The 72,089-nt window shown below is 35.6% G+C and overlaps 3 protein-coding genes across 6 annotated transcripts in view; 2 read left to right on the top strand and 1 right to left on the bottom strand.

Moving 5' to 3' along the window:
• pex5 (peroxisomal biogenesis factor 5) overlaps nt 1-27,240 on the top strand; it is a 28,749-nt gene extending 1,509 nt beyond the window's left edge. Inside the window, exons 2-17 of one of the 3 annotated variants that reach the window (XM_056475502.1) lie at nt 775-932; nt 3,260-3,298; nt 3,404-3,521; nt 3,599-3,742; nt 5,805-5,895; nt 7,707-7,797; nt 11,327-11,449; nt 13,866-13,976; nt 14,480-14,563; nt 16,810-16,929; nt 17,970-18,113; nt 18,245-18,315; nt 19,678-19,899; nt 22,733-22,898; nt 25,004-25,161; nt 25,591-27,240. In XM_056475502.1, the coding sequence (XP_056331477.1) occupies nt 819-932; nt 3,260-3,298; nt 3,404-3,521; nt 3,599-3,742; nt 5,805-5,895; nt 7,707-7,797; nt 11,327-11,449; nt 13,866-13,976; nt 14,480-14,563; nt 16,810-16,929; nt 17,970-18,113; nt 18,245-18,315; nt 19,678-19,899; nt 22,733-22,898; nt 25,004-25,161; nt 25,591-25,831 (2,037 nt within the window). In that variant the 5' untranslated portion in view covers nt 775-818 and the 3' untranslated portion in view covers nt 25,832-27,240. The remainder of the gene's footprint in view (nt 1-774; nt 933-3,259; nt 3,299-3,403; nt 3,522-3,598; nt 3,743-5,804; nt 5,896-7,706; nt 7,798-11,326; nt 11,450-13,865; nt 13,977-14,479; nt 14,564-16,809; nt 16,930-17,969; nt 18,114-18,244; nt 18,316-19,677; nt 19,900-22,732; nt 22,899-25,003; nt 25,162-25,590) is intronic. The other 2 variants (XM_056475500.1, XM_056475501.1) reach the window with 2 other exon arrangements.
• A 6,109-nt stretch (nt 27,241-33,349) lies between these two features.
• On the top strand, nt 33,350-40,235 carry cdca3 (cell division cycle associated 3). 2 transcript variants are annotated; one of them, XM_056475734.1, is made up of 7 exons: nt 33,350-33,510; nt 33,718-33,866; nt 34,022-34,124; nt 34,848-35,437; nt 37,303-37,642; nt 39,806-39,885; nt 39,984-40,235. In XM_056475734.1, the coding sequence occupies exons 2-7, from the start codon at nt 33,729-33,731 to the stop codon at nt 40,074-40,076; spliced, it is 1,344 nt and encodes a 447-aa protein (XP_056331709.1). In that variant the 5' UTR covers nt 33,350-33,510; nt 33,718-33,728; the 3' UTR covers nt 40,077-40,235. The 2 variants fall into 2 exon arrangements, with proteins under 2 accessions (XP_056331709.1, XP_056331710.1); XM_056475735.1 differs by having other exon boundaries at nt 33,715-33,866.
• Nucleotides 40,236-42,477: 2,242 nt separating this feature from the next.
• gnb3a (guanine nucleotide binding protein (G protein), beta polypeptide 3a) lies at nt 42,478-64,473 on the bottom strand. The gene is made up of 9 exons (XM_056475736.1): nt 64,268-64,473; nt 61,734-61,871; nt 58,496-58,641; nt 57,199-57,262; nt 54,275-54,437; nt 51,074-51,140; nt 50,791-50,992; nt 47,906-48,122; nt 42,478-42,907 (listed from the first exon to the last, which is right to left on the bottom strand). The coding sequence occupies exons 2-9, from the start codon at nt 61,788-61,790 to the stop codon at nt 42,801-42,803; spliced, it is 1,023 nt and encodes a 340-aa protein (XP_056331711.1). The 5' UTR covers nt 61,791-61,871; nt 64,268-64,473; the 3' UTR covers nt 42,478-42,800.
• Between the last annotated feature and the right edge of the window lie 7,616 nt (nt 64,474-72,089).

The following is a 72,089-nucleotide window of genomic DNA, read 5'->3' as shown; positions in this document are numbered from 1 at the left end:
AAATGTTGGGGTCATTTTATTTAAAAAGATTAAAAAAACATTAATTTTTCTACTGTTAAAATGGTCACAGGTCTTTTTTTTACCTCATGTCAACACAAAGTCATTGTTTTACATTGCGCACTGTAATGTGGTTGTCCTTCAGGTGAGAAAACTGTCATTCACTTAGTTAATTTGCCAGAGGAGAACATTGATTCTTGATGTGTTAAAATAATTATTTATTGATGTTAATAAGTTGGGATTTGGCCTTTAGACAGAAAACAGTGTGCTTAATCCTTGGTTATCATCTTTTCTAAACACCTTGTTTAACTCCAGGTGAATGAATGGTTCATACTGCAGCTTGAGCAACACATTATTTTACACTGATAGTGAAGTCAAATAGTGATGCAAATGCAAGTTGTAGTAAATATAAGAGACGGTTTCATTCTAAAAAAATTCAAGATAGAAAGACTTGCAGTTGCAGTCAGCAGTATATAATATCAGGATGGTAGAGCATTTATATAAACTGGTTGTGTGCTGTGTTTGTGTAATAAAATGAAGAAGATCACTGACCCAGTTTTAAGATTTAGGCTGCTCCTTCATATTCAGGATTATTTGTTAACCCTGGGTTAATTTAGAGCAGTGTGAAACATAAAAATAATCCACAATTCCATTATCCGATGATTTAGGATTGGTGAAAAGATTTTAAAAAGCCCCCAAACTACCGTTTTAAACTTTTAATGTTTCATTTATAAAAACTTTCACACCACTCAGTGATAATTTTTCATTTACTTGTAGATATCTTAAGGCGCTAGTTTGATCCAGCCTCAGGGTGTGTTGCCATGGCGATGCGGGAGTTAGTGGAGGCGGAATGTGGGGGAGCCAATCCCCTCATGAAACTGACTGGTCACATGACCCAAGAGGGTGGGGCTTGGAGACACAGATCAACGCCCACTGTAAGTTACAGAATCTTCATCTTTTTTTGCTATCGGGACTACATATTAAGGGCTGAAACCAAACTATGCACTTGTACAATTGGTGACATTGGTTATGTAAATGGATCATGGATGAAAAGGTGTTTTCAAGCATCAAAAGCTTAAGCTCATTCATTAGAATGAGAATCATTTTAGCCTGATTTATGCAAGACAGTAGTTTATATAACAAAAAAAAGCTTGTCAGGCATATTTAAGCATCACAGTGCAGCCTTTATACTTTGCCACTATACCTATTTGTTAGAAGTTTTTAATCAAATTAAAGAACATTTAGTATGATCACTCATTCTTTTAGATATTTTTTTTAAAGTAGAGGTCTAAATAAATTAGTTTTTTTAATTTTACAAAAATATATCATGTTTTGCTGATTGATGGAATATTATTTCACTTTTATTGTCATTTTATTTTTTCAAAAGTTACGTGAAACATTGAAGTAGACGCTTATAGAAAGTAGATCCTCCAAAATTTCTTTGAAACAACAAATTATGCTTTGCAAATCCCTTATAAATGACAGTTAAAGGCTTAGTATCAAATGAACAATAAATGTTTGCAATCATATCTAAAAAATAAAATTGCTGTGAAGTTTAAACATTGCTGAATAACAGGAGTGCCAAAATACAATTAGAAATAAATACAATTAAATAAAATTGGATAAAACAACATCAAGGCAAGGCGAGGGAAGTTTATTTAAATAGCACATTTCATACACAATGGTAATTTAAAGAGCTTTACATAAACAAGAATAAAATAAACAAGAAAATAAAAATGATTAGAAAGATTAAAAATGATTAAAACATATAAAAACAGATAAAAGATCATATAATAAACAATATAATAATTTAACAATATAATATGATACAACATTTCAAAGTCATTTAGCGATGTTTAAACTGTACAGTCATTTTATTTTAGTTAAGATTGCAAAGATTTATTTTTCATTTGATACAGTTTCATTTGTTTAACATCAAATGAGTAGAAATGAATAAAGTATTTTCTTTTTTTCCTGTTTGAAATATAACCGAGCCTTTATTTGTCATTTATAAAGGATTTATAAAGCATTAATAGTCCTCACTTTAGATTCAGTCACAAAAGTGGATGAAGTTGAGTTAATAAAGCATTTATTAACATTCAAATTAACAATTAGTTTATGCCTGACTAATAAGAATTATAAATGTTCATCTGAATAGTTTGGTAAACATTTACTTATGTATTTTGAATGATCTTAAAAGAACACCAACTATTCTTAAATAACATGTTTGTAAATATTGCAATAATTAAGCAATAAAAAAAACAATCATTAACAAAGTATGAAAATACAATCATTAAGCACATTATAAGTGTGCTTAAGTCAAGATTACAGCATTTGTAGCTGAATTTATAAACTGCTTACTAACGTCTGTTAATGTGGAGTCAATGCTTAACAGATAATGAATTAACCATTTGCTAATGCTAAATAAATGATTTATAGTGTGTAGTTATTATTATAAAGTGTTACTGGAAATAATTTAAGGGAAATGTTTAAAAAGGGGTCCTCTGGAGGAATTTTAGAATATATATATATATATATATATATATATATATATATATATATATATATATATATATATATATATATATATATATATATATATATATATATATATATATATATATATATATATATATATATATATATATATATATATATATCACCAATTAAACTAAAAGATTGTATATGACTCTTTTCAGTGTTGTTATTTGTGTATTTTTTTGCACAATGAATGTTTAATAAAAACTGATATGATTGTATGTTATATATGTTGTATATTTAGTATAGGTTTTGTCATGAATATAGCCAATGTTGCTGATATGGCATTAAAACATAAATAAAGCATTTCTTTGACACAAATATATATTGAAATGCATGGAATTCATAAAAAAAGAGACTTACTTTCTGAGAATTTCTCAAAATCTCAGATCCAGTTTACAAAAGTTTGGACTCACAATTTTTTTCTTATTTTACATTAGACTTTTGTTCACATTCAACAACATTCTCTAAAATGCAAGGTGTGTAGGCCTGTGCTGTTTGAATAAAACTTAGAAATATTATTAGTAGTAGTTGTGATTATTATTTATTAAAAAGTTTATATAAGGATTAATCAACCAATCAGAAAATATGTATTATAAAAATATGTATTCAAAATAGTTATTTGATTAATCTAATCATTTTCCATGGATTAATTGTTTAAAAAGTAATTGTTAATTGCAATCTTGAAAATATTATTGATTATAATTTTCCTCTTTCCCCATAGATTCCTCCTACTCCCATTGAAATAGCCACTGAAGAAGAGGTTTGTATAATGTGTTTTAAATTACCTGATCCGTTTGTATAAGCTCATATAGTCTGGGATCATGTTCTTACAACCTGCCCTGTTGTTTATTTTTTTTAAATGCAGCTGGTCAGTGAGTTCCTGCAGGGTCCACAACGGCCTCCTCACAGTTTTGATATGGGTCAACTGCTGGAGGAGATGCAACAGATTGATCAGCAGAACTACAGACAGGCTCCACAGAGAGGTAGCAGCACAAACATACATCCACATCAAGTTCAACACTTGTCCATGTCGCTATAACTGTATGTTTTCACTTTTCAGCTCCCGATGTGGCAGCTCTGGCTCTGTCTGGCGACTGGGCATCAGAGTTCCTGTCTACTGCTGATGCTGCCTCTTCTTCTGGACAGGCAGCTCTTGATCCAGCTGATGCCGACTGGACTAGAGAATTTATCAATGAAGTGGCAGGTCAATATATACTTCAAATGTCATGAAACCTCCCCCTGTTTTAAGATTATTTTTATTACACCTATGATTTGAAAATCAAAATTGCGGTATGGGAAGGTTTGGTTTACAGTGGCTTGGCTTGCTTTCAGCTTGGTCTGCGTTCCCTTGGCAATTTTGGTAGCGCTTAAAGTGTGTGGGATTATCTAGTTGCCTCGCCTCTACTGCTGTGACCTCATTATTTTCTTTCTGACAGCAGAGTACTGTCTGGACCTCTTTTTCTGACCTCGAGGACTTGACTGTATGTACAGTTGAGGTCATAATTATTAGCCCTCCTGTTAGTTTGTAATACATTGTAAGACATTTTTAAACATAATAATTCATAAAAACTCATTTTTAATAACTGATTTTATTGTCTTTGCTATGATGACAGTAAATAATATTTTATTAAATGTTTTTCAAGACACTAGTATTCAGATTAAAGTGCTATTTAAAGGCTTAACTACCTTAACTTGGCAAGTAATGATGGTTTGTTTTGAAGACAATTGAAAAAAATATTGCTCAAGGGGGCTAATAATTTTAACCTTAAAATTGTTAAAAAAAAAATTAAACTGCTTCTATTCTAGCCAAAATAAAAAAAAAAATACGATTTTTTTTCAGAAGAAAAAAATTTAGAAAATACTGTGAAAAATTCCTTGCTCTCGCTTAATTTGGGAAATATAAAAAAAAGACAAATTTCAAGGAGGGCGAATAATTTTGACATCAACTGTATATATTTATTGTTAAATAAACTGTCAACTGTAATAGATTTTTTTTATTCTGTGTACACTGCGACATGTAAATCAGTGGGCGTGGCTAACTCAAGTGCAGTGTATGTGACCAAGATGCTGCTTTTGAAAACTGGACTGGAGCGCTTGTAGTAAGATCATGTCAGCATTTTAAGCTGAACTTTTATCTGTGTTTAGATTAACTGTTTTGCATTACCGACTTGAAACTGAGAATGTAAGTACAGAATAACTGTGTATAACATCCCTCAGTAAGATAAATAGTCACTTGTGTTGTGCTACTGCCTCTGCCAACTAACATTCTCCCCTATGTCCTAATGCCCACTCGGTTACTTATTCACCTGATTAAATCTAAGAAAATAAAAACAATACTCTAAAGTAGCATTAAGTTATGTCATAAAATGCTTGGTTTTTTGATATATTGGACAGAAAATATGGAAAAAAGTTTGATTGGTTGACTGGGACACAAGCATACAGAGCTTAATTCAATATCTGCTTTGTCAATTCTTTTTCTTTATAGTTTCCTGAGCAGCCTAGTCCCTGCCTCATGAAAACTTTACTCAGGGTCTTCTGTGTTCATTCATTCATTCATTTTCTTTTCGGCTTAGTCCCTTTATTAATCTGGGGTCGCCACAGCAGAATGATCCACTGTCTTCTGTGTTACACTAATACAAATCAAAGAACAAAATGGTAGTTCTATCGAGTATCTATTGGATTCATAAAATCACAGGTCTGATTTTATTTTATTATGAAAAAACTAACAATTATGGGAAATACAAATCTCAAAATTGACTAAATGATCATCGTTTTGTTATGGTGGTATAAAACGGTTTAGACTTGCGAACCAACAATACAACATTGGTTGCTGCTGTCAATATAAATATAGCAGATTGGAGATTTCTCATGAATAAATGTGGACAAATGCTCAAAATCAAATGACATTTATGTTTACTCTCCATTTGTAGCAGCCACTATGAATGAACGCATATACATCATATTTTAGTTTCAATTTTGTTTTTCAAACTAGGAGAATGAATTTGCTCAGAAAAATACGAAAACATTTTCATCTCTAAACATCTCAGAAATGTGTTTTAGGATTTCATGACCATTTAATATGTGCTGTTTCAGCCCATAAATGTTTTTTAAAGGTGTTATTAGATTTCATAATGCCATTAGATTCCATTGGATATCAGGTTGGGTTGAACTGACTAAACCCTTGCTCTTCTTTGCCCAGCCCGTCTTTCATTCTCAAAAGCTTTACTCTTTTTCCGTTACTCAATTCTCTTCCTCCTGTGTCATAGACCCAGGCCGCTGGGCAGAGGAGTACCTGGAGCAGTCAGAGGAAAAGCTATGGCTGGGAGATTTGGGAGAAAGAGAACAGGACAAAAAATGGTATTTATGCATCTAAGAGGGGATAATTTTAACGTCCGTGGAGTCTTAAAGTGTCCTAAATTTTCAAAAGCTAAATTTTAGGCCTTAAAAGTCTTAAATTCACTGAAATATTGTGTTGTTGGTCTTAAATCATTTTAAACAGGTCTTAATTTACCTATGGCCAGGTAAAGCCACCCTATCAGGAAGACAACCGATACTTTTATATTTAGGGGGATTTTTATTGCAAAGAAATGCAATTCAAAACAGCTGTAATACACGTTTACAGGAAATTATCCAAGTTAAACTATTCCCTAATCAGGGAAAGAAAACTGACGCAACACATCCCTTTACATAATCTTCCTTTAATACAAGAACTGTTTACAGATGTAACTGCACCATTAGAAAAAAATCCTTGTTGTTTAGCCCTGTATAAGTCTAAAATTACATTCATAATGGTTTTAGAAGAGTTTTAAAAAGTCTTAAATATCACTTAAAGAGACCTGCAGAAACCCTGGCTTGCTAAATAAAAGATATTGGACTGACTCCAAACTTTTAAACGGTAGCTTACATGCATTATACAATAACACTTTATAATATTACTATTTTGATAATATTGGAAAATGTGTTTGCTGACAGTTATTACAGCATTTGTTTATTTCAAAATTTTAAATGTTTACATTTTTTCATGTTGCATTGAATAATGTTAGCAAATAGTAGATCAAGAGGACTAGCTATTAACAGTGTTTTGACATCCTAAATTAATAAAGTTATACAGATCTTAATTTTGACATAGTTTGGAAAGTTTACCTTACAGAAGTCTTGTCGTCAATCCCAGTTGTAAGAGCAACGAATAATAACTGGATTTTTAGTTGATCATTTGGAAAAATGGCAGAAGATAGATTTTTCTGATGAATCGTCTGTTGAACTGCATCTCTATCATGACAAATACTGCAGAAGACATATTGGAACCCGCATGGACCCAAGATTCTCACAGAAATCAGTCAAATTTGATGAAGGAAAAATCATGGTTTGGGGTTACATTCAGTATGGGGCAGTGCAAGAGATCTGCAGAGTGGATGGCAACATCAACAGCCTGAGGTATCAAGACATTTGTGCTGCCCATTACAGTACAAACCACAGGAGAGGGCAAATTCCTCAGCAGGACAGCGCTCCTTCGCATACTTCAGCCTCCCTTCAAAGTTCCTGAAAGCAAAAAAGGTCAAGGTGCTCCAAGATTGGCCAGCCCAGTCACCAGACATGAACATTATTGAGCATTTCCGGGGTAAGATGGAGGAGGCATTGAAGATGAATCCAAAGAATCTTGATGAACTCTGGGAGTCCTGCAAGAACGCTTTCTTTGCCTTTCCAGATGACTTAATTAATAAGTCATTTGAGTCAATGCAGAGATGTATGGATGCAGTCGTCCAAGCTCATGGGAGTCGTACACAGTATTAATTATTCTTCCACTGCACCAGGACTTTATATTCTATACTGTACATTATTTCTGTTAAGTGACAAGACTTTTGTCGAAGCAAAGTCAGACCTTATTGTCCTAATTAAAAATTAAGAATCAAGACTTGATCATATTTTATTTTGGATAATAAGCGTAATCTAGAGACCTTTTCCTTTCATAAAAGCCACTTCTGATGCCAAATGATCAACTAGAAGTCAAGTTATTATTTGCTGTTCCTAAAACTTGGATAGACCACAAGACCTTTGTCAGGGAGTGTAGTTATGTTGAAGATATTCTGAAAATTTACAGCCATTATGTCCTTGCTTTGAAATATTTAAAAGAATGAAAGAATTAAGAATGCCTTTTTTCATCCTATCAGGGCTCAAGAATACCAGTCAGGTGAAGAACTACGACAAACAGCAAATGAACTGGTTGCCAAAGTGGACGATCCTAAACTACAGAACACAGAGGTGAGAGTCAGCTCAGTGTAAGAGCCTTCTGCTGCCTGTGTTGCTCTTTGAGCTGATCATGAAGCACTTTAGTCAACAAGCAAAGATACATCAAGCAGACAATCTGAACCACCTCAAGCATGAATGGGTCTGTTTCTGAATATATACTTGTTTAGAAATTGATCAGCCCATTCTTTATTTTGTACCGTGTTGCTGTTACTTGGCAACAACAAAAACCCTACGGCTGGGATAATGAGCTACAGAATTTTTGGCAGAGGAATTATTTGTTTTGATAATTATAAATTACTTACTGCTTGCTGAACATTCAGGTTTTTTACTATAGAGCCGTCACACATTTTATAATTGAAGAAAGTCGTTTGAAGAGAAAGGTCACCCCAAAATGACAATTCATTAATTATTTACTCACCCTCATGTTGTGCAAATACTCCATGCCCATTTTTGAACCACATTCAGTAATGGTAATAAATAGGAGCCAGCATTAAGGCTTGTTTTTAAAACATAAAAATATCATAATTTCTAATGTTGTAAATTATTATTTATAGTTGGCTCCACATTTTTTTCCCTTTTCTTTTTTTATGTATCTATCTGCAAGGTTTTTACGGTTGCTGAAAATGCTTGAAAATACTTATCTTTTAGTCTAGTGTTTTCAAGCTTTGAAAAGAGCTTAGATATTGGATAAAGTGCTTGAAACCGCTTGAAAAGGTTATTGCGTTTCTTTTGTAATTTATCTTACTAAGAAGGTAATAAAAAACTATTTAAATAAATCTCTTTGCTTTTGCATAAAATGAAAGCTCGTGCCTGTAGCATCTGTCTTTTTAAAATTTAAAGTTGAAACATTAAATATTTAAGAGGCAAGTAAATGATATGTAAGAGTGCGAATAACAGTAATTCAGTGTTGGGTTTGGAGCAAACATGTCTTCTTTTTTTAATACTACAATATTGTACTACAGAATAAAATAACGATTACAACTTATTACGATGTGATGAAGTATATATATATAATTATGTAATTTGCCCGCTTTTAAAGTGCTGGGAAAGTTTAAAAACACATCTTGAAAGTGCTTAAAAAGTGCTCAAATTTGACTCTGGACTTTATCTATCCTTTTTTTCGTATCTGTTTGCTTATTCCTGTCCTATACATCTAGAAATGCTGTGACACACACATGCACACACATGTTGGTGATTTATGTTGACTCTTCGTAATGTTTATTTATTTCTTTGTTTGTTTTATGCCATGTAGTTTACGCCTTCTATGGCCATTTTCATGGTGAGAAAATGTATACTGGAGACATAGATTAGATCCAGGTTTTACAATTGATTTTTGCTAAAAACCCTAAACTGCACTTGGATTAACACTGTTAAACATCTCTTCAAAGAATGCACTGCATAAAATTAATTCCTCACAGAATTAAACCCAACACAGTCCAATAGAATGTGTTTCATAGTTAAAGTCCCTTCATAATGTAATTTATACCGCTACACCCAACCCTTCATAGGAAAGCTGTGGTAAATTTCAAATGTCAAAATACCCCCATTAATTATGATTCTTAAGCGTTTTGAGTTACGAGAACTGAAGGCATGTCCTCATAAACCACCTTAGTGTTATACTATATATGTAATACATTATACAAATCATTATCATTGTCATTATATCAATTTCTATCCTTTGGCACACAAATTAACAAAATATTTGTTGAGTAATGTTAGTTAGTTTAGTTTGTATCATTGGTTATGTAAGTGCTTTATGTAAATATTGTCAAATCCAATTTAAAAACGCACTCAAGTAATAAATTATTTAGCTAAAATAAACAGACATTTAATGGATGTTTAACAAAATTTGTGCCTTCATGAGTTTATGATAAATCAAGATTTATAAAGCAGAACGTAACTCGAGTTGAAATCCTTAAAAAAAAAATCCTTGCAGTTTTTTCATGGAGTAAAATGTCTCAGACTGGCGCTCCGAGTCCACCACACATATTTCCCGCCGAGAAGAAAGTACATGTATTGTATTTTCTGTCACATGATTTCCATTCATCTTGATTTTTCACAACTTGTGTGTTTTCCTGGGTGAGTCAGAGTGAACTGTAAAGTTAAAGCAGACCAGAGGTCAAGGTTAGGGTATTTGTTAACCGGTGATTCAATTTTGTTTTGTTTTTCACTATAAACCTAATATGTATCCCCAGAACATATTGAAACAGCATGAGGGTGAAGAATTAATCACAGAATTTTCCTTTTGGGGGAACTAATCCTTTAAATCAGAGAGTTGCAGTGACTTAGGATCTCTTATTGCTAGGGATGCAACAATTATAGATTTTGGTTGTATGATTATTATAGTCTGAGGAAAAATCACGATTATTATGCATTCATTCATTTCAAAACACAACTAGTTTAGTAAATCACATGAAAACTCATATTTTACTCCTCGATTAAAGTGTTATTTATTGCTGCTCAGTAACTAAACAATACAGCATATAATAATTAAAAAATCAAACAATAGTCCATTTTTCTTTGGACTTAAATGCCAAAAACCTTTTTTCACTTATTTTTAAACGTTAGTACTAATTTTACACTGAAAATAAATGACAGAAAAATGAATAAATACAAATAATAATAAATATATGAAACTGAATGGTCAGTTCTTGTCAGGTGACTCACTATGTGCTCGCGCATTTTTTCAACTAGGTGGTGTGCCTGGAAAGCGTGAGCACGTCACTCCCAATATGTGTGCAGGAAAAGAAAGAACAAACTTGCACGCGCCAAAGACATGACATGTGAACGGCCTTTAGTTAATAGCCTTAGCCATAGTTAATGTAGGCTTGGAACTTTAAACTAGCAAACAGTTGACGTAACTTTGTTTAGTTGCAGCAGTTTTGTTCCGTGCAGAAACGCAGTGTTGAGAAGCCTTTACGATTAATTAACCGTGACTAATTAAAGCACGATTAATAGTGAAATCGGTTAATCGTTGCATCCCTACTTATTGCTTTATTAAATGTCTGGACTTTATTAACATAACATTATGCAGTATGTTTCGCTGGACGTTTGACTGAAGTGGATCCATGTAGGAAATAGGAATGAATTTGCCGTGCTTTCACCAATGCCACATCACACAAATGATCCATCACAAGAGTTCACTTAAGCTAAGCTAAAACTGTGTGTTGTCTCAAGAGAATCCTTTTAGTTTGCACTTTGGGATATATATAAAACAGTTAGGTAACACATTAACCTATATTAGATGAGTTTCTTTATCCTCTTGTGGTGGATTCTAAAGTGATGTGAAATTGTACACATTTCGGTTGCCATTTCTTTACTTCTTTCACATTTTTCTCTCTTTTTCATTTAACTCTGCTCATGCTTTGTCATGTGTTCTGCCTTTGGCCGTTATTCCTTCATCCTTGTGGTTTACTTGTGTCTGACCTTAACCGTCTAGAAGAAACCACTGGTGTGTGTGTATGTTTAATGCATCGCCAATGTGTTTGCTGTTAGCAGTAGATGTGTAATAGCTGTTGTTGTTGTTGTCGTTATTGTGTAGTTCCTGCGGTTCATTAGGCAGATTGGCGAGGGCAGTGTGACTGTGGAGGACAGAGCAGGAAAAGAGCACACTGATAAAGCACAGACCAAAGAGGCAGAGCACTGGGCCTCCAGCCTCAACCAGGTACGAGCCCTTCCTAGATCCTCTCATAGAGGACACACTGTGAAGGGTCACACTGCAGACCCCTGGCAGCCATTTTGGCTCTTCTCAAGCTACTTGGGCAACATTAGGCATGACTATATTGCACACTAAAATCCTTGCCAATGTGCAGTGCTGGGTTTTAAATCATTCCCTGTGGGAAGTACAGTTTTTGATGGTTTCATTTGGTTTAGAGAGTGGAGAGTGCATACAGTGGGGTCTGAGACCACATTTGGAATTTTTAGGATTCAAATTTTTAGGATTAATAATGTTTTTTTTAATTATATGAATTATTTTAAGGATTTATTTTTAATTTAAAAAATTACACTCACCGGCCACTTTATTAGGAACACCTGTCCAACTGCCTGTTAACAAAAAATTTCTAATCAGCCAATCACATGGCAGCAAATCAATTCATTTAGGCATGTAGACATGGTCAAGAGGATCTGCTGCAGTTTAAACTGAGCATCAGAATGGGGAAGAAAGGTGATTTAAGTGACTTTGAATGTGGCATGGTTTTTAGTGCCAGATGGGCTGATCTGAGTATTTCAGAAACTGCTGATCTACTGGGATTTTCACGCACATCTCTAGGGTTTAAAGAGAATGGCCCGGAAAACAAAAAATATCCAGTGAGCACCAGTTCTTTGGGTGCAAATGCCTGGTTGATGTCAGAAGAGAATGGCCTGACTGGTTCGAGTTGTTAGAAAGGCAACAAACAGTAACTCAAATAAGCACTCGTTACAACTGAGGTATGCAGAAGAGCATCTCTGAATGCACAACCTTGAGGCGGATGGGCAGCGACAGCAGAAGACCACATTGGGTGCTACTCCTGTCAGCTAAGAACAGGAAACTGAGGCTACAATTCACACAGGCTCACCAAAATTGCCTGATCTGATGAGTCTCGATTTGTGCTGCGACATTCGGATAGAATTTGGCATCAACAGCATAAAAGCATGGATCCATGCTACCTTGTATCAACAGTTCAGGCTGGTGGTGTTGATGTAATGATATGGGGGTTATATTCTTGGCACATTTTGGGCCCATTAGTACCAATTGAGCATCGTGTCAACGCCAGCAGGATAACGTGTCATGTCATAAAGCGTGAATCATCTCAGACTGGTTTCTTGAACATGACAATGAGTTCACTGCACTCAAATGGCCTCCACAGTCACCAGATTTCAATCCAATAGAGCACCTTTGGGATGTGGTGGAACGGGAGATTCTCATCATGCATGTGCAGCCAACAAATCTGCAGCAACTACGTGATGCTATCATGTCAATATGGACCAAAATCTCTAAGGAATTTTCCAGTACCTTATTGAATCTATGCCACAAAGGATTAAGGCAGTTGTGAAGGTAAAAAGGGGTCCAACCCGGTACTAGTAAGGTGTACCTGATAAAGTGGCCGCTGAGTGTATGTCATAATGACAATAAAGATATTTGCAATGTTTCAAAAGCTTTATATTTCTTACAAATTCAGTTTTCCACCACATCACCTCTAAAAAATGTTTTTAAAGGGATATTTCACCCAAAAATACTTTTTGTTCTGTTTTGTTTTGCACAAAATTATTTTGAAGGATGTTGGAAAAACATCCAGAGTCGGAAACAAAAATACTACGGAAGTCAATGGTTTTCAATATTCTTCAATATATCTTCTTTAGTTTTTGAGTCGAGAAAAAAAAGATTTAAACTGGTTTTTAACAAATCAAAGTTGAGGAAATGATGGCAGAATTGTTATTTTTGAGTGAACTATCCCTTTAAGTGTCAAATCTCCATAATAGATATTTGAAAGTTTACGTGACACTGGAGTATTAATACAGAAAAATCTGTTTTGCCATCACAGAACACAATGACAATTTAACATATTTACATAGGAAAGAGTTGTTAAAAATTATAATACATTTTATCAATAAAACAATATTATTATTATTATTATTATTATTATTATTATTATTATTTTCAAATGCAGCCTTGGTGATCATATCTTTTTTCAAAACAAAACTTTAAAAAAAAATCCCCAGTAGTGTAAGCCTTTTTACTATTATTGTTATGCTTATTTTTTATATATATAAACATAATCTCAATAAAAGAAAAACTAACACCATTTTAAAATCTGACCCCACTGTGATTCAAGCCAAGTCCTACACTTTGCTTGTAAGCCTGCCTTATTTGTAAATCTTATTTTTTTTAATCCCAAAGTCACTCTAGTGTAACTCTGATATTTCCTTCTTCCTTTTGTCGTGAATGATCTTCTCATGGCATCTTGACCCCTACATCTAAACCTCTTAACCTCCATCCATGCCTAAATCCCCCTGCTCTCTTTTGACAATCCCACACCAAATGCACACTGTACATAAATGCCCCCCCTCCCCGCATTCTTTGTCCCGCACTGGCCGTCCAGTTCCTGGAATCAGGGGAAGGGACTGTGCAAGTGGAAACGCAAGAGGGCAAAAAGAAGAATGACAAAATGAAAGCTAAGCAGGCAGAGCAATGGGCAACTCTCGTCAGGCAGGTAGGACAACAGTGACCCATTAGTCCCGAAGTTTCCATTTCGTCTGTCCTATTAGGCTTGTCATTTCTGTTTTATTAACTAGCTCCCGCTGACCAAACTCTTTTGCCTCAAAGAAAGCTTTAATTTAACAGCGCTTTTAACATAATTATCGCTGCAAGACTCCAGGCCCGTAGAGCTCATAGTGCCCTGCTCACACTGCTTTACATTTGTGCCCAGCTTTGACTTTCTGCAATGGAGAAAAGGTACACTAAGCAATGCTTTGCTATTGAAATGTAGAGAGGAAAGGCGAGACGGATGAATGAGGGTGAGATTTTGCTTTTCTTCCTCTGCTTGGTCTCCCGAGCCCTTTTTCCATTACATCTTATTCGCTCTCATTCATCACAGTGTGTTGTCTTGTTTTTTTCCCCCCTCTCCTTTCAGCTGAGGAGTGTTTAAGCATTTTCAGGCTCTGTGGTTTGTTATGGAGGCTGTTTAATGGTCTGGCATGTCGCTGTGCTTGGTAGGTTTCGGCAGAATCGGCGGAGTCTTGGGTCGATGAATTTGCCACCTACGGGCCAGACTTTCAGCAGGCCAAAGCAGCGGTCGAGGTGAGCACTCTTCAAAATACTTGAGGACTTTTATTTGATTCCTGTTGTTACAAGATATTCTGAAGGATGTGGGAAACAAGCAGTTATTGAAAAATTTGGAATAAAAATGACTGTGGAAATCAATGGCTGGTTTGTTTTACACCTTCAGAAAATCTTCCAGAGAGAGAACAAGTGGAGGGTTGATGGCATTATTTTCATTTTTGAGCGAACTGTGGCTTCAAGTGTTATTTTGAGGTATTTGGGCCTTTTTTGTGTAATAATTGCACATTTCTGGAGACTGAATTGTTACTTCTTACAGTTTTATATAAACTAAACAAAATACTAGTTGCAAATGAGCAGTTCCAGTGTTATGAATGTGAGATCTGCTGTGAAATCTTGTAGGGAAGAACAATACATAGTTTGAGGATTGTTATCGCAATGTGTCTATCGACAATAGTCACATTGCAGGATTAAATGGTTTATTAGAGTTAAAGATATTATTAAACTTTTTTTTTTTATTATTTATGTAATGATGACCATGTTATTTTACATTTGATTGTTCAATTTCTGCACTTGATTACTGTTAGAAACCCTAGAAAACCATGTTAGTTTATTTTAAAATGTTTATTTATTTCTGCCTGTAATTTATTATAAGATATGCAGATGCACTGCATAGGAAAAGACTTGATCATCTGAGTCAATAAAAATGAATGAAATCTTTTCAAATTGAGCTATTCAAATCATCTGGTCAAATTGTATCACATCATAATATATACACTCAAAAAAAACTTTTTGCGACCTGCTTATTTAAAATGAGCTGAATCAACACAATTCTTGAGGTTTTTTTAAGACAGCTTAATTGTTTTATGTTCAATGTACTTACATTTGTAAAATTGATTAAGTAAACTTACGGTAGTCAATTTGTGTTGGGACAACATGAAGCAGTTGTGTGGAATCCAGCCGTTTTTACAGAGCGTCAGATTTTTTCCAATATCATTCAGCCCTAACATTTTGAAACAGTTCAATGGGAATGCATATGTGAACATATTGAAACTGCTGTTTCCTCAGAGTTAAGGGAATCAGAAAAAGATTGATCTGTAAATGTGCTTTTATTTTAATTGAAGGAAATAAGCGTGCGTCAAATAATGCTAATCAAAAGGATAAGAGTTGTTTTATATAATTTTATTTAACATTTTTGTATTTATGAGGGGAAAATGATTTTGGTAAATCAAATCAAATTGTTTGAAAACGGAGACATTTTGGTTTATAAAAAATAGAATTAGAAAAAAAAATTAGAAAAGGGTTTTGCTATTTTGCTGAAAACTAATAATTATATTATGGTAATAATCAAATATTTTTTTCTACTAAAACTCAATTAAATGTATGTGTAACATGCAAGAGCCAGAGATTAAGTGTGTTTGAGTAAAACAATTGTAGTTCTGTAGTCCGATATAGTTCTTTTCTGTATGCAGATGATTTAAAAAAATAATTAAAAAAATAAATAAAATAAAAAATTCCATAAAATAACCAAAAAAAATTGTGTTTTTAGGCAACACAATATCAATGTTTTAGCTACAAAACAGTTAGGAAATCAATATTTGGTGGAATAACTATAGTTCCAATCACCACAAGTCACACCACAATTTACTCAATGAAAAATAATGCTGAAATTAGTTTGTTCCTTATGGCTTGAAACAGAAATTTCTACTGCTGCTGTGCCAGAAGCATCACTGAATGTGTGCTCTGATTCCCTCATCTATTGAATGAACAGCGCAGTATCATTGATGAGGCTTGTTCCGGTATGATACTAGAATTGTAAATACTCACCGATACTGCAAAAAACGGGCATCGGTATCGCGAATATTTGAAACCATAAACCAATCCGATACTATCTTTTTAAATGAGAAATATGCCCTGAGCTCAGGTGTATGGAAAGGATAATGTGTATCGGAACAGCCCTAGAAAAAAAACGAATCACAAATGTCGACAAAAAACAACTAACCAACACTAATTTCTATTATAATCTGTTCTGTCATTAAACGAGCAGATCGGCGTGTGTGCATTCAGTCACATTACTGGCACAGCAAACCTGTCAAGTTTCTGTTTGTGTCAAGCCATTTTTATATGAACACTGCAAATAAAAACTTATTCTTAGCAACTGTCAGTTTCTTAAAACATATTACTCTAAATCATTTACATTAGATTAGCATTATTTTTGTCTTGTCTTTAACTCATTGGTGTGTGTGTGTATGTGTGTGTTTGTTCAGAGCGATGTGGATTTCTGGGAGAAGCTCCAGCAGGAGTGGGAGGAAATGGCCAAGAGGGATGCTGAAGCTCACCCCTGGCTCTCAGACTTCGACCAGATGCTCAGCAGCTCTTATGACAAGGTATCTGGACAGTGTACATCTGTGCCCGCTTACAGCACGGAGAACTGGAAAATCTGAGCTCTTTCCAGCCAGTAGTCTGTGCTTTGTTATTGTGCATGCATGTTAGTTTTGGTCTTTAATTCTGCTTCAATTTTGAACTACTTTTCATTGGCAGAGCAAAAATAATCCAAAATAAAAGGATTACATTTTTATAGTGGATAAAAGTCTTCTCTTTTTTTGCACAAAAAGAGACTATTTTACTTGTTTTTCTTTATTATTCAGATTCCAAATATTCAATTCAAGTTTATTCACAATAATCATTGTTTTAAAGCAGCTTTACAAAAAGTCCACATTATTGTATTACAATTAAAATCAGAAAAGTTAGGGTTATTAGTTACCTTGACTTTATTAGTTACTAACAACTTTAACTAATTAACTAGTAAGTAATAGCTTTATATGCTTACCATATTTGCATTTATTAATTAAAACATTTTAAATACTAGTAATAACAAATATATTCATTTAAAATCATTATTATTAATTTATTTTATTAAAGTCTGTGATGTTGTGCAATATTATAACACATTTTAATTTACAAATAACATTTAAGAAGTCTTTTTTGTCAATACACACACAGACACTAGACCAGGCATGGGCAAACTTGATCCTGGAGGGCCGGTGTCCCTGCAGAGTTTTGCTCCAACACTAATCAAACACACCTGAACACCCTAATTAGTGTCTTTAAGATCACTAGAAAGCTACAAGCAGGTGTGTTTGATTAGGGTTGGAGCAAAACTATGCAGGGACACCGGCCCTCCAGGATCGAGTTTGCCCATCCCTGCACTAGACCAATAACCTATTATTTGATTAGGTGTACAGTGCATGCAAAAAAATAAATATCTATACAGTCAATTCTTTTTTTATAACTAAAATCGATCATTCTGTGCCTAATTTATCATGGAACTAAAACTTAATAAAATAAAAATAAATATATAACAGTGAGAATTAATTTATAAATATTTGCTTTTAAAAATGCAAACGCCTGCTTTCTTTATTTCTAGGGATATCAGTTTGAGGATGACAACCCCTACCTGTCCCATGAGGATCCGTTTGCAGAAGGGGTGAAGCGGATGGAGGCGGGGGACATTCCTGGAGCTGTGCGCCTCTTCGAGAGCGCCGTTCAGAGACAGCCCGACAACCAGCTGGTCAGAGACTCATACCTATAATGTTGACATCCAAATCTCATGGCACGTTTTATCTCTGGGATTCTGACGGTGCTCTGCTTTCTTGTATGTCTTTCTGAAACGCTGACTCTGCCTGTCTGATGATACTGCAGGCCTGGCAATATCTGGGCACCTGCCAGGCGGAGAACGAGCAGGAGTTTGCTGCCATCAGCGCCCTCCGCAGGTAGGAAATATATCTGCAGTTTTACAGTACACGGCAGTTAAAATTACACTAAATATTTTCGAGTGCATCTGCTTTGATTGGCAAATGTCAGTTCATAGATTGCAGTCTGTCTCCTCTGTTATATGTCAAAAAAATCACAACTTTTGAAATACCTTTTTTTAGAAACATTAAAAAATGCACATCAAACCCATCTACTTTGAATACATTTGGTGTTTCTGAACATTCCTTTTTTATTTTACTTGGGTACATCAACAATTTGTTACTTATGGTTTAATATGTGCCCAACAAAACAACCCCCAACATATTATTATTAGTAGTAGTATGTTTTGGAATGGCTGAAACACTTTTCAGGTACTTTTTCACTCTCAAAGAATTAGAAATACCTTAAATGATAAGATTTTTTTATTTGATAAAATAAAAATCTGGTCCCATTTATTCATTAATAATAATTCCTTACATTTATATAGCACTTTTCTGGATACTCAAAGCACTTTACACATTTTTGGGGGGAATCTCCTCATCCACCACCAGTGTGCAGCATCCACCTGCATGACACGATGGCCATATTGCGCCAGACCGCACACCACACACTAGCTGATTGGTGGAGAGGAGACAGAATGAAGCCAATTATGATATGGGGAAGGTTAGGAGGCCATGATGGACAGAGGCCAGTAGGCAAATTTGGCCAGGATGCCGGGGTTAAACCCCTTCTCTTTTTCTACATCCTGGGATTTTTAACGACCCAGAGAGTCAGGACCTCGGTTTAACGTCTTATCTGAAAGATGGTGCTCACTGAGCAGTATAGATTTCCCATCAATATACTGGAGTGTTGGGAGCCACACAGACCGTAGGTTGAGCGCCCCCTGCTGGTCACTATCACCACTTCTGGCAGCAACCTAGCCTTCTCATATGGTCTCCCATCCAGGTACTGACCGGGTGCAGCCCTGCTGGCTTCAGTGGTGACCATGTGAGAGTAGTGGTGATGTTCGTTTGCTCTTGTATTTGTTTTTATTTGTATTTATTTATTGTTGCAAGATTTTGATTTATATCTAGACGTATCTTTGCAAACTTGTGATTATTAATGTTTATTATCTCTTCATATAGTCTCCAAATTTTAAAAACGGCGATTGTTTTTATTTATTTATTTTATTTTTTTTTCATAATAATATTTACGTTGTAGATTTATTTGTGTGTTTTTATTATAAAAACAGAAGTTGTAAGGCACCGCCTACTAAATTACTATATTACTATATTAATATACTATATTTAAAGGCATCAAATTCTCCCTACTATTACTGATCTGATTTATTCAAATACTGTGCTCTCTGTTTTTTTATGTAAAGTCTCTATTGATGTTTTCAGATGTATTGAGCTGAAAAAGGACAATCTGACGGCTCTGATGGCTCTTGCTGTGAGCTTCACCAACGAGTCGCTTCACAGACAGGCCTGCGAGACGCTCCGGGACTGGTTGAGGCACAACCCCAAATACAGAATCATCCTGGAGCAGCATGAGCGAGAGAAGCAGAGGGAGGGGGCGAGAGAGAGAGAGAAAGAGAACGAAAGATTTGGATCCCTTCTGCCAGAGTAAGAGGACTCCTGAAGGCTGTCCAGACACATTCTGGATGTATAAGATGTACATTACATGAGTGCAGTAGACAATGAGCCATACTATGTTTTGATTTTTGCATCACACTGAAAACTGATGTGTTTACACAGTCCTGTACATTGATATCTTATTTAAAAAAATAGTCATAATACACTACTTAACAAATGTCTTGTCGTCAATCCCAGTTGTAAGAGCTACAAATAATAACTTGACTTTTAGTTGATCATTTGGAAAAATGGCAGAAAGTAGATTTTTCTGATGAATCATCTGTTGAACTGCATCTCTATCATCATAAATACTGCAGAAGACCGATTGGAACTCACATGGACCCAAGATTCTCACAGAAATCAGTCAAGTTTGGTGATGGAAAAATAATGGTTTGGGGTTACATTCAGTATAGGGCAGTGCAATGGGGCATCTGCAGAGTGGATGGCAACATCAACAGCCTGAGGTGTCGACATTTGTGCTGCCCATTACTTTACAAACCACAGGAGAGGGCAAATTCTTCAGCAGGACAGCGCTCCTTCTCATACTTCAGCCTCCACATCAAAGTTCCTGCGAGCAAAGAAGCTCAGGCTGCTCAAGGATTGGCCAGCCCAGTAACCAGAAATGAACATTATTGAGCATGGCTGAGGTAAGATGGAGGAGGCATTGAAGAGGAATCTTGTTGAACTCTGGAAGTCCTGTAAGAACGCTTTTTTTGCCTTGACTTTATTAATAAGTTATTGGAGTCATTACAGAGATGTATGGATGCAGTCCTCCAAGCTTAGGGGAATCATTCACAATATTAATTCTTTTTCCACTGCATCATGACTTTATATTCTATACTGTACATTATTTCTGTTAAGTGACAAGACATTTGTCTAAGCAAAGTCAGACCTTACTGTCTTAATTAAATAATTATCATTAGAAATCAAGGCCTGATCATATTTTATTTTGGTCATATAAGCGTAATCTAGAGGCCTTTGCCTTTCATATAAGCCACTTCTGATATTAATGATCAACTAGAAGTCAAGTTATTATTTGTTGTACCTAAAACTTTTGACTTTTGTCAGGTAGTGTAGACGGCAAAGACTTTTATGTGTTTTACTGTTCGTTAAAGATTTAAAACAATAAACAACAAATGCTAAGCAGTACAACAGCTTTCAACATTGATAATAATAAAGATAATAATAATGATATATGTCACTTAAGCTGTAAATCAGCACATTAAAAGGGTGTGATAATACCAAAAAATGATACGGTTTTACCTTTACAGGGATATCATATATTGAGCTGAAAATCATTTCTAATGTTTTTAATGTAAAATTTGTAAAAAAAAAAAATTTAATTATGAAGTTTTTGAATTATGAAGGAAAAATATGTCTTATTGAATTATGAAGTTCTTATTATGTAATAATGTATTTGTTTAAGTTTTGATCTAGCCATGTAATAGCCATAAGTTGCTGATGTGGCAATTAATAATCAAACATTTCATAAATAATCAAACAAAAACCTTTATAGGAAAAATATGCTTTTAAAATGTATTAAAATACAACATTATGATTTGTAAATATATAAACACAGTGCTGGGTAGGTAAGTGCAATCTGTAGTATGCACCTGATTACAAATTGATTGCATTCTTAAAAATGTAGTCAGTGATGTAATCTATTAAATTACTCCTTTGAGTAATGTATGTATCCACTACTTGTGGATTACTTTTAGATTACTTCTGACCTAACTTGTTCAGAACATAGGCTTAAAGGTAATTATTGTTATAAAAACAAACAAAAGTAATTAATGTTTATTTCATTCTTCGTTATCAGCATTAAGACATTCACTCAATGTTACAGTATGCAAGGATGTCAAATTTGGTTAAACGAAAGATTGATGAGTTAATGAAAAGCTAATAATTAAATTATGCAAATGTAAAACTAAGAGCAATAAATAGTGACTATTGACAAAAATATACCTGTGCACTATAAGACTGAATCTGTGCTCCAGGGTCACGTTTAGATTAAAACAAGTCATTATGGATGGTGAGAGATTGATTCAGGTGAAAGCTAAATAAATCTTGGCTATTATAATTTTATTATTTAATAAACATATTTTAAGAATCATAAAATAAGTAATAAACAGAATAAAATTGACGCGTCATATTAGCATTCAGTTCACCCTGTGTGTTACTGTAACCATAATATTCGCTTAACAGTAAACAAACTGAGGGATGAGCCAGAATTGGTGTATCGCAGATATGCCACAGATGTTAACACTTTTTTAAACCCTGTTCATGGCTGTTCCACACTGTATGTTGATCAGATGTGTATTCAGCCTCAGCAGCCTGTTTTCAACCCATTTCTACATCAACTGGAGACATGCATAAGTCACTGGACATGACATTGTAGCCAAGCAATAGATTTACATTTGTCACCAATCATAGGTGAGCACTTCCTCTAAAAATACATCTAACACAAACACAGGTGTGTCTTTCCATCTGCACACAGCATTGTGGCCAGCTGAATATACCCTGCGGATCTTAAAATAGCTTTTGTATGACTCGGTATGAATAACCCAATGCTATTTACCATTTTGTTACAGACCTGAATGATCCTTATGGCTTTAATTCCTAATAGCACAAAAGAGGACTTAGAAGATTGTGTAACATAAATTGGGACGGCATGAAAAAAGGCCCTTAAAAATGTGTCCCAAATGACTGAATTTTGTCTTAGGATAGATTTGAATATCAGAAGGGTTTTGACACGACGTGAGCTTTAATGATGATGTGTATTTGATTTGCTTTATGTGAACTGGTTGTTCTTTGTTTCTCTTAGAGCACTGTTCGGTGAAGTGCAAACGTTGTTTCTGAATGCGGCGGCGGCTGAACCCTCGCAGGTGGACCCGGAGCTGCAATGTGGTTTGGGTGTTCTCTTCAACCTGAGCGGAGAGTATGATAAGGCTGTGGACTGTTTCTCTGCCGCACTCTCTGTCACACCACAGGTTTGTTTTCATTTACACCTGAAGAGTGGCTTCACTTAACCAATTACTCACCCATTTGCTAAAGTTTTAACAGTATTGTTTTAGTAATTAATTAGTTTAAATATTTAAAATTGGAAATATTGTCTGCTTAATGGATATGTCATTTCTGGGTCTACTTATAATTGACTCTTCGCAAACCCAGCCCCACTTCTCCATCTCTGACAAGATTTCAGTATCAGCCATGGTGCTCCCCTATCAGTTTGTGCGCTCCCCAGGCAAATAGAGAATAATTTCTGGGGAAACAGAAGATAAAGGTACATAAAGGTCTGCAATATGCAAATGAGGGAAATATTGATGTGAGCATAACTCAAAATGAAAACAAAAAACGACTGAAGCTATAGCCTATAACTCTAGTGATGAGAAGTTTGGCTCATTTGAGTATAATTTAAATGTTACACATTGATTTCCTTGCATGTAATTCACAATCACCCAAGTGGCGTCATCTCAAACAAAACTATAAAGCATCTATGAGTTTATAAGACACAGTAAAGATTAATTGGTTGTCTATCTGGGTCTCCAGGCTATGTGGTTTAAGTTAGCTCATCTCACTGGTCATCTTCTGAGTGCTTGGATAGTTTAATGGTTATAGTGAAAATATAAGTGATGGATTGATGTTTTTTTTTTTTTTTGATAGCCTAATAAATCATAGATTCTTCATGTTGTTTGCAACAGTTTTCCTCAACTCTGCACACTAAAAAGAAAATGCCCAGCCTACCACATGGAGTAGTTGCTTTTTTTTTCAGATATTCGTGGGTCCATTTGGACAAAGCATGTTTATTTATTGAAATATCTAGGCCTGAGTTCACTAACTCGGAAACCAACATGGTCTAACATTCAAGTGGACTCGTGAAACTGACTTACAATATTTTCATCTGCAGCAAAGAGCATAGAATCACCAAGAGGCGACACTCTAGTGCGATTTGGGAAACAGCCACTAGAGGGCGCAGCAGCCATTTTGGAATGAAAGTTCCAATAGAGCAACAGCATATTATAAGTCTGTAAAATAAACTATTAAAAGTGCTGGTGATTGTGATAGTAAGTGTTGTATTGTCGTCTTTCAGGTTGTATCCCAGCTTTAATGCGCTTTTTAAGTAAATAAATAAAAAACAAAGCAACTGCTTGCTATAGCAACAGCAATAAGATACAATAGAAGACTGATCGCTTTCATTCCAAAATGGCGGAATCCGGGGCTGTTGCTGGGCGATGTTGTTACAATGAAACGTTTTATTGAGTGTCGCCTCTTGGTCATTCCAAGCTCTTTGTCTGTAGTCATGTGTCAAAGTGTGCAATTTTAAATCATCGCTTGCCATATTTAAAGGGATAGTTCACCTAAAAGTGACAATTGTCATTTGTTTATTCTACTTCCATTTGTTCCAAGCTTGTTTCCGTTTATACTGTTGAACACAAAAGAAGGTGTTTTGAGAAATGTTGGAAACTGATGGCTATTGACTTCCAGTGTATTTGTTTTTCCTATTATGGGTGTTAATGGTAATCAGTTTTCAACATTCTTAAAAATATCTCTAGTTTTTTGGATGAACTATCCCTTTACCAACATTGAAAAGATCCAAACATCCAAAACAAGAGCATAACCAAACAATGATTTGTTTTGTATCGTCTTGACATCAGAAAAAATTGTCCCAAAATTGAAAGAAAACAGTGGACAATCCATTGCATAATTTCACCTAGGACCATCAATACCATTGTCTCACTATGTTTGAATACTGTGTACAGAAGAGTTTCTGTGCTCTTATTAGTCAACGTCACACTGATATCATCTCATGGACAACCGAAAAAAATGAAGCGTCAATTTCAGTTGGGCAGTGTGTGTAGTAGATAAAACAACCCCAGCAGGTCTCCGGATAGAAAAAAGCAGCACTTCACTCTGCAGCAAAATAAACCGTGCACTAATTTAGCTGATATCATACAATCTTACAAACATTTAAAGCAGCAAATGAGAAAATTGCAGTGGAGTGGATAGAATCAAAACTTTTATACTCGTACACATTATGTTCTACACATCTATACATTATTCATCAGTATTTTGGTTCTCTCTTCTCTGTGTGAAGGATTATCTGCTGTGGAATAAACTGGGGGCGACTCTAGCTAACGGGAACCGCTCAGAGGAGGCGGTCGCTGCTTATAGACGCGCACTGGAGTTACAGCCTGGATTTGTACGCAGCCGATATAACCTGGGCATCAGCTGTGTCAACCTGGGTGCACACAGGTCAGTGCAAGAAGTCTTCATGAGGCCCATCCACCATTTTCCTGCACGCCTTTATGCTTTATGAGAATCATGGGGGTACCTTCCATTGAACTGTAAACACATTCTGAAACAAATGTCTTGGTATGAAAGCACCATAACACTGTATTTGCATGGAATTGACAAACAGTCACAGCCAAATTAAACTGGTGACAAGGCAGCACTGGCACGAGACCATCCTGTCTGCTGTCCTTATTGTCGAGCCCTGCAAGTGTAACGTTATTTTAAATATGGATAAAAACAAAACAAAGTGAAATGAATGTCACCATTTTTTACTTATTTTTATATTATTTGTAGCACAAACTTGAATGAAATTGTTTCAATTCCTTTAAAAGGAAGCTCCCCAAGCTGTAATTATAAGTGCAGCAGTCACTTGTCTCTCATGTTTCTCAGGGAGGCAGTGGAGCACTTCCTGGAGGCGCTTTCTCTGCAGCGACAGGCCGCAGGTGATGGAGAAGCCGGTGCAGGTCGGGGGCCTGGTGCTGCAGCTACCATCATGTCGGACAACATCTGGTCCACACTACGCATGGCGCTGAGCATGATGGGAGAAAGCTCACTTTACTCAGCCGCCGACCGGCGAGATTTAGACACACTGCTGGCACACTTCTCCCACAGAGAAGGAGAGGCGGAATGAAGGATATGGTGCGAGTGTGGAGACGCCTGTTTGGGAGAGGAAACCAGAAGACTGAGGTGTACATTTCAACAGGAGGGGCTTGACTTTTAGAGGCGCTACAGTTGAAGGAGAACAAACAGCCATTTAGCTCCAGCACTGAAGGATGAACTGATAGACTGCCCTTGAGGGAAACCTATGGTACAGTTTAACTACACCACAATATTGCTGCAGTTTTTTGTCACAGGTTTACGCTTACAGTTGTAATTTTTGCATTTCCTTAATCTTGAAGATTACAGTTCTTTCCATTGATCAGATTTACAGCGATATTTCTCATATAGGGAAAATATAATCCACACACTGTGAGCTCAAATGATACTTGCTTCTGTTTGAAACAGAGTAAAAGGATGTGGAGATATAATTGTTCTATATCGCTACGAGCCCCGTGTAATCTGCAGGTTATGTTGGCTGAGAGGAGGAAGGGTTGTGAGACTAAAAGACATGTCTGTAAGCACTCTTTATTATCGGATATTTGCTGTAAATTAATTTGCTTAATTGTAAATTCTACTTGCCATATTGTGTATTGTACCATAATTATTCATGTTTTGCATATAGCCAATTCTAGTTGCTCTGATATATGTAAATCAAGCAATAAAGCTTTGACAGAAATGCTTGGAAACTTGAGGGAAAATAAGGGTCATATTTCTATATAGAGTGCTCAGCATATATAAGTACACCCCTCACACATCTGTTTTGAATGAATATTTTCTATAGGATGCTTTACAATAATATATTTGCGCATGTACATTATTAATCAGTACTGAAGCCAAATTTGGAGCTAATCTAATAAAATAAATTTTGATAACGGTGCAAATATTATTAGTAGCCAAATGTATATGTTAGAGAAACATATGAACTTTTTTTTTTAAGAAAAAACAACACAACAACACAGTTTTATTGAGGTTTTGTAGTTTGTAATTTTATTAACTATATTTCACATGAATTTAAATGTATTACATTTCTAAAGATGTTCTGTGACTATTATTTTAATCAATATATCCGTTTAATGAATCTGTTTTGTTCAAATGCACCAAAATATATTACCTCACTGAGAAATGGATAAAAATGGTGGTTTTCTAAATGTGGTGTACTCAATCATGCTGAGCACTTTATATATAATTTTATTTTTATTTTGCAAGTTTATTTGCACTTTCACCACTAAAAACCATAGAAAGGTGTTAAAGTAGAAACTCTTGTATCCTCGAAGCGTTAGCATTGTGTTGCATACAGTGCAAAAACAAAGTCTTCAGTTTCTGTTTTACAAGGATCATGAACATCCTTAAATTAAGATGAATTGGCTTGAGATGCAAGATATGAAGAAATGAAAGGATTAGTTCACTTTCAGAATAAATATTTCCTGATCATTTACTCACCTACTGTCATCCAAGATGTTATGATTATTTAATCTTTGTTTTCTGAGAAAGTGAACTAATTAAATAAATAAATAAATAAATAAATAATAAATAAGATGTTTGCTTAAAACAAGTTCAAATATCTGTCAATAGGGTATGAAATTACTTTTCCAATTGATTTACCTGAATTCCTCCAGTGAAATATATTTGATGTTTTAATAAACTCGCTTCGTTTTGATGCAACAGTTTTCATTTTTACAACAGACAAGATTTTTTTTCTCCTGCCATTTTACAAAATAAGCTATCTTGATATAACAATTTTAAGACATTTGTATTGGAGAACAAATACTGATGATATAAACATTATAATGAATATATTTCGATTGTCATGTGTTTGGGAGCAGAGTTCTTCCTTTAACTAACTCTTTAACTACTTTTGTAAACTATTAAATGCACAAACTTTGAAATGTTGCTAATATTTATATGTTCCTAAACATATATCCAAGTAAGTATATTTAGAAACATAGTTTAGTATAGTAAAGTGTATGTGTTATAACTGTGCATTAATGAAATTGATATCGTTTTTTGAGGGACTCACTAACGTATATCTGGGTGCGATTGTGTACAGTTTGAATATAATGAAGTATATTAAAACGTGACGTCACCAGTCAACACGCGTCTGTATTTCAAACGTCTGAGACACGCCCAAGAAAATGCATCCACTGTCTCAGCCAATCAGAAGCGCTGAGGCGAAAACTCCCGAGTTCGCCTATTGGTCTGTTTAAAAATCGCCGCAAACACTGAACGACCCATTTAAATGCTGATTATCGTGCAGCCACACTGAGGATATAATTCCCCTACCCGGAAACAGCACGCAGCGCGGTGGAGTAATGGCGGCGAATTCAAACAAACAAAAAAACCCCAAAAATAAATCTCGAGAATATAGAGTTGGGAATGGATCAGAGACTCTAAGAGTAGAGGATAGTGGTGAAGAGGAGGTAGAGGATGATATGGATATAGGATGGACACAAATAGAAGGAAAATACGGGAAAAAGGCATCTAGGAAAAGGAAAAAAGGTAAGGAGGACGCATCGGAAAGTAGTTCGCTAGCTAGCGAGGAGGAAGGGGTTGGAGAAAAGGCAAATTTAGGATTTAGGATAATATTAAGATTCAAAGAAGTAACGGGAGTTTCAGGAATAAATCCTATGATGTTGACACATGAATTAAAGAAACAAGTAGGTGAAATAGCATTCGCAAAGGTGCTTCAGGATGGGGCGTTACTGATTGCGTGCAAAAATGAAGAACAAAAAAATAAGGCAATGAAATTAAAAACAGTGGGGAAGCAGGTTGTTACGAGTAGTAAAATTCTAGGTCAGAATTCATGGATATTTGGCGTGATAAAAGGAGTTCCGATTGGTGTAACAATGGAGGAATTAAAAAAGAATATCGATGGAGGTAAAATCATAGATGCTGTTCGATTGAAGATGAATAGAGAAGGAAGAAGATTGGACAGTCTTTCAGTGCGCCTTAAATTTGAAGGAAGGGAAATGCCAGATAGAGTCAGAATGGGATTCATCAGCTACCCTGTCAGAGAATATAAAGCGCCTCCAATGAGATGTTACAACTGTCAGAGGTACGGGCATACAGCAGCTGTATGTAAATCGAAAATTAGATGTGCGAGATGTGGAGGGGAACACGAATTTGGAAAGTGTGAAGATGGAGTTGAATTGAAATGTTGCAACTGTGGAGGAGGACATAATGCTGCATATGGAGGTTGTGAGGCGAGGAAAAGGGCAATAGAAGTTCAACAGGAAAAAGAAAAAAATAATCTAACTTATGCTGAAGCAGTAAAGGTAGTTAGTGAAAGGAGGAAGTCAAGCCAAACAGTAAGATTGGAGTCAGGCAGAAGAATTGAAGGAGAAGGAAGAATTGATGTAAGTAGGCCATCAGAGGATTTTACGTTGGTAAGCAAGAAAAATTTTGTTCTTTTCATGGTAGAAGTAATTAACTGCACTGCACAAACAGAAAGAAGAACAGAAAAGATACAAATTATAGTTAAAGCAGCAGAAAGATATTTGGAGATAAAGGGTCTGAAGAGTGATGATATAAGAAGAAGCCTCAGTTCAGATTTTCAAGAGAGTCAAGAGATAGGAGTAGGTTAGGGCTATGTTGAGAATCCTACAATGGAATGCTAGAAGCCTATGTGCTAATGGACAAGAGTTTAAAGGATATTTAAGTAAAATGAAAGAAAAACCAAATGTAATATGCATTCAAGAAACATGGTTGAACTCAAAGTTAGATTTTGTTTTAAAGGGATATGTAAGTGTGAGAAGGGACAGGGAAGAAGGTATAGGTGGAGGTTGTATCACGTTCATAAAAGAAGGAATGTCTTATAGAATTTTGGAAAAAGGGGTAAACCTGGAGTATATAGTGATAGAAATATGGTATGGAATTAAAGAATATGTTATAATAAATTTTTACAATCCATGTACAAAACTAACATTGGATAGTATAGAAGAAATTAAAGGTCTAAATGAAGAAAGGGTTATATGGTGTGGTGATTTTAACGCACATAATACACTATGGGGTGGAATAATAACAGATAGAAATGGGCTAGTTATTGAGGAGATGATAGAAAAGAAAAATTTGGTATGCATGAATGATGGAGGATATACACGAATGGATGTAAATACAGGTAGGAAATCAGCACTAGATCTAACAATTGTGTCAAATTCATTGGGTGGAATTACAGTTTGGGAGGTCATAAGGAAATGCTCAATTGGGAGCGACCATTTTCCTATTATTAGTTCAGTTATAAACAGTGAGATTAAAAATGTTAATAAAGGTAATTCTGGAAAATGGAAGTATGAGAAAGCTGATTGGGAGAAATTCAAAGAAATAAGTGAAGAAGGATTGAAAAAAATTAAGATGAACGAAAAAATTGAAATTGAAAGAGAGTATGCAGAGTTAAGTTCCGTAATTCGGCATGCGGCAAGTGAATGTATTCCCAAGAGTTCAGGACAAAGAGTAGGGAAATTGGTCCCATGGTGGAATGATCAGTGTTCAAGAGCAGTTAGAAAGAAAAGGAAGGCATTTAAAATTCTGAAGAGAACGCACAACTTACAAAATTTAATAGAATATAAGAAATCTCAGGCAGAAACTAGGAAAATAATAAGGGAAACAAAGAAAGAATATTGGAGATCATTTTGTAATGAAATTGGGAAAAGTACTCCAGTTGAGGAAGTATGGAATATGATAAGAAAAATGAGTGGTATTAGAAGAGAATATGAATACCCGGTATTAAATGTAGGAAACAAGAATGCAGTATATGACAAAGATAAAGCAGAAATGTTTAAAAAAGAGTTTTTAAAAGTAAACAGCTCCGATAACTTGACAATAGAAAGTAAGAATATGAGAGAAAGAATGTTATTTGAGAATTGTAATATAATGGAAAAAAGGACAGTTACTGAAGGTACGTTAGATGTTTTTTTCTCCTTCTCAGAAATGAAACGGGCATTAAAATATACCAAGGCAACAACTCCAGGACAAGACGAGATAAGCTATGTGATGCTAAAAAAGTTAAGTGAAGAATCACTAAGAAAATTCTGAAATTCTATAACAGAGTGTGGAAAGAAGGGAAATTGCCTTTGGAATGGAGGGAATCATTAATTATACCCATAAAAAAATCAGGTAAAGACCCAAGTAATCCTTTAAGCTATAGACCAATAGCTCTAACTTCACATATGTGTAAATTAATGGAAAAAATGGTTACTGACAGACTTATGTACAATTTGGAGAAAAATAACTTTTTCTCCCCTTGTCAAAGTGGATTCAGAAGTGGAAGAGGTACAATGGACTCAGTTATTAATTTAGAAACAGACATTAGGAAAGCATTAACTAATAAGGAAACAGTAGTGGCAGTTTTCTTTGATATTGAAAAAGCTTATGATATGCTATGGAAGGAGGGCCTGTTAATCAAGTTAAACCAAATAGGAATAGGTGGAAGACTATTTAATTGGATTAAAGAGTTTTTAATTGAAAGATATATCAGAGTTAAGATTGGGAAGGAAGTGTCGAGTAAAGGAATAATTGAGAATGGGACTCCACAAGGTAGCGTCATAAGTCCTTTGTTATTTATTATTATGATTAATGACGTTTATTCAAATCTAGAGATAAATATTAATAAATCACTGTTTGCAGATGATGGAGCTCTATGGTTAAGAGGCAGAAATGTGGACCATATTGTTAATAAAATGCAAACAGCATTAATTAAAGTTGAGAATTGGTCAAACAAATGGGGTTTTAAATTTTCAGTGGAAAAAACCAAATATATTTTCTTTACAAATAAAAAAAGAAGAATTGACTTAAAACTGAAAATATATAATACAGAATTAGAACAGGTAAAAGTGATCAGATTTTTAGGAATGTGGTTTGATTTTAGAGCTACATGGAGTAATCACATCAGTAAAATACAGGAGAAATGCAAAAGAATTTTGAATGTAATGAGATGTATTTCGGGGCGTGAGTGGGGAGCAGATAGATTAGCTTTAAAAACAATTTATGTAACAATGATCAGAGCAATTCTTGATTATGGTTGTATGGCATACAGTTCAGCAGCAAAGTCGCAATTAGAAAAACTTGAAAGAATACAATCTCAAGCTCTTAGAATTTGTTGCGGAGCATTTCCTTCCTCTCCAGTTCCAGCATTGCAGGTGGAGATGGGGGAGATGCCAATTCATCTAAGAAGGAAACAACTGTTATTGACATACTGGGCAAGAGTAAAAGGCCAAGATGATAATCATCCTGTAAAAACACTATTGGAGGTATGTTGGGAATATGGGAAAAGGAAAATTAACAGCTTTAACTGGATTATTGGGGATTTAGTGCAGGAAATGAAACTAAGTGAATATAGTATTATACCATCAATAGTTCTACCAACAATACCTTTATGGATATTACCACAACCAAAAATAGACCTCAAATTATTGAAAGACAGACAGGAAAAAGGACAGGAACTAACAGAAGGATATCTAACAAGAGAGTATATTGGGACACAATACGATCAATTTACACACATTTTTACAGATGCATCAAAAGATCCTCAAAGTGGCCGGGTGGGGATAGCTTATGTCATTCCAAGTTTAGATGTGTCAGAAGGGAAAAGAATAACAAATAATTTATCAGTATTTACAGGAGAGCTGCTAGCAATCATGCTAGCTATCATCAAAGTTTATGAAATGGATCTGGACAAGGCAATAATATGTTCTGATTCAAGTTCAGCGTTATTATGCCTGGATCTTAAAAAATCAGAAACTAGGCAGGACATTATAATAGAAATTCTTCTGTTGTTGCATAATTTAGAGCAGAAAAACAAGATAGTTGAGTTTGTATGGGTACCATCACATTCAGGAGTTGAGGGAAATGAAGCAGCAGATAGGTTAGCAAAAACAGTAATAGCAAAAGAGAGGATAGAAATGAAAATCAGGTATAGTAGGGCTGAACTTAAATCAATAATTAAAAAGGGAATACACAAAGACTGGCAAATAAGTTGGGACAATGAACAAAAAGGCAGACATTTTTATGAAATACAACCAACGGTAGGACAGATTTTGAAATCAAGTGGAAGCAGGAAGGAGGATTGTATTCTTTCAAGATTAAGGCTAGGACATACAGGGCTAAACTCTACACTACACATGATAGGAAAACATCCAACAGGCTTGTGTGATGGATGCGGAGAGAGAGAGACAGTAGAACATGTAATCATTAGTTGCAATAAATACATGGAGGAAAGAAATATATTAATCAATGATCTAAAGATAATTGATAAACAAATAACTCTGAAAGAATTTTTATATCCGGAAGGAAGGAAATGGTTGATACAATTCTTAAAAAGAACTCAGTTAATACATAGGATATAGAATGTCTAGGACCTGAGCTGTAGATGGAGGAGCTGAACACGCAGCAACATCGAAGGCTCGGGTTTTGAAGAGTCTAGAGTTATAAAATAAATAAATAAATAAATAATAATAATAAAAAGAACCTCTGATCCATAACCCACAGTAGGTGGCGGTAATGCTCTGTTTAGAATGCGAACCGCCAATAAACACCAAGAAGAAGAAGAAGAAGCCACACTGAGTTTGAACTGGAAGACGAAACAAGGCTTTTTTTTTGTTGATTTCTCTTTTTATGTGTATTTATATAAAACGTGACCGAAACTCTGTCTGAATTGGCGTGGAAGAGAAAAGTAACTCGGCATACAGTGAACTGTGCGTCAAAATACCGAGCATTAAGGTGAGTTTGTTTATTGAACACTGGACTGTAACGTTATTGTTGAAAAACGCTACATTGAAAGATGCGTTTCTTGGCGTTTTGACGAGAACGCTTAGTTATAGTTACTTAGTAACTTTGTTTACAACTTATGTTACGACAAGCGAACAACACGTTGTTCGGGTTAACTTCTGGTTATGCATTTTTTAAATACCGTGCCGTTTTCAGCAGCAAGCAGAAACATGGGTGCCAGTGAAAGCAAGATGACCGTGGCATCAACACCAAAGGTAGACCCGAACCAGCGACCGAAAGCAGCGCGTGTGGCGAAACTCGCCGACCCGCGTTCACCGTCCTGTGCCATTGACCGCACACCTATACAGGTACTAAAACACTCCTCTGTCCAACAGTTTCTCTATTAAAACTGATTTTAATCTCAATAAACCTGACCGTGGGGGTGTGTTGTACTGTTTACACCAGTTTTGTGTTTGTAAGTTAAAGTAGACCCAAGAATTGGCTTGATTGTGTTTTCCTGTAGGTGGGCGTTACTTACTCTCCTCTTCCTGTGGTGGAGTCAGTCGGGCCGGTGTTTGTTGACCCCCGCTCACCTACCCCGGGCATCACTCGAACACCAATGAAGGGTACGTGTCCCCCATTATTATGAGTATTAAAGTGAAACATTTCAAGCAATCTTCGTTTAAAAAGTAAGCTTGTTGTGGGCTCAAGCTGAAAGCTAATTAATATTCACGAGCTGAGTCAGTTTAGTGCATGGTTTAGTGTCGTGGTTGTTGCTTTTTTTCTTTGTTAAAGAGTTATAAGCTGTGAACCAAACCAACTTGCTATTAGTAGACATGCATTACATGCTTTTACTTGAAGCAAAAAGTGTTTGTGAATCCTACAGACAAACAAAGTTCCAATGTATTTATAGACCTCCAAAAACGCTTACAAAAGATGGATAAAGCTATTTACGAAATATTAAACCGTAACCGTAAGGAAACGTGATGTTTCAGCAGTGTATATATATCCATGTCAGCAGTAGAGGTAGAAGTTGGCAGCTCATTTCATCACAGTAAAAACAGTAGTCTCTCTCTGTTTTGAAGTAACAAGGCACTGCTTTCTACAATTCAATGAAGCATTATGAATCAAGTTCAGAAAAATAGAATTGATTTGGAGAAATATAGAAATATTTGGTTTAAAGTCGTTTACTCTAAGGAAGTTGACAGTGATTTAACCTTTTGATCAATCAGTTAGGCTAAAGCTAGCATGATACCATGCGAGCCTTTGATAATAAATGCATTCAGAAAGTAATAAAGTTTTTTAAAAAATGAACTAATTAAGCTGAAAATCTTTTGTCTGTTTTACAGTGAGCGTCACGTCTCTCGCTCGAAGGCTGAGCACGTTCTTCCTCAGTGACATCAAGTCTGGCGACTGTTCCGCGTCTCCTCTTCCTTCAGTCTCCTTCACCAAAACCTCCGGCATGCCTGGTGTAGCTCATCCAAATACCTTCGGCCCCAAAGAGCCTCTGCTGAAAGCCCAAAGCTCGCACACAGACGATATCTCAACCCCTGTGCTGTCCTCTCCATCTGAGGGCTACGGCTCCATATGCCACAGCCCATTTGTGTTGATTGGAGAGCCACAGATGGAGGTGGAGGTCGACGCTGAGGCCTCGCTAGAGGAGGCGGAGGAGGCTCTGCTTCTAGGGGCTTCACCGTTGAGGAAAGAGCTCAGTCTGAGTCTGCTTGCATGTCGTGAAGGTGTTTACTCGTCTTCCCTGGAAGAACGTCCTCCGACTCCCCTTCCTCCTGCGGACAGACAAGCCAATGAAGATCATTCGTATGCAGTCTTCACCGTCCCAAAATCCACTGAAAATGCAAAGTCTGAGTCCCCGCCGTCGGTTGAGGCTGTCTTGACTTTAGAGGAAGAGGAAGTTCCATCCCAGACACCTGAGCAATCGGTTTGTTTTTCTTTTCTTTTTTTTAATATTGAAAGATTGTGGGGTTTTAATCTCATTAGTTAACATTTGAAGTGGATCAAAGTTTTTCAAAACTGTTCTAAGATCAGAATCTGTGTTGTACAGTAGTTTTAGAACAATTTTAATGAAAGGTTTTGATCCACTTAAGGTGTGTGTGTGTAAAAACAAACATAGGCATTTAGAATATGTGTGCTACCCAAATAATGACTAAATGTAAGTCTTTGAGAACTGGTTTCTCAAGCCAGGTGGCACATTGGACCAGGGGCTCATCTCCTGTTTCCAAAATGCATCACAACTGCTTGAGAAACTGTTCTACTAAGATGTACTTTTGTTTACCAACTGTTTATTCAGTTCAGTTGAACTTGGATGGATAAATAGGTCGAGAGGTAGATAGAGAGGTAGATGGATGGATGGGTAGAGTGGTAGATGGATAGAGGTAGATAGAGAGGTGGATGGGTCAGGAGGTAAATAAATAGAGGTAGAAATAGAGAGATGGATAAAGATAGCTGGATGGATAGATGTACATATATGGTGAAAAATGTAGATGGGTAGATAAGTAGAGAGGTGGGTGAATAGCTAGAGGGGTAGATAAAGAGGTGGACAGAGGTAGAAGGATAGATAGTGAGGTAAATGAATAGAGGTACATGAATGGATAGATAGATAGATAGGTAGAGATGTAGATAGATTAATTTATGGATATAGATAAAGAGGTGGACGGAGAGGTGGATAGAGGTAGAGGGATAGATAGTTGGGTAGATAGAAAGATGAAGGGAGAGATGAATGTAGATAGAGGTGGATGGATAGCAAGAGGGGTAGATAAATAGAGAGGTGGATAGATAGAGGTAGATAAAGGTAAATGGATGGAAAGATAGTAAGATTGATGGATAGGTCGGGAGGTAGATGGATAGGTAGAGCTAGATGGTTGGATGGAGGGGTAGATAAAAAGGTGGCTAGATAGGTGGATAGATAGATTGAGAGAGAGGTGGGTGGTTGGTTGGATGGATGGGTAGGTCGAGAGGTAGATGGACGGAGATCGAGAGGTAGATGGATTGGATGGATGGGTCAAGAGATAGATAGATGGATATGTAGAGGTAGATTGTTGGAAAGATGGATGGGTAGAGGTAGATAGAGAGGTGGATAAAGGTAAATGGATAGATAGACATAAAGTACTGGATGGGTATACAGATAGATGGAGGTAGATGGATGGATAGGTTTGGCGGTAGATAGGTATAGGTAGAGGAAGTGAGGTGGATAAATAGAGAAGTGGATGGATGGATAGGTCGAGTGGAAGATAGATAGGTATGGATGGATAGGGAGGTTGAGAGGTAGATAGATGGATATGGAGGTAGAGAGATAGATGGAGAGATGGGTAGATAAAAGTCAGCATTACACAAGTCAACATTAAAAATGAGCTACTGACTTAATGTTGGTAACAGTTTTCTGCGTTTTCTGTTAAATGAATATCATATTTGTTGGCTTTAATTGCATTACAGTCATGTTCACAGCTTTAAGTTGATAATGTTGTTTGTGTTGGGACCAGTGAGAAATATTATGACTTCACAAGCAGAAAAAACAGTAGACTAATTACTATTAGATCTGGTTCTTTGTTTCACCCTGACCTTCTCGAGCACAGCTGTCATTACACCATATTACTCAGCTGCAGATGCAAAATTCTGACTCTTTTGTCCTACCACCGTCTGGACTCATTTTAATTTGGTATTGCCCTCACACTGTTGTAAGCAGGCAGAATAACCTCTACAGACACTCCTGATGATTAACATTGCAGATGGCTGAAGCATATTTTGGGTTTAGACTGAGTGTGATGTGTTGCGTCTCACCACTGTCAGGCACCTGCTGCACTTCCAGAGCCGATCCCTGAGCTGCCAGAGGAAAACAAACCTCCAACACCTCAACCAGCTGACGTCTCCAGCAAACCCAGCCCAGTGTCCAGCACTCTGGTGGAGTCTGTGCAGCCTGGCATCCGCTGTCTGAGGTTTGACACCCGCAGCCCCAGTCAGGCCATTTTCAAGCCCCAGTGGTTGGGTGTGGGCTTTGGGGCCACTGGTGTACGAGCGAGAGGGGTTCAGAGCCGAGGGAAAACCACAATGTCCTCACCACGTGCCATGAAAAACACTGCTACTAATGAGAATAATAACATGGTTGTGCGCACCAAACAGAAGCCGAGAGGTGAGTGTGTCTGTTCACCACATTTGTATATACACGCAGATGTTACTTATTTCAGACAGATCTTATTTACCTTTATCTTTTGCCATTGGTCAGTGCTCATTTTTGTAAACTTATCTTGTTGCTTTGGAAATGACATGCTGTAGTCTGGTGATTTGTGCTTCTGTAGTATTAAAGGGATAGTTCACCCAAAAGTGAAAGTTCTGTCATGTACACACCCTGGTTCCAAAGCTGTTTGTGTTTCTTTTTTTCTGTTGAACACGAAAGAAGAAATTTTGAAGAGAGATTGAAACCTGTAACCATTGACTTTCATAGTAGGAAAAACAAACAATATGGAAGTCAGTGGTTACAGGCTTTCAGCTTTCGTCAATCACTTTAGTAGTCAAGACAATAAAGAAACTCAAAGGTTTGGAACATCTGAGGATGAGTAAATGCTGAGTAAATTTATTTTATGATGAACTGTCCCTTTAATTGGTCTTGATATTTTAATTCAGATATAATCTAAGAAAATAAAAGCCCACTGGTATCTCTACATAACCAAACAGGCGTAAATGTAATTAAGGGTGTGTTCACACCAGAAAATCTGTTACATAAGTAAATGGTGTACAATCTTGATATTTTATTATTATTATACATTTTTTATTACTATTAGTTTAAATACTCGGTGTGGTGTGAAAAACCAAACTGCTGAAAAAAATGCTACAACGTATCATGTTGTCTTTGAATCAGACCAAAAGAACTAAAGCACAGGTGTAAATGCAGCACTCAACAAATCCTTCAAATATAACTAGATTCAGCAAAGGAAAAAGAGTGAATTGGTTAAAAAAAAAAAAAAGAATTTCCTACAAACATTGTTTCAAGCGTAACCTAATTTACTTAAAGTGTAACTGAAATTGCCGCCATGTTTAAATGCATGTTTGTATTGATCAATTACGGAGACCCGGAAGGGACGTGGTGGTGGGGGAAAAACATGTGGAAAAAAATCTGGGTGTGAAAAAAAAAAAAAAAAAGTGATGGAAAAAATATATATTTTTAAGTTTTTGCGTTATCTCGTAAAGATGTTTTCCACAAACACATCTTGTTCACTTTATACATGTCAATCCTCCCGTTTTTTTTGCCGGGATTCTCTTGTATTTTACCAGTGTATCCCGCTATCATCCTATTATTGCGTATTTTCCCATATTTATCATATTTAATCTTGAAAGCACGCTGAAATTAATATAAAAATGTCTTCCTTCGCTTTAGTTCCAATAAAGCTGTGCATCGATCATCGCTATCCTTATGCAACGTGACTGAGAGACGCACCCCGTATGATAAACTGATCCCAGATCAGCTTCTGTACACCCCATTTAAAGGGGAGCGAAAGTGCAGGACACTTTGGGATTCAGATGTTTAAACAGACAAATACACTTAATGTGTAAACATGTCCATCCTGCGTCTTTTACTTTAAACACAACAAATTCTCTCTTAAATGAGCACAAACTAAAGTAATAGACTGCTTTCATTATAGATCTGTGCATTCTTACAGTGACACCTCTGCAATCAAACAAAACGAGATTTATTTGCTGCTCTTCACTAGTTTGATAACAGAGGTGCACTTTAAATGGTGTACAGAAGCTGATCTGGGATCAGTTCATCATAAGGAGTGCGTCCGTCAGTCAGCGCTAATACATTCATTCGCTGATTCAGAGGTTGCATAAGAATGTTATATTATTATTTTTTTATATTAATATTTATAAAAACGTGATGAGAGAACGCAAAAACGTAAAACAAAAATCTTTTTTTTTTTTCTTCCACCCATTTTTCTTCTCGCAGCCAGATATTTTTTTTTCTTCCACTTGTTGTTTTTTTTTTTTTTTTTTTTTTTTTTTTTTTTTTTTTTGTCCCTTCCGGGTCTCCGTAGTACATCAATCATGTTAAACAATATTATTTAGCTGACTTTTGTTTTTGTGTTAGTGCCTTGGCTGATTTAGGTCTATCATGGATGATAAAACCACCAGTATGCGGTGGCAAATCTTATATCATTCAAAACGACTGATTCATTTAGAACGATGCACGATTGAAGGGGAATGGAACAATTAAATGTTTGAATGAAACAAAATCTTCAAATATATATTATGTGGTGGTATTCAAGCTAACTTTAGAGTTGCTTGTTTAATATTCCAGAAAAAGTGCTGATTGGTGAGGGCAGATCTCCTCTGCAGATCCTGAGGGAGGCCAATTCACCCAGAGAACGCAACTCGCAGGTACTTTGCTCACTGCAAACGCATGAACCGCAGGGTTTATTTTACTGTCCATTCTCTGTAATGATTTCATCTGAAAGAATTTCGGTGTCTCTCTTCAGATTAAATTGAAGGTGTCGACTCCAGAAAGACAGAGGTTCAGCCAGATGGACAGAAGAGCTCTGATACTGTCCCTCGACAAGGAGAACGAGTGAGAGCAGATCCACACACCAGCACAAACTCAGACAACACTATGTATATACTTCCACTTGAAACCTGCAACTACATGAATCTCCTTTTTCCTGCTTTTTACCTTTTCTTTGTGTTTGTAAATAAACACTCTTTTAATGTAAATAAAATTAACTTTTGATTTATATTTTTGTCTTGTTTTTTTTAATCCAATATGAGGACACTGGCTGGAATTGTTATTTGGATAACAGGTACTGAGACACAGTTGGTTCTGTCATCAAATCTAGTTTTGTTTAACTTCCATGTCCACGTTTATTTAATAAGCAGTGTTTATCGGAACTATTTAGTAATGGGGAAACTTTTATCCTTTATCAGTGTTCAGAGTATTTAACCTAAATCCTATTTAGACATTTGTCTTTCTAGCACTAGCAACTAGCTTATTACATCAAATAATGGTAGAGTAATATTGCCAACATGTCATGAATATGACGTTTTTATGCATGTTTATTACAGTCATTAAATGTCATTTCATTCAGTTGTCACTTTAAGTCCAAAGAGGACATTGCTTAATCGAAGCTATCGTGATTATAGCGCATCCAGATGGTGAATGCGGTTCTACTCAAGTATTATTTAATAGTTTGGTCATTTATTTCACTGATTTGTCAAACGTCATCAGGAAACATTTTGAATTTCCGCTTAGTAAAAAAACATTAGAGCTCCATTTGGGACGACACTACATACATATACTATGCTGTTGCGAGTGTAAGTGCATAAGTACATAGTGCATGAGTGTATAGTGTGCCATTTGAGACGCAGCTCTAGTAATAATTCAGTCACAAGATGGCGCCAAACAGTCAGGAACAGCGGCGTGACCCATAAGTTTATCGTAGTACCCGGATCAGTACACCTGTTTGTTATTCGCTTCAGCGGTTGTTATCTGGTAAAACTTGGAATATACTGTAAGTATTCCAGAGAGTTGTGTTATAAAGCCTGTTAATAGCATTTTAGCCACGTGCTACTAATTCTTAAAAATGTTAACATTAATTCAAGCTAGCAGCATGTGAAACAAATGTTAGCCATGTTGAAAACATTAGCCATGTGCCAAAGCGTTAACTGTTTTATTATTGAAAAAGTCTAGTAGGTTTTATTCAAGTCTTAATTAAAGTATGCACACATAAACTACTATCTGTTTTGTTTTCTATGATGACAACAGCTGCCATTTCTCCAATCAATGTCAGGAGATATGATGACAAACTCATATCATGGTATTAATCTCATATCCTGATAATGATATGCATCATGATGATACTGTACCATTTCTGTAAATGCTATCAATAGTTTATATGTATTAAGCACATGTAAGCAACTATTTCTTTTTTACTTTTTAAAGTATGTATACTCAAGAAATTACTCATTCATATGTATCATTTTATTTAAAACTTTAGCGCAAATGTTTGATTAAAAATGTAGAAATTTAAAATGAAAATTATTAATTATTATTAAGTGATTACATGTCCAACATAAAAAGTATGCTAAATAAATTGCAAAATGTAAACATAGCACTTTCAAGATTCAAGTATTATTTTCCAATAATGTTATTTATGTTTTTGGCTATATCCTGATAATGGCATGTCATATTGTGATTATTTTGAATTATGAATAATAACCATAAACTAATGTGTCTACTAAAAGATAAAGTGTAATAGGTAATAATAGACTTTTTAATTTGTCAATACGATTGTCACGATCACCAGCGATCCAGCGTGTGCAGATCAGGAACAACAAATCCGTCATTAAATGGACTACAAGATCCAGTCATGCACCACACACACACACACACACACACACACCTGGCCTAGATCCCCATGATGGATCCATTATTGTAGCTTAAGCTGTGTCTGTCTGCAACTATGGGGATCTAGGCCAGGTGTGTGAGTGGTGCATGACTGGATCTTGTAGTCCAATTAATGGCGGATCCCGTCATATTGCACAGCCCTAGTAAATGTAGCCTAAAGTTTTGGGCTTTCAACAGATAAAGTGAAATGTGCAGTGTAATAATGACAAAAAGAGTCAGGTTTTTCCATAGTACTTGTTTAATTGGCCCGAATAAGCAGAAGAAGAAAAAAAACAGTTGACACTATCAGTGCAGAAAATCATAATCTAACACTAAACTTCAATCAGACACTCTCACTAAAACTTGTTTAATCTATCTAGAGTTTGTAAACCACGTTTTATAAAAGTGAAAACATCATTCTGTGTAGCCTGAAGTCATTGTATACTCAATCTTGCGTAACTATTTTGGCAACCTCCGTCGTTCGGTTTTGATAGCACAGGATGCGTTTAGATATCAGTAAGCTTTATTCAACTAGTGTTGAAAGTCTTGTTTCACATGCTACATTGTTAATATGCTGTTAACACACCCATGTGTGAATGAAAACAAAAATTACCTCACAAAATCACCAAAAATAGGTAATGGCGTAATAAATGCCCACTTTTGCAGTTAGCAATCCCTGAAAGACAAGATTTCTGTTATTGCGTGATTTCTTTGACAAGATTATTCTACAGATCAGCCCGTCTCTAAATGAGGTTTTCTTATTCATAATCGTTCTCGTTGTGACGCCACAGCAACCATATCGCTTTCCCTCCCTGCTTTTACCACTATTTCTCATAGTCCTGTTTCAGTGTTCCCCTTTACATTTTTACCCTGTCTTTGACATATTGTGATTGTTGCCTCTCTTCGAGACAGAGCGTTAGTTCCAGATTTTCAGGAAGCTGTCCCATGATCCTGTGCAGCAGGCCATCCCGTCAGGGGTCACACCGATGCAGCTCACTCTGTTGTCATGGCCAGACAGCACTCCTGGAAAACACAAACAACACACACACACACACGACTGACTCAATAACTGCAGGTAAATTCAGTGTCTGAAATTGTTAAATGTTCAGCTTTTTTTTTTTTCAAATGTTGTATTTTTGTTACTCATTGATCTTAATGTCTTAAAGGCCATAACAATATTTTCTGTATAGGCATTTTATATTTACATTTAGTCATTTAGCAGACGCTTTTATCCAAAGCGACTTACAAATGAGGACAAGGAAGCAATTTACACAACTATAAGAGCAGCAGTGAACAAGTGCTATAGACAAGTTTGAGGTGTGTAAAGTCTAAGAAGCTAAGCATTAGAAATTTTTATTTTATTTTATTTAACTTTTTTTGAGAGAGAGAGAGAGAGTACAGTTAGTGGTATAGCCAGAGAGGCAGTTAAGATTAGGAAGGAAAGTGGAGACTAAATAGTTGAGTTTTTAGTCGTTTCTTGAAGACAGCAAGTGACTCTGCTGTTCTGATGTAGTTAGGGAGTTCATTCCACCATCTGGCCAGATTGAATGCGAGAGTTCGGGAAAGTGATTTCTTCCCTCTTAGGGATGGAACAATGAGGCGATGTTCATTCACAGAACGCAAGTTTCTGGAGGGCACATAAATCTGCAGAAGTGAGAGCAGATAAGGAGCAAAGCCAGAGGTCGCTTTGTGAGCAAACATAAGAGCTTTGAATTTGATGCGAGCAGCAACTGGCAGCCAGTGCAAACGGGTGAGTAGCGGAGTGACATGTGCTCTTTTGGGTTCATCAAAGACCACTCGTGCTGCTGCGTTCTGAAGCAGCTGAAGAGGTTTGATAGAATTAGCTGGAAGCCCGGCTAGTAGAGAGTTGCAATAGTCCAGTTTGGAGAGAACAAGAGCTTGAACAATGAGTTGAGCTGTATGTTCAGATAGGAAGGGTCGGACCTTTCTGATGTTATAGAGTGCAAATCTGCAGGATCGAGCAGTTCTAGAAATGTGGTCAGAGAGGTTTAGTTGGACATCAATTGTTACTCCAAGGCTTTTTACCATTTTGGATGCAGTGATGGTTGCTCCATCCATCTGGATTGAAAAGTTATGGTGTAGAGTTGGGTTGGCAGAAACTTCAAGCATTTCCGTTTTCGCGAGGTTAAGCTGAAGATGATGATCTTTCATCCAGTATGAAATGTCTGACAGGCAGGCTGAGATGCGAGCTGGAATATATATATAGCTGAAAATACATTTATTTCTTGCTGTTTCCTTGTCCGAATTATTACTGTATAATCAAAATGTTGTATTTTACTTTTCTTTTGGTAATATTTGATTTACTTTAATTATAAAACCCCCAAAGTAGATGTATTTCTTAATCAAACAAGTATTTTTTTATGAATTGCGTTTATCTTATCAAAATGTGACCATAAATCTTGTCAACACTGTTACTGTATCTTACTGTGATTTTAAACTGATGGATTTACTATGCAGAACACTATGTCCTTTACAGTAGGGCTGCACGATTTGGAGAAAAAATCGAATTGCGATTTATAAATATTGCGGTTGCGTTTTAAAATGCGATTTACTAAAATTTCATAAAAGAGCTGCAGGTCTGATGTGGAGGTTTTAACAGCACCAAAGAAAGACTAAACATTATCACAAAGAATGTTACACTATGCTTATGTTTATTTAAAACCATTTTGTCCTATAAAGTTGTCAGTTGTCATGACAAATTAAGAAAATAACTACAGTATTTTAAATGTAATTTAATAAATTCTATATTAAATCTTTATATATATGTATAAACCTTTACATTTAGATGGTTACATTTTTCATATTGATTTCACAACAGTAACGGTGTACTGACAATGCTTTGCACACACAATTCTAGATTTTACTTCACAGCACAAGAATTTTTATATTTAAATGTATAATCTTTAAATACATTTATATTTAGATATTATTTGTAATACAATTTTGTCCTTTAATACAAGTAGTCAGATAAATGAACTTTACCTTTAATTTGACCCGCTCAAAGAAAACACTCCTTTTCAACGTATCAAACAAAACTCAAGTACATGCACAGAAATACATGTGTGTTTTTAGCAAATAAATAGATGTAAATATTATCTCGCTTGCATTTTGAGCGCTGTCAAGCGCTGTCGTTGTGTTGCTGAGCTCTGTCAATCATCCACACATCACCAACATTTCTGTCATATTTAATTTCCTACCTTATTGGAGAATCAGCAGCAGGTTAATCTCCTATTCACGAATCTTTCATGTTAAGAAATCTCCTCAGATCTTTGGGTAGTTCTCCATTCATACGTTAATATCCAAATACGTCTTTATAAGTTCAGTATTGTTGTTGCAGATGAAATATAACACAGACAACGCGATTTAAATATTTTCCAGTTGGCTAAAAATTAATTAACAGTCCATCAAACATCTTTACCGAATATACATACTTTACGGTTGGTCTCGCTCCATCATGTTTGTAGTTTATTTACACTATTCACCTGAGTTTGTAGTTCTAAATCCATTCACGTCCAATGCGTAGTGTACTGTGGGCAATATCAGTGGTTAGAGTATGGCAGTTCTACACTTAATTTTTACCGGAAATAGTAAACCATCTGGGAACTTTTGGCCTACTCTTTTCAACATGCTACGATTTGGGTCATAGTAATTCTATTTTCTAATACTATTTAAGACAGATAGTGTGCCAATTGGAACACAGCAATTGGTTTCCTGCACTCAACAGAAAGGGCTGTGATGGGCTCTAACGGTTAGCGCAGTTCTGGCAGTATTCAACCATGAGTGATGCGGATACGGATAGACAGCCGCGGTTACAGTTTATAATGCTATAATATCACAGCTGATCCATGAAAGACGTGGTGGAGAAAACTCGCACTGCAGAGTAACACTCGTGTGTGTGTGTGTGTGTGTGTTTATGTGTGTGTGTGTGGATGCGGTGGATTCGGTTTAAAATCTATGAATTGTGCAGGCCTATTTGAAGCACTGAAAGGTATATGTGTCTTGCTGATTTCATCCAAAAAGTTCTTGCACCAAGAGTCAGTTTGTAAGACATACAGTGTATCCGGAAAGTATTCATAGCGCGTCACTTTTTCCACATTTTTTAATGTTACAGCCTTATTCCAAAATGGATTAAATTCATTTAGTTCCTCAACATTCTACACACAATACTACATAATGTCAATGTGAAAAAAGATTTTTTGAAATTGTTGCAAATTTATTACAATTTAAAAAACCTGAAAAATCACATGTACATATGTATTCACAGCCTTTGCTCAATACTTTGTTGATGCACATTTGACAGCAATTAAAGCCTCAAGTCTTTTTGAATGGGATGCCACAAGCTTGGCACACCTGTCTTTGGAAATTTTTGCCCATTCCTCTTTGCAGTACCTCTCAAGCTCTTTCAGGTTGGATAGGAAGCAACGGTGTACAGCCATTTTCAGCTCTTTCCAGAGATGTTCAATAGGATTTAGGTCTGGGTTCTGGCTAGGCCGAGTTGTTGTGAAGCCACTTCATTGATATTTTAGCGGTGGGTTTTGGGTCATTGTCCTGCTGGAAGATAAACCGTCGCCCCAGTCTGAGGTCAAGAGCACTCTGAAGCAGGTTTTCATTCAGGATGTCTCTGTACATTGCTGCATTCATCTTCCCCTCTATCCTGACTAGTCTTCCAGTTCCTGCTACTGAAAAACATCCCCACAGCATGATGCCGCCACCACAATGCTTCACTGTAGGGATGGTATTAGCCTGGTGATGAGCGGTGCCTGGTTTTCTCCAAACGTAACGCCTGGCATTCACTCCAAAGAGTTCAATTTTAGTCTCATCAGACCAGAGAATTTTGTTTTTTTTTATGGTCTGAGAGTCCTTCAGATGCCTTTTGGCAAATTCCAGGCAGGGGGTGGCTTTCGTCTGGCCACTCCACCATACAGGCCTGATTGGTGGATTTCTGCACAAATGGTTGTATTTCTGTAAGGTTCTCCTCCCTCCACAGAAGAACACTGGAGCTCAGACAGAGTGACCATCGGGTTATTAATCACCTCCCTGACTAAGGCCCTCCTCCCCCGATCACTCGGCCATCATGGCCGGCCAGCTCTAGGATGAGTCCTGGTGTTCCAAACATCTTCCACTTATGGATGATGGAGGCCACTGTGCTCATTGGAACTTTCAGAGCAGAAATTTTTCTGTAATCTTCCCCAACCGTGTGCCTCGAGACAATCCTGTCTCGGAGGTCTGCAGACAATTCCTTTGTCTTCATGCTTGGTTTGTGCTTTGGCAAGCACTGTCAACCCTGGGACCTTATGTAGACAGGTGTATGCCTTTTCAAATCATGTCCAATCAACTGAATTAACCACAGGTGAACTCCAATTAAGCTGCTGAAACATCTCAAGAATGATCAGTGGAAACAGAATGCACCTGAGCTCAATTTAGAGCTTCACAGCAAAGGCTGTGAACACTTTTGTACATGTGATTTTTCAGATTTTTTATTTTTAATAAATTTGCCTCAATTTCAAAATAACTTTTTTCATATTGTCATTATGGGGTATGGTGTGTGGATTTTTGAAGAAAAAAATGAATTTAATCCATTTTGGAATAAGGCTGTAACATAAAAATGTGGAAAAGGTGAAGCGCTATGAATACTTTCCAGGTGCACTGTACATCAAAAGGAACACAGAATTGATCATGAATTGCACAGTGGGTTAATATTTGAATTTCTCAATTAGATTATTATTGAATGTTCCCAATATGATGCTAAAGAGAAACACTTTTTTGCATCTAGAACTTAGACTGGTTTCCTGGAGGGCCGCAGCTCTGCACAGTTTTGCTCCAATCCTAATCAAACACAGTTGATCCAACTAATCAAGGTGTTCAAGACTACTAGAGATGATCAAGCAGATGTGAGTTGTATGTGGTTGGAGCTAAACTATGCAAAGCTGTGGCCCTTCGCGAATTGAGTTTGAGACCACTGATGATCTTAGTTTTAATTGTCTGTGTGAGGTTTCTTACCGACTCTTTCTGACTTAAGTGAATCCCAGATGTTGCAGTTGAAGTCATCATATCCAGCGAGGATGAGTCTTCCAGAGAGGGAAGGAGCGATGGACGTCACGCCGCACATGATGCTGGAGTCTTGGTATGTGATGAGCTCCTGGTCTGAGCGCAGGTCGTACAGTTTGCAGGAAGCGTCATCTGAACCTGTGATCACTGCATTGCCGTTGGGGAAAAACTGAAAAATAGAACAGAGAGAAAAAAAATAAATAATATTTACCAGCATATTGAAAATGAACATGTATAAGACGCAACATGCGAATTGCCCCTGATTTTGAAAGACTGATACTTTAGTGTCGCATCCCTTCATTGGATACAACATGGATTTATTTCACAGATTTCTCAAATTTGTTGTTACAGTCACACAAGTTTATGTCTTTCATACTTTTTAAAAAGTTTGTTTTTAGATGGCTTACAACTAATTCTCATATCATTTATATTTTGGATTAGTATTTCCCATTCAATTCCTGTGGTGATCATTTTTAACCTCGAAAACCTCGACGTTTGTTTTAAAACCACTTACACTATTAAATCATTCCCTTAATTTTTAGTTTGTATTGAAAACTGCCATAAAAGTCACCATGTTTCTTACTATTTCAATAAAAGTCTGCGTAAAATTACAATGTAAACGTTTTATTTTACATGAGCACAATGTTATCATTGAGTTGAACAATTAATCTATGCAAGTTAAACCAATTGGAAAAAAGCATGTTTTGGTAATCTTCAATCAAAATCTGGCCATTTTCTTCTGAGTTTGCAGTGGTGGATTGGCAGTCCTTCTATGACGATGTCAGTTTAATAGTTTCAACCACAATATTCTTAACCACGCCCCTCTTACCATTAGTTAGCAATAGACCATTTTCACATGATGTCATGCCACACCAAGAATACTGCTTTTTAATTCAGAATTATTAGATTATGATATTATTTGTAACATTATTAATTAAGAGGTAGTACTAATATCAAATTAAATCCACCCAGTAGGTTGCGGTAGGGCATTGTCCTAATTCATTTAAATGGAGAAACTGAACAAAACATTAATAGATCAGTAAACCCAAATGATGAAACCGATTGCGGGCAATACGGTGGGGCAGTAGGTAGTGCTGTCGCCTCACAGCAAGAAGGTCGCGGGTTCAAGCCTCGGCTGGGTCAGTTGGCATTTCTGTGTGGAGTTTGCATGTTCTCCCCGTGTTCGCGTGGGTTTCCTCCGGGTGCTCCAGTTTCCCCCACAAGTTCAAAGACATGTGCTATAGGTGAATTGGGTAAGCTAAAATTGTCTGTAGTGTATGTGTGTGAGTGAGAGTGTATGGGTGTTTCCCAGTGATGAGCATCTGCTGTGTAAAACTTATGCTGGATAAATTGGCAGTTCTTTCCGCTGTGGCGACCCCGGATTAATAAAGGGACTAAGCCGAAAAGAAAATGAATGAATGAATGAAACCGATTGCATTCATAGATGACATACTTATCAGGTTTAGGCCTGTGTGAAGATTTAATAAAGAATTTTACTTGTTCTGGAACATTTACATATAACAAATAATATAAATTTATATTCATAGCAGCATCAAAGCAAAAATAAATTCATTATTGATTAAATAAAACTTAATGAGTTAAACTTAGTTGATAAGTAAAAAGGTTGCAAACGTATAGTTCTCGATAAACAATAGCTTATTCCTATTTTTAATAACTTAAAGAATCATTTTCAAACGTAGAAAGCAGCTCAGTATTGAAAAAGAAACATTTGGACACATGCCCAATACTTTAAATGTCTTAAATCACTATGTGCAATGTTAATTTTTTCATTTGTAAATTTTCCAGAGAAGTCATTCATTCAAAGGTAAACCGGAACTAAAAATACACTGCATTGCCAGTAGGGGAAAAGTGAAGCGACGTCATTGTGAAAAGGTTCTATGAGGTGTTCAAAAAGAAAGCCCCCGCCCCATACTCAATATCTCATTTCAGTTTGAAGTACACCCACATACATAAATAAAAATCAAATCAACTTCTGGTTCATGTGGAATTGAAGCTACGAGTTTTTACATGTCAAAACTATGGCTGTGGGACATTAAAGAAAAATGTCATATTTGAAATGTGATATGATATTTTTAAACAGTTATAACCAACATCTTTCATATTATTTTAGGGGAAAAGAAGCATCGTTACAACTTATGACATCCATGATTTGCTGTAGCGTAAAACAAATGAGACATTTTTACAGTGTAAAGAAACAAAAATAATTTAAGTAAATATTACCACCACCACTTTGCTCCATTAGTATAGTTTTGTCAACCTGAAAACATCAAGTTAAAAATCATGTAAACAAAAACACTTGAAACAGAGTTGAATATTTCAATTTCTTTGTTGTTTTCCCTTTTTTTAGCATGGCGATAGTCAATTAATAAATGTAGTCATTAGCTATGTTTCCATCCAAAGGTGCGAATTAATTTATGCGCAAATCTGGAATATCGCAAATAAGACGTGCAAATAAAGCGGCGTTTCCATCCAAGTACTCAAAGAGAACAAAATCGTCCCTTTCTGATAAACTGGTGCTAAATATCAAATGTAAAGTAAGTTTATCCTACTCAGTTATGCGCATGTTTTTTTATGCGCATTTTCAAAATCTATGCACATCCTGGCATTTCCATCAACTGTTTTATGCGCATATCCAAAATGCGTATAAAAATAGGTGGATGGAAGTGTAGCTAGTGTGATTCTCATTCTCAATATTTTGATAGCTTCTATATATTGCGCAGTGCTAATCAAAGTGTAAATTGTTTTTGGTCAGAGTATATGCTTGAGTATTTCTGTGGGTGTGCGTTTTTTTTAATGGGTTTGCTGGTCAGTTTTACCCCAATGGCGTTGATGTCACTCTCGTGTCCACCGAAGGTCTGTCTGCACTGGCCTTCACGGATGTCCCACAGTTTGGCAGTGAAATCACAAGCCCCTGAGATGAAGGTGTTAAAGTCTGGAGACACACCGAGGGACATACAGTCTCCCAGATGACCGGCGAACACCGTCTTCTGTGATCCTGTCTCGATGTCCCACAGAACACTGGGGATAAGGATAGAAGTCATGGTAAGAAAACAGCATTCTGTCTCATTTTTTACAGTCAGATTGTTTTAATGAATGTACCAGGTACAGTCTCCAGAGCTGGTGATGATCTCACTGTCACTCAGAAAACGGCAGCAGGACAGGTAACCTGATCAAACAAAACCCAAGACTTAGATTCACATCATAAACTTTCCAAAAAGAGTGAAACTTTAAGACAGGGAGAAATCGTTTTAAAGTATTTCATATGCTAGATATTGTTCTTGTGTATTTCAAGCTGGAAGTGGTAGAAAGCAATAAAGTATTTTTGTACATCATTACTAAACTTAAGTTCATAACTGGGTTTTACTTAATTTCAAAGTATGATAATATATATTTTTACTCAACTATACTTCAGAAGAACAGGTTGTCCCTCCTTATTTTAGTTCATTTGATTCTCTGATTCAAACAATCCATTCAGAGTGTTTCTCCAATCAGAAATTCACTGATTCAAATGATTTATTCAGAGTGTTTCTCCAGTTAAAGATTCACTGATTTAAATGATCCATTCAGAAAACATCTAGTTAAAGATTCAGTGATTAAAATGATCCTGTCAGTGGAAATCTACAGTCAATGATTCACCGATTCAAATTGTCCAGTCAGTGAACATTTACAGTTAAAGATTCAGCGATTCCAATGGTCCTGTCAGTGGACATCTACAGTTAAAGATTCAGTGATTCAAATGGTCCTGTCAGAGGACATCTACAGTCAATGATTCACCAATTCAAATTGTCTAGTCAGTGAACATCTACAGTTAAAGATTCAGTGATTCAAATGGTCCTGTCAGTGGACATCTACAGTCAATGATTCAGCGATTCAAATTGTCCAATCAGTGAACATCTACAGTTAAAGATTCAGTGATTCAAATGGTCCTGTCAGTGGACATCTACAGTCAATGATTCACCAATTCAAATTGTCCAGTCAGTGAACATCTACAGTTAAAGATTCAGTGATTCAAATGGTCCTGTCAGTGGACATCTACAGTCAGAGATTTACTGATTCAAATGATCCAGTCAGTGAACATCTACAGTTAAAGATTCAGTGATTCAAATGGTCCTGTCAGTGGACATCTACAGTCAATGATTCACCAATTCAAATTGTCCAGTCAGTGAACATCTACAGTTAAAGATTCAGTGATTCAAATGGTCCTGTCAGTGGACATCTACAGTCAGAGATTTACTGATTCAAATGATCCAGTCAGTGAACATCTACAGTTAAAGATTCAGTGATTCAAATTGTCCAGTCAGTGAACATCTACAGTTAAAGATTCAGTGATTCAAATGGTCCTGTCAGTGGACATCTACAGTCAGAGATTTACTGATTCAAATGATCCAGTCAGTGAACATCTACAGTTAAAGATTCAGTGATTCAAATGGTCCTGTCAGTGGACATCTACAGTCAATGATTCACCGATTCAAATTGTCCAGTCAGTGAACATCTACAGGTAAAGATTCAGTGATTCAAATGATCCAGTCAGAAAATGTATGCAGTTATAGATTCATCAATTCAAATGATAAAGTCAGTAAACATATGTCCAGTTAAGGATTCACTGATTCAAAAAATCAAGTCAGAAAATGTCCAGTTAAACATTCACTGATTCAAATGATCCAGCCAGAAAACATCTTTGGTCAGTGATTCACTGAATCAAATGATCAAGTTAGTAAACATGTCCAATAAAGATTTAATGATTCAAATGATCCAGTCAAAAAACATAAACTGCGTCCCAAATGGCACACTATACACAATGCACTTATGCACTATGTACTTATGCACTTACACACTCAACAGCATAGTATATGTATGTAGTGTTGTCCTAAATGGGACACTAATGGTTTTTTTACTAAGCGGAAATTCAAACCAAACCGTTTCCCGGATGATGTTTGACGGTTACCAAATTAGTAAAAATAAATGACCAAAGTACCAAATAATACCTGTCATGAATTTAACTGCATTCACAATCGGGAGGCTGTATAATCACTCTTGTAGGAGAATTTTGCTTTCACAATCTAAAAAAAAAAATTATCCAACATGTGCGCCTGAAAGCTCCACCTTTACCGCTACATGAGCAAAGCTGCGGCAGCTGTGTGCGTGAAGTGTCCACACTCCACACTTCATTTTAAAAAGGCAGAATAGACATGCAAACAATCTAGTCATTATGAACAAATTATTTTACAAAACTGCAGTAAAATATTGGTAGTCTTTTAATAGGCATGATGTGTACAAGATTTCGATCGGTCTGCGCTGCTCTGTATGAAGTTGAACGCACCTAAAGATTCACTGATTCAAACGATCAAGTCTCCAGTCAAAAATGTACTGATTCAAATGATTCAGTCAGTAAACATCTACAGTTAAAGATCCACTGATTCAAATGATCCAGTCAGAAGATGTTTGCAGATAAATATTCACTGATTCAAATAATTCAGTCAGTGAAATCTACTGTTAAAGATTCAGTGATTCAAATGATCCAGTCAGTGAACATCTACAGTTAAAGATTCAGTAATTCAAATGATCCAGTCAGAAAACATCTCCAGTCAGAGATTTACTGATTCAAATGATCCAGTCAGTGAACCATCCACAGTTAAGATTCAGTGATTCAAATGAATCAGTCAGAAAACATCTACAGTTAAAGATTCAGTAATTCAAATGATCCAGTCAGAAAACATCTGCAGTCAGAGATTTACTGATTTAAATGATCCAGTCAGTGAACATCCACAGTTAAAGATTCGGTGATTCAAACGATCCAGTCAGAAAACATCTACAGTTAAAGATTCAGTAATTCAAATGATCCAGTCAGAAAACATTTCCAGTCAGAGATTCACTGATTCAAATGATCCAGTCAGTGAACATCCACAGTTAAAGATTCAGTGATTCAAATGATCCAGTCAGAAAACATCTACACTTAAATATTCTGATTCAAATGATCCAGTCAGCAAACATCTCCAGGTAAATATTCACTGATTCAAATGATCAACTAAGTAAAAATCTTCAGTTAAAGATTCACTGATTCAAATAGTCCAGTCAGAAAATGTCTCCAGTTAAAGATTCATTGATTTTAATTGATGTGGTCAGAGCGAGTCTATAATTACTAAACGTATAAAAGTTGAGAAGCAGAACTTAATTCTTTGACTAAATAATATTTTATCAGGGTATCTCTCCTTTAGTGCTTGATTTTTGTACATTGGCCATCGCTGCAAACTAGTTGTCATAATAGTGTGGATAATAAATATTTTGAGTTGTTCTTCTCACCTGTATGTGCTGCGAGCTCACGCATGACCTTCACGTTTCCATCTTTGGCCTTCAGGTTGTAGATGGAGCACATGTTGTCAAGTCCTCCACAGGCCACCATGTTTCCCGAAGGTGCGTATGAACATGTCATCACCCATGAGGACTTCAGCGGGATTGCATGCACCTGCACCACAGTCAGGAACAGTGGTTAGTTCATAGTAAACTGATTAAGATATAGTGGTAATATGTACGTAGCGCTTCATTTCACCTTTATAAATACAAGTACATGTTTGAGCAATATGAGGGTGTTGGATGACAGCCATATACTACTTTTTTTCTTTTTTCTTTTTTAGGAAATGTTTCCATACAGGTGACATCATTGTCAATATGATGACTGTTCACACGTATTAATGAAAACAACTGAAAAGCTGTATTTTTCTATCTATGCCAGGCCAATAGTTTGCGATGCCACTTTGTAAAATGCATGTATGCAAATACAATCCCATAGTCCACCATTATTGTTTTAGTCATCAAGTACTCACTCCTAGTTATAGACTGAACATGTAATGCACATGTCCTTGACAGCACATTTTTAGCAAAATCTTTTTCAAAAACATCCTCTCTGAAACCATTTTCAAATGTTTTTGGGCCATAAACACAGTTGTTATGCAAATAAATGGCCAAAGTACATAAAAAATGGTAATTTTTTTCTATTTACACTAGTGCATTTTTCTTTTAAAGTGCGTAAGTATTGTTACGGTTACTCCGGCATCTTCAGCCTGGGAAAATGAAGTATTTTAAGAATTCTGAAGTAGTGATGGCTGCTTTTGATTGCTGCTTAAATAATTTACGAGTTTCCTCATTATGTTTAGAAAATTGTATGATTCTCTGCTGGGGGACTATACCTAAGTAACTGTAAAAACCTCAAGAGTCATGCGGGTTCATTCAGATCTCCCCCAAGTGGCATATGACTAAAACATAGTTTTAGAAGCTTATAAATCTTTTATTAAGACATTTGTATAGCGAAAAGTAATAAGAGTAATTAGAAGTCCATCTTATATTATGCAAACACTTAATATATTTAATGCCATTGAAAGATACGCTAAGTGGATTTGATAATCTCCTATGAAAATGTACGTTCCGTGTCAGAATGTCTATTTTTTGTTTTGGTCTGTGTAACCCCGCCCCCTGCCAGTTTATCCAATTAGATTTCAGCACCACAGGTTGCCCTAACAAAAAACAGCATATGTCCTTTCAGTCATGAAGTCTGCCTAAAGACGGTCCCACACATGACAGTTGGAAATATCGCATACCAGACACGCACATTCGAATGTTATGTAACATGAAACTATGCAGATGGCGTGCTGTGGTGCGACTGAAATATGAACAGTGTCCTGAGTCATAGCTGGGTGCTGGTGAGCATACTCTGATAGAAATCTATGTTTAGAATTCTAAAATGCATCCACTGTGCGACCCCCTTTAATATATGCTGGCACAGTAGCAGTCTCCGAAATGAGAAGCAGATTCAGAGTTATAAAAATCCCTATGAGGTGTTTTTAATTAGAAAATAATACAAATATTACAAACTTTAGCTCATCAATCTGGCAACCCTCATGTGCATCCAATCAGAGGGCTCAGGTGAAAAAACCCTCTCCTAATATGTCAATCCTACATACATACGTACATAACATTTGCAGTGTGTTTCGTGTTTAAAACAATTTTAGTTCATGTTTTGCCTGCTTTTTTGCTGCATTTACATGGTTTTGACCAGCAGGTGTCCAAAAACATTTTGTGTTTCGAAACAGTGAATCATTTGTAAAGTTTTAAATCATTTCAATCGTTAATTTCAATCGTGATTTCAATCATTTCAGAAGTCTGAAAGCCTTAGTTTCTCCCATCACTATGCTGAAGATTCCTTTTTGGTTTGAAAACTGTAGGTTGTGTTTCAATGTGGACAGACGGAAGTCCAGACATTTGAACAGAGGTGCGGCTAATATCCACTATCTCTCTCTCTGACTAGTCTTCTGGACTATCGTTCCCTGATTCATCAAGCTCCTCTCATAGTACCATTACATAACCTGTAGACAACAAGTATTAATGGAGATCATTTTTCTGAAACGCAGTGAAAACACGAGTCTTTTCATTATATTATATTTTCATTATAAAATGCCATTTTAAAGCAAAAACATACTAGTGTAAACGCAGCCTTAGTTTAAAATGGGGTCATGTGATTTATTCATAAATTAATGGACAGTCATTCCTGAAAACTCTAATTTTGCATATAAAAAAGGAAAACAGACTTTGTGGCTGTTCAGTATTCAATACATTTCTACATGATTCAGTAAACTATAAATCAATAGGTTAATGGAATATCCCACCTAATACATTGCAAATCAAAATAATAATGGAAGTCTAATAAAATTAGATCAACACTTTCGTGAACTCCAACATTTTCATCTAAGCCGTTTATGAACAATTTACAATAATATTAATTCTGCTCATGTTTCACGAATGAAGTCCAGTATTTCACATTTACAACTTTCATTCAACTTTGTCATATTTTGCAGTTGACTTTCTCATAAGTGTGTCTGTCGTCTGTGATCCAGTTTTCTACTGTGTTTCAAAGTCAGTAGGAAAACATATAAAGACCTTAAATGATAAGCGTCATAAAAATCAGCATCTCCAGCCCCAGAAAAAACTGGAACAGGCTCGGCTCTGCTTTCGTGCTTCATGTCATTTAAATGCGTCTCCTCCCAGTTGCACACAATGTGGCCAGTGCCAGCTACTGATTTCCTTAATAGCCAGCACCAGAAATGATTTGCATTTAAATGTCATGACAGCAGCTCCAGGTTAAAGCAACAGACGTTGTCATTTATTATATCTCTAATGACAGGCTCAGTGGCTTTGTAGCTTAATGCGTTCAAAAAATAATAATTGATGAGTACCTTATTGGTGGTGTAGCTGTCCCATACAATCAGTTTACCGTCCTGTGAAGCACTGACGCAAAGTCTAAGAGAGACAAATACATACATCAGGTTAGAAAATAAATATATTGTTGGATTATAGTCTTACTGTAGTGATATTATTATCACTACAGTTTTCACTTTTAGTTTAGTTTTGTTGTATTTTTTAATATTAAGTTTTACATATTACAGATTATTATAAGCTTGTTTCAATTTAGCAAAGCTTAATTGCTTATGTAACATTTTATACTTTCGCTTCGGCATTTTTTACGTTAAACTTCTCTCATCTAACATTAACTTAAAATGACTTCGTTTTTATTTATATTTGTGACCAAGCATTGAAAATGTATGATAAACAGAAAAAACCCCAGCATTTAAAAGCCAGTGTTTATCTGAACATCAAGATACTATCATAGATTTTATTTTTAAAAGTCTTTATTTAATTTGTCATTTTATTTTAATTTACATTTTTTTTATTTTTACATTTTACTATTTTATTTTAAGTTAATTTGTACATTTTTACTATTTTATTTTAAGTTAATTTTTACATTTTACTATTTTATTTTCAGTTAATTTTTACATTTTACTATTTTATTTTCAGTTAATTTTTACATTTTACTATTTTATTTTCAGTTAATTTTTACATTTTACTATTTTATTTTAAGTTAATTTTTACATTTTAGTTAGCGGTTTAGTGAGGTTTTATTTTTTAATTATCTATATAGTTTATATTAATTTTATTGAGTCAATAAAAATGAAATATTCCTACACAACTAGCTAAAAATATTTATGTAAAATACAAAATAAATTTATGCAATTTATTCTATTCCACTTACTCATAATTCATACTTTCCTTGCTGCGGTGTAAAAAAATCTATGATCAATTAGTCATGATAACATATGTTTTTAGTTCATTGTAACTTATTAAACTAAGTTAATCATGTTCTAACTTAACTTTTTAAGTTATGCAAGCTGTTTTAAGTCAGTTTAATACAATGTAAGTCCAAATGACTGAGAAGGTTAATTTGATTCAGCTTAAAGATTTGAGGCAACCAATATTTTTAATGTGGTGATGAACATGAAAAGTAACAATAATTTGACTCATTATAACCTCATAGAAAATATCTACTTTTCTAATCATTCATTTCACTTATCTTTGCCTAAATACAAATCTGGTAAAAATGACATGTATATTTATTATATGCTTGTGCTTGTAGACTCTAGTACATTATGTTCACTACTTTGCATATAGTATAGATATCAGGTTTCTGGAGTTTACTTTGAGTCTGTCCCCCAGTGCATGGCATAGATTTTAGCCAGATGTCCTCTCAATGTCTTTCTGGTCTTTAGCTGCACACGTCCCACCACAGCCGTCCCGGCCACATGATCCTGCAGTGTGAGGTCCTGCACTGTTTTACGAGCTGCCTATAGATATCAGACAATGTACACATAACACAAATTACAGTTCATCTGTAACAAGAAATTCAGATCTAAGACTTTGTAAAGTTAAATACTACAAAAAGGGTAACTGTGCCACCCTGGTCCTTGCTAAGGCCAGTAAAGGCCTGGTCCATGCTAATTGGCCAGTAACTATTTTATAGATAAACTGATTGGATGGGAAGGATTGACAAAGGATCTGGAACTGGGAATCAAACCCGTGTCGCCATGAACACCACAATGCCGGGATGTCGATGCATTTAACCACTAGGCTATTTGTGTCAACTGTACAATGTACTTTAGCCATAAATGAGCAAAATATTGAAAATTTAAATATGTGTGATCTCTGATGGCATTATATCCACGTCAAAGAAAGTCTTCTCACACAGGAGAAATGTAATTGTAGTGTGTGTATATGCGGAGGTACAAGTAAGGTTTCTATCAGTTTGATCATTGCGGTATACTGTTTTATTGAATTTCCTGTTTATACTGTTTTAATTAAAGTCAAACATATTTTGATAGGTGTCAAAAAAACTTATCCTTTCTTAATGTAAACACATCTGAGGTCAGCTGAAAGATGTTTTTACATTATTTTTGGTTCTTTTTTGGCATCATGTGGTCACGCCTTCTTTATTTAAAGTTTGCTTTTAGTTAGGTTGTTATTTAGAGCTGCATCTAAATTTTCCCAAATTCTATTTCTGGCTGCTCATTTTATGCATTAACATGTAATGTGAGAACAATAGAAAGGTGGGATGCTATTAAACTCGAGGCTCAACAGATTTTATATTAAAGGGATAGTTCACCCAAAACTAAAAACATTCTGTCATCATTTACTCATCATTCACTTGCACACCTGTTTGGAAAAAAAAAAAGGTATTTTGAAGGAAGTGGCAAACTTGTAACCATTGACTTCCATAGTATTTGTTTTTCCTACTATGGAAGTAAATGGCTACCAGTTTGCAACTTTCTTCAAAATATCTTCTTTTAAAAAAAGAAACTCATAAGTGTTTGGAATCAAATAGTGAGTAAAGTGAGTAAATTGTCAGTTTTGGGCAAACTATTCCTTTAAGTCCATATTCACTGAATCGAATAAAGAATTTAATCAAGACCTGAACTGAATCAAAATATGAGTTTGCAAATCAAAATTGAATCAGGACATCTTAATTCATGCCCAGCCTTTTATTTGATGCTACATGAACATGGTATGGCATAATGATTGTGTGCTTGTGATTGGGTCTGCAAGAGTATGGGCAAGACTTTGCCACGATGCTTCCCGCTCATGATCATTACGGCACAGACTCTGGAGATAAATGACATCTTCAGTCCAAAATGACCTTGTTGAAACCACGTCATCTTTTTTTTTTGTAGTCTTACACTCTTTATGAACATCTGACATCACAAATTTCCTAGTACAATATAGTATGTGAGCCTAGTAGCATGTTTGAATTCCCAGTGTCTCGAGTATTTGAGAAGCAGTTAGTAAAGAGTTCCTAGAAGATCTACTATTTTGAGATTCTCCAAGATTCTGAAGTGTGCATTTTATAGATTGTATTTTATAACAGATGTGAAGTTCAAATTCAAATGTAGTATAAACTCAGTTAAGGATTTCAGATGATTTTTTAATTTGAAATCAATAAGTTGAATTGCTACACTAAAGGGGGCACACATTGGTCGTGCTGCGCCACGCCACGATTTTTAGAATTGTAAACATTGTTTTCTATGAGGGTACGCATGTTAGTGGCGTCATTCATCAGTCTATTTGTGTTGTTGCTGAGCAACGTATAGAAAACAATGTGCCACGGTGCTTGTCCATTGTGCAACCCACTTCAGTAACATTTTGTTGTGGTTTACCATTTTCTTGCAGATGATTTTAATAGGTAGTTTAATAGATAAGTGGCAACTGTTTTAAAAAAAGTACTGTATTGTAAATTAGCTAACAACTAATTTAGCTGTTAATGGCACAATCCTTTGAAGCTTATTTGGACTTACAAATGATTAGTTCATCCAATTCTGTTATTAATTACTCCCATTTCATTCCAAATTGTTGAGACCTTCATTTAAATTAAGATATTTTACATCAGAGCTCTCTCATCCTCTGTAGACAGCAACTGTCCCAAAACATCCGAAGACCAAAAACATTGTCAAAATATTCCATGTGACTTCAGTGGTTCCACTGTAGTCATACAAAGCTCCAAGAACACTTTTGAGTGCTAAACAAAAGGTAAAAATAAAAAATAAACACGCTTCCTGACCTGGTATGGAAGACATTGGCAAACAGAGTTGTTTTTACAGTTTTTTTGGTGCACAAAAGTGTTCTTGTTTGTATCATTTTTTAAAGTTTTGTATAATTTCAGTTGAACTAATGAAGTCACATTGACTGTTTCAACCGTTTTTGGTTCCTTTTCCAAAATTGTAAACATCTCGGGACCGTTTTTGTCTATGGAGGATGAGAGAGCTCTTATTTTTATATATGATTTATATATGATTACATCACAAGTCACTTTTCCACTGTCACACCAAACCGTTCTAAGAACAGTCAGGTATGGTTCCTGTTATGTTTCCGCTTGAGCCTGGAACAGCACAGCACAAATACAAACCGATCTCAGCATAAAAATCTAGGTATGGTTCGACAACTGTGCTGAACTCTGCTGGAATAATAGAGCCTATGTGTGCATGAAGTGCATGGTTTATTTATTGTTTGTTTGTTTGTTATTCAGCAAAGTAATTATCAGGAAAAAATGAGCCCCAATAACAGAAATATCAGATCATTATCATATTGCTGTTTACATTACACATACATTACCAAAGCTACGGCTGACGCATTTGTATTGCATTCCCAAAATGTTTGTTATCAGCACCGCAGTGGATAATGGAAGTTACGCAAACAGAACCACTCGCCTAAATCATGAAAAAGCAACTTAAAATATCTTAATTTGTGTTCTGAAGATGAATGAAGGTCTAAGGAGATTGGAACGAAATGAGGGTGAATAATTAATAAAAGAATTTGCATCTTTGTGTGAACTTTCCCTTAAAGAATAAACATTTGTTAAGTTAGAGAAGTAAATGAAACTCTCACTAACAGTGATGTCATCCTTCAGCTTCTCCGCCTCCTTTCGCAGTTGCTCCATTTCACCCATGGCAACGGTTGTCAGGCACAGTCACCCAGAGACAGGAAGTGAGGTCAGTAAAGCAGAGAGAATGCTGGGAAAAAAACTCTCCTAAAAATAAATATACATTTCATTGTTAAGCAATCATGACTGAGCAATTTATTTGAGTGCTTGTGGGAAGAGCTCATTGCTGTTTATTACACTCTAATACATCTTCAGTTGCCCTTACAAACTGCTATTTGCAATTCAAACTCTCCTCAACCTGGTTTGCAAATCCTCACAAATAGGGATGCATGCAAAATTTCATGTCGCCACCACCACAAACATTCAAGGGCATAATGAGTCAATGTTCATACACCTGCTTTTACATAGTTTAGTGCATTAATGCATTATATAGATCTACAGCACATTTGTTATGGGTAAATCCAAATGCTTCTATGGGGGGAAAGGTTTTAACCTGATAACAATAATAATTACTGGGATTCGGAAACAAGAATGAGCATGTTCACATTAGTATTACTCAAATGTTTTTAGTCATTGTTGAGTTTTTATTAATAATAAATGTTTTTATTTAGTTATCATAGTAAATTTAGTTAGAATTTTAGCAATTTCTTTTATTTATATATTTTTTAAATGTAGTTATACAAGTTTAAATGTTTAATTTTAGTTTTGAATGATTTTAACATTCATTTTGTTTTGTTTTTAAGTTGTTTATTTTTTGTAAAAAAAAATTTGTAAAATTTTTTATTTAAAAAAATTGCAAATATATCTTATATAAATTACAAATATATCCTATATAGGCTTTAATTTCTGATATTTCTTTAGCATTTAGAAACTGTTAATACATATTCGGTTCAAATTTTTTTTACTGACATTCATATGATACACATTATTGTCAAACTCTTTCAGTAAATTGATCTATAACTTGGTCAATTATTATTATAAATCAATTATATTATAAAAAAAATATTAGAAATATAAATAAATTATAAAGTTTACCCAGTTTGCTTATACAATTAATACCCTAATAGCCTCTTTAACACAAAAAAAATGTTAAGATCCCTCTCACGAGTTATATATCTCTACATTTTGAATATCTCGTCTTACCTTACAAAAGTCGATTAATACAAGCTATTCCCTTTAGTTTTGAATCTTTGCGTCTCTCCTGATGGCTCATGACCAAATGACTTTTGCCTAAAATTTGTTTGCCAGGTGAAAGCGAGAAAACAAAGGGTGTGGATGAGAGAGAGAGAGAGAGAGAGAGAGAGGTGGAGCGATGAAGAGAGCGAGATCATCAATAAACAGCCAAATCTCCCTGTTCTGGAGCTGGAGGTGAGCGCTATACCTGGAATTTTTTTATATTTGCCATCAGTGTGAATTAAACGGCAAGGTAATGTTATTAACCGTCAAGAGCACGAGCACCTAACGCCATAACCAGAAAGAGACTAATGAGAGAGAGAGAGACTGAGTGAGTTTAAATCCACACTGCTGAGATTTTAAGGGAGGCCTTTTGAATCAAATCTGCTCTCATCCGATTATTGACTGCTCTTTGCATCTGGATAAGAGCTACAGCAGAGACGGGGAGGGGAGGGGGGGGGGGTAGATGGAGAGAAAGAGAGAGAGAGGGATCTAGGAATGAGTGTGAAAGTGTGGCCTGGCCATCATTTGAATATGCACCTCCTCAGATCACATTGCTTAATGAAAGGTCTGCCAAAATAACATTACTTTCTACAGTTTTTTATGCTCAAAAAAGTCCTATAACTAATTATTTGTGGCCTCAAATGAACATAATATCTAGGTGATGTTTTATTTTTTAAATATGCTCTGTTAAACTAGGTTGTTTGAAATTATTACAAATGTTGGTGCGTCAAATTAAAAACGTTACACTTATGTATCTACTTTAGTGTTTGGACTAACTATTGTGAAAATAAAAAGGAAAAGTGTGGGCTAATTGATGTTCCATTTATCATTCAGTGCAAAAAATATATGGAAATAGCTTGTATTAATTCAAAAATGAAACGGACGTATTCTGACCTTAAATGTATTAATAAATACATGATCATGCTAAATGTTATTATATCTTAACTGATTAGAAACTTCCTGTTGACTGATTAAACCTAGTGGTTCTAAAAAATTTAATACTGTTTTTAAACTGTTATTTACTGTTTTAAATAGTGTTTTTAATGTGCCTTTAAATGATTAATATAATAAATAGGCCAGATAAACATTTTACTAAACAAACATTTCACGATGAATGACATTTTATAGGATGTCTGCTGTAAATCATGGTTCAAATGGTCAATAGTCCTACTTTTTTCTCTAAACAGCACAATTTTTAATGTTCGGGAAGCATGTTTTATGGATTTAAACCATAAAACTGATTGTCATTTGCGTTATGCTTAAGTAATCTCAATATTGTTATCAGCATTTTAACTTTGGCGTATTCATAAGCAAAAACTAAAGCCATAAACAAACCCAAAATTCAAAAGCAAAAAAACCTCACTCACTTGTTACTCTTGGATGTTCCTTCACTCTGTTTGTATTTCTTATCCCTTTGAGACTGTATCCACACTTGCTGTTTTCTCAGGACAATGTTCATTCAGATTTTCTGCCGTACGCACCTCCTGATCCCCGTCTCTCTCTCTCTCTGTGATGCTTTTGTGATGGGCAGATGAGGATTGGAGGGGATGAAGTGAGATCAGGGCTGAAAGGATAAAGCCTGGGATGGAGAGAGCGAGAGGGAGGGAAATCTGTTAGTGGAGGAGAGAACAGGGAAAAAAGACAACAGGACTAAATAGTGGAGAGAATCAGGTCATGAGGTCACATGACAGAAAGCAGGTGTGTGTGACGGGCCAGGTGAGACAACAAAACGATTCCCCTTTTTCCTTCCTCGGAGGATGCATGTCTGTCAGCTTCAGCAGTTTAGCAAATAATCAATGATTCAAATGCAGAAATAGCGAATGGCTTGAGGTCAATAGTTAAATTATAAAGTTATATATTTATATTAAATTATAAAAATTATATACACTCACTGGCCACTTTATTAGGTACACCTGTCCAAATTCTTGTTAATGCAAATTTCTAATCAGCCAATCATATGACAGCAACTCAATGCATTTAGGCATGTAGACATGGTCAAGACCATTTGCTGCAGTTCAAACCGAGTATCAGAATGGGGAAGAAAGTGGGAAGAAAATTTTTAAGTTACTTTGAACGTGGCATGGTTGTTGGTGCTAGATGGGCTAGTCAGAGTATTTCAGAAACTGCTGATCTACTGGGATTTTCACGCACAACCATCTCTAGGGTTTACAGAGAATGGTCCTAAAAAGAGGGAATTTCCGGTGAGCAGCAGTTCTGTGGGCGCAAATGTCTTGATGTGTTGATGCCAGAAGTCGAGAATGGTGTCAACGCCACAGCCTACCTGAGTATTGTTTCTGACCATGTCCATCCCTTAATGACCACAATATACCCATCTTTTGATGGCTACTTGCAGCAGGATAACGCACCATGTCATAAGGCTTGAATCATCTCAGACTGGTTTTTTTAACATGACAAAATGGCCTCCAGAGTCACCAGATGTCAATCCGATAGAGCACCTTTGGGATGTGGTGGAATGGGAGATTGGCGTCATGGATATACAGCCGACAAATCTGCAGCAACTGTGTGATGCTATCATGTCAATATGGACCAAAATCTCTGAGGAATATTTCCAGTACCTTGTTGAATCTATGCCATGGAGGATTAAGGCAGTTTTGAAGGCAAAAGAGGTCCAACCTGGCACTGGTAAGGTGTACCTAATAAAGTGTATAAATTTTTTTAAGATGTATGGGCTAGCTTTTTCAGCCTATGATAACCTTCCGGTGAAAGGTTAATGCTACTATTTTCATAAGGTTTCTTTTGCAGCACTGATATTGTAATTAATTAAAACACAATCAGTTTAATAGACTTTTGCATTTATTTAGTTGTTCAAGCGTAAACTGAGATGAAAGACCGTGTAACCGCTAGTGCCATCAGTAACAGCAGGCTAGTGCAGAAACTGCATTGAATACTGGGGTAAAATACATTTTCATATTTTAAACACATGGTGGGGGAAAATAGAATTTAATGCAGTTCTTTTTGTCTAGTCTGAGACCCACTTTATTTCATATATCAATCATGCAGTGAAGATCACTGATTTTTATAGAAATCAGAACCTAAACGTGGCGATTTTGTAAAGAAAGACAGTTCACTGGAAGCGATTGCTAGGCTGGCTGACTGAAAATTAAAAGTTTGTGTGCAAATACCCCATTGGACAAGGCTTTTAAAATTTAGAAGTACATACAAGATTCACAGCAACAAAAATGCTGAGTTTCACACAATTACTTAATGTTGTCCCAAAACAAATCAATTAAGTTAACTTAATCGTTTCTACAAATTAAAGTTGATTGAACATATACAGCAGACCTGTAGCTTGTACTGTTTTTTGTTCTTAAAAAGTGGACCTTTTTGCAGTTATTTGCCTTATTTTCTATTTAATTATGAGATTTAAATAGGTTGCATTTTATTGAGATTTTAAGCACTATTTTTTGCTGGATTAGCCTGTTGGGTGGTCATCATAACCACACTTTTTGATGTACCAAAAACATTTCCTAAAGATTTACATCAATTATCATTTACATCCTATGCATCATATGTACATCAATTACATCATATATCATTAGAAAAAAAATGTAGGAATCTGTTAAAGTTTTAAATTAAAAACTGTAGTCTACTGTCATTTAAATGTCATTAATTTAAACAACAAACTGGCCAGCACATTCAGCTTTTCTCAGTCACACTGAAGCGACAGCCAGCACAGGATTCTGCTTGGTGTTAAAGCCTTTTTCAATGGATAATTTTCACAATTTATTATGGCATAACAGTCAAAATAGTACAAATGTATAGGACAAATTCTGGACCTTTGTCAGTGAGTAGTGGGTCATTCAAACCACCCGAACCCCCCTGGCTATGGGCCTATACAGTAACAATTAAGTTGTCCCCAAAATAACACCAAAAAATGTTGTTTCAACTTATTTTAGTAGTTTGAACTAGCAGCAAAAGTTATTTTTTGAAGTGTACTTTAAAATTTACAAATGAATTTATTTGCACATCTTAAAGGACATTTTTGTTATGTTTCTTTTCTTTTGATAATGCAAACAGCACACATTTTAGCAATAATAATAAAGTAAAAAGGTGTGTGTATTTATTTATTTAGAAGTCTGTTTTACCCTACATACAATAATAGTTCCTCTCAGGATTTTAAGGACAAAAAAGTCCCAATTGAAATACATTATATTTTGTATGTTTGTATAGTTTTATTTATTGTATAAGTAGCCTAGTCTGTTTTTGTGTGTGGAAATGTGACAATACACAAAAATAACAATAAATTAATATTAATATTTTTTCTGATCATCCTAGACTAATAATTCAATAAATTAAAGAAAATCTGCTTATCCTTTACTCCAGTGTTTCTCAACCACGTTCTTGGAGGACCACCAGCTCTGCATATTTTCCATGTCTCCTAACTAAACACACCTGATTCAGCTCATCAGCTCATTAGCAGAGACTGAAAGACCTGTAATAGGTGTGACAGACAAAGGAGACATCCAAAACCTGCAGTATTGGTGGTCCTCCAGAAATGTGGTTGAGAAACACTGCTTTAGTATGCCAAATCATAAAGTGGCATTATGCACAGCGTTAAAATCCTTAAAATTAAGGATTTTTAGTAGTTAAATGGACTGAAGCTAATAAAGAAATCTATGTCAGTGAAAGTGAAATATTTACATCAGATACATTTATGCTTTTTTGACGCTGATATTTTTGGCCTCAATGGGCTTGTGTGGCTTTTTTAAATTGCTGGCCAAGGCTCAATTCAATGTGTTGCTATTACTATTTAATTTAATCCATTTCTTTCTAATTATTTGCCATTTCTGAATGAAAATCTGTTTTTAAGATTTTTTAAAGATTTTTTTAAGCTTTTCGAGAGTATACTATAGTAAATAAAATGGGATTAATTCATAAGTTATCTAGTTTTATCATTAATATGTATGTGTTTTGAGTCAAATATTCAGTTGAGTTTTGTTTTGTTTTCTAAAGTAATGGTAACCTTTTTCAAATCTTCTTCAAAAGATCATTACTCTTTCCAAAATGACAAAAGGTTTTCATGTTTAATGTTTCAGACTTTAACTGTTTAGTAAAAAAAAGGATAAATATATAATGAACATGTCTCCAAACTCTATTTTTAAAAAGCCGCCATATGAAAGTAATGCCAACAGTGGCCTATTAGTCATGAATGAGCTGGCACAATTTCCACAACATTAATGGAAGAAAAGCGAAAACTGTAAGTAGTGGATTGGGAAGTCATGTCTATGTATGGAGTTTCAGATCACTGAGAGCCGGTGTTGCGTACCGCTTTGAAACCGTTTCAAAATGAGTGATATTTATACTCGGAGGTGAGCGGAAGGCTAGAGTTTCATATACACAACTTACAATCTGCTGAGTGTAAAAATTAGTATAAGAAACTATTAAACATGCTGATTTAGGAGCAGAAATGAGAGAGTTTTTTTGTGTGGCAAAAGAGCTTAAAGGCCTGTGAACGTTTAAGGCTTTGCTTAAATCAATTTTAGTGTCCTGATTTAGATCTGACAAACTATCATTATCATAAATATAACTCGTCCACCCCCACCGCGCCGAAGCAGACAAAACCTCGCAGCATGCTGGATAAAATCATCACCCGATTTAGCAAGGAGGGTGGGGGGACGACGCGACCCATGGGTGAAAGGGATTATATTCTATTAGGACAAAAGGGAGTGGTTTACTTTTGCATGGATGAACATTGAGGAAACGTTATGTGCAGCATTAGGTTCAGTGTCATGCAAAAAGGCCTTTACTGTATGTGTATCCATACAGGACTGTGTGTGTATGTGTGTGTGAGGGGTTTTTGCCTACATTAAAGGCTTAAATTGTGGGCAAATGTCTTGTAAAACTTGAAATCAGTCACACTCTGGGATCAGCCTATGGTGTCTGTGAAAACAAAAACAGATTAATAATCACGCTTTATAGTGTCTTACTGAAAATGAGTGAAAAACAATGATTTGTTTACAGAGGAGACTGAAAATAGCATTAGTATGTTAAACATTAAAGGAAATTCCCCATAATTAAGTCTGATAAGTGTATAAAGAACATTATTAAAATGATTCACAATAAATATAGGTCCCATTTTATATTAAGTGGCCTTAACTAATATGTTCTTACACTTAATCTTTTGTGTGTTTTTACATTGTACTTATGATTGATTAAATACCTGCTTGTAGTGGATTTCTGTAATTACATTTACAATGTTGACCAAATCTATCCATACCACCAAACCTGTCCCTACCCCTACCCGTATCTCACCTCAAGAGCTCTAGAAGTGTTTTTTAATACATTATGAACTAGGGCTGCACAATATATCGTCTGCGCATCAATATCGCAATGTGTGTTTGCAATTGTCACATTGCAAGATATGTAATGTTGAGTTTGGATTATATTGTAGATGATCAGAAACCACAGGTCAAAACACACGAGGTTTGTGAAGACTTTAAGCACAATAGAGTGAAAGTTAATGTGAGTGTGACTATGTAAGCATTTTAAGAGAGTTCAAAGCATTTTAATAGAGCATAAATAAGTTTAATAAAGATTAATTTTATTGAACAATTGATATAATGAAGACTATGCATTGTTAATTTACGCTTGATTATTCAATTTCTGTAACCGAGTACTGTTAGACTCTCCACAGAAAAAGCACTGTTTATTTCACTTGAATATTTACTCCATTGTGTTTATTTATGTGTAGTTTGTTTATTTTATGTATATAATACATTACATAAAAATACATTTATATTTCACTCCCCTATAAAATCATCCCAATCAATTCAAAGTCTTTGCAAAAAAGTTATTCAAGTCATCTGATGAAATTATAACTTATTATATTATTTTATATACAGCTGAAGTCAGAATTACTAGCCCCCTGAATTATTAGCCCCCCTGTTTATTTTTTCCTCAATTTCTGTTTAAAGGAGAGCAGATTTTTTTTTCAACACATTTCTAATCATAACAGTTTTAATAACTCATTTCTGATAACTGATTTATTTTATCTTTGCCATGATGACAGTAAATAATATTTGACTAGATATTTTTCAAGACACTTCTATAAAGCTTAAAGTGACATTTAAAGGCTTCACTAGGTTAATTAGGTTAACTAGGCAGGTTAGTGTAATTAGGAAAGTTATTGCATAATGATGGTTTGTTCTGTAGACTATCAAAAAATATTTAGCTTAAAGGGGCTAATAATATTGACCTGAAAATTTTTATTTTTTTTTTTAATTAAAAACTGTTTTTATTCTAGCCGAAATGAAACAAATAAGACTTTCTCCAGAAGAAAAAATATTATCAGACATACTGTGAAAATTTCCTTGCTCTGTTAAACATCATTTGGGAAATATTTAAAAATGACAAAAAAAAAAAATCAAAGGGGGGAAAATAATTATGACTTCAACTGTGTATCGCAATATATATTGCAGAGAAAAAAAATATCGCAATGTAAAATTTTTTATATGAATTCTCTCGCAGTGCATCATGGGATAGCATTGCATCCATCAGATGCGCACTTCATAGTCTCACCAGAAATAGTAGGTCATTCGGGTATACTATATAGTATGGAAGTATGTGATTTTAGATGCAGCTAAAGAGGTTCTGCAATTTCTGCATTCTACACCTTATAAGTTTGATTTTTGCATAAACAGGTCCCCTTAAGAAAGCTCCATATCTGTCTCTCATTGAAAGCAGAACACAATGCTGAACATGGCGTTACCACTTGTTTGATGTTTGATACATTTAAGATGTGTGTTTTCTTTGAACATATATCGGACTGCTTGTATTTAATGACAAAACTGTACACATGAATTAAAATCAAGAATGCAGAGAGTTGTATCCAACTGAACCAAATCGATAGCATGATAATAATAAATGAACTGAACCTTGAGATCAGTGTAGGTTCACACCCCAAGCAAATATAATCTCAAATACAGCCGTTTTTGCTGTTGGGTGTAAATAATTTCACACATTTCTTTTGTCCCTGATTGATTTCCATATAAAAATCCTGCATTTCATTTTTGTTCACATTTACCTTCCATAGTGCAAATTTCAGTTCATTCAAACTGTTACTGTAATTAAAAACATTTTAACTGTCACAGATGCACAGTAAATAATTGTGAAACTAGAATGTATGTAAATATACAAATTTAACTTGAGCCTATCTTATTCCACCCTGCTGAAAAATACATCTTAAACCAGCCAAGGCTGGTTGGCTGGTTTTAGCTGGTTGACCAGCCTGGTTTTAGAGGGGTTTTGGTAATTTCCAGCCTGGTCTTAGCTGGTTAGGCTGGAAAATAACCAGCTAAAACCATCTAAAAACAGCTTTACCAGCCTGGTTTAAGCTGGACATAGTTGGCCTTGGCTGGGCTCCCAGCCCAGCTTGGCTGGTCAAGCTGGTTTTAGCTGGTCATCTACCAGCCTGACCAGCTAGGACCAGGCTGGAAACGGCCAAAACCCCTCTAAAACCAGGCTGGTCAACCAGCTAAAACCAGCCAACCAGAAAGATGGGTTTATGCAGTAGGCAGACAAAAAAATACGATGTACAACATAATTAGATCAGCTGAGCAGTTTAGGAGAAATAAGAGCAATTAATGGTGTCTAATGTTTCCCGAAGAAAGAATCCAAGAGGACTGAAAAGGACACACTGGAAAACCTGCAGCTGTTTAGGGTTAAAATGTCTCGCTTTAAAAAATGTCAGAGAATGGAACATGGACTGCTCCATTATCACTACAAACATCAACGCACTTCAGCAAAATCCAGCAGTGTGTTGTGTAATGTTACATGTTATCATGAGGGAGAAAGAGATTATTCAGGAAAGTATATCTCAGTGATAGTCAAACGTCAATGGAAACAGGTCAGAAGGGTCTTAGTCATTTACCTAAGAGGTATCAGAGACTATAGATATCTCTATGCATCTGCTTCTCTCTTAAACACTTAACTGTTTTCCGAGCCCAGATGCACTGGATGATATTAACACCTTACCAACCATTAGCCATTTTACCCGCTATTTTACAGAGCAATGAAGATTAATACAAGCATGGAGGATCAATGGAGTTAAGCAAATAAGTAAGGCGAGAGTCTGATTGTTGGTGCATTAAAGGGTCAGTGATATTAGGGTTTGGGATTAATGGAAGGGGCGTCATGTTGAAACGGGGAGTCGGGTATGAATGATTACAT

Source organism: Danio aesculapii, chromosome 16, assembly GCF_903798145.1.
Source record: "Danio aesculapii chromosome 16, fDanAes4.1, whole genome shotgun sequence".
Taxonomy (NCBI): domain Eukaryota; kingdom Metazoa; phylum Chordata; class Actinopteri; order Cypriniformes; family Danionidae; genus Danio; species Danio aesculapii.
This window is presented reverse-complemented; position numbering and strand designations above follow the sequence as displayed.

What these genes read in the sequence shown, in the direction of transcription:
- gnb3a (XM_056475736.1), bottom strand. Translation starts at nt 61,790, where the DNA reads ATGGGTGAAATGGAGCAACTGCGAAAGGAGGCGGAGAAGCTGAAGGAT. An exon ending in CACTGGGGGACAGACTCAAA is followed by an intron (nt 57,263 to 58,495) that starts GTAAACTCCAGA and finishes TGTCTCTCTTAG; the next exon opens with ACTTTGCGTCAGTGCTTCAC. An exon ending in GTGACATCAACGCCATTGGG is followed by an intron (nt 48,123 to 50,790) that starts GTAAAACTGACC and finishes TCTATTTTTCAG; the next exon opens with TTTTTCCCCAACGGCAATGC.
- cdca3 (XM_056475734.1), top strand. Translation starts at nt 33,729, where the DNA reads ATGGGTGCCAGTGAAAGCAAGATGACCGTGGCATCAACACCAAAGGTA. An exon ending in CACTCGAACACCAATGAAGG is followed by an intron (nt 34,125 to 34,847) that starts GTACGTGTCCCC and finishes TCTGTTTTACAG; the next exon opens with TGAGCGTCACGTCTCTCGCT. An exon ending in CCCAGACACCTGAGCAATCG is followed by an intron (nt 35,438 to 37,302) that starts GTTTGTTTTTCT and finishes CACCACTGTCAG; the next exon opens with GCACCTGCTGCACTTCCAGA.